The sequence below is a fragment of the Pinus tabuliformis genome, chromosome 1_2 (genome assembly GCF_031772625.1).
Source record: "Pinus tabuliformis cultivar Carrire ecotype Pingquan chromosome 1_2, CPIR1, whole genome shotgun sequence".
In the NCBI taxonomy this organism is placed as follows: domain Eukaryota; kingdom Viridiplantae; phylum Streptophyta; class Pinopsida; order Pinales; family Pinaceae; genus Pinus; species Pinus tabuliformis.
This window is the reverse complement of record NC_142298.1, coordinates 121,994,689-122,066,777: the sequence shown is the minus strand read 5'-3', so window position 1 is coordinate 122,066,777 and position 72,089 is coordinate 121,994,689. Positions and strand designations below refer to the sequence as shown.

Here is a 72,089-nt window from a genome sequence, read left to right as displayed (position 1 = left end):
TTTCAAATATCTTCAGGGAACACAAAACTATGGCTTATGGTATCCTAGAGATACAGATCTCACACTTCATGCATATACAGATGCAGATTGGGTAGGAAGCATGGATGACAGAAAATGTACTAGTGGTGGTGCATTCTTTATGGGTTCGAGATTAGTGTCTTGGTTCAGCAAGAAACAAAGTTCAATTGCATTATCTACAGCTGAAGTAGAATATGTGGCTGCTGCATCTTGCTAAACACAACTCCTTTGGATGATGCAAACATTGCAAGAAATTCAAATAACTTGTACTCCACCTATCTCCATTTTATGTGATAATACAAGTGCAACCAGTATTTCAAAGAATCCTGTCATGCATTCCAAGACCAAGCACATACCTATCAAATATCATTTTCTTCAGGAACAAGTTCTTGAATAAAAAGTCAAATTAGAGTATGTTCCCTCCAAGGAATAGGCTGCTGATATATTCACCAAAACACTGCCCAAAGAGACATTTGAATACCTCAAACAGAAGCTAGGAGTAGTTGATTCATCATCTTGCTATTGACACTTATCTGTTCAGAGAATAGTGGTTGTACGCAAGTTTCATGAAGCGTATCCGCGTACATACGCTGGTTTCTGTGGATATAGTCGCATATATGTTGGTTTGAAGAATATTAGTGGGTCAGACTCAGGATGAAAAGAGTCTAATGTGGGTTTGATCATCTGGCACAGGTTCAGGCAGAGCATATACTTCTAATAATGAATTCTTGGCATTATCTTAGAAGATATTGGTACAATTTCACAACTATTTTTGTTTCAGGTGGAACAGGTGCAGAAGGAGATCATGGTTGCTGGTATGGATGATGATTGACAAATGCTGCTGATGATAGTTGTTGATGACTATCATAATCTTGTTTTTAGATATTTCGTCTCTATGTCATGTATATCTTTTATTATCAAGGTCATGTAACGACCTATTTTGTTTCTCCACTATGCCTGGGATGGATGATGTAAGGTTCTTGTCTTATCATGTATAAATTTTTGGTGTATCCCTACTTGGTTGGGTGGATGAGTCAATTTTGGTATATCCCCACTTAGTTGGAAGATGGATGTAGTATGAGTCTTTGATGATAGGAAGGTCACTTATGATGTATAGAGTCATGTTATTTCTTGTAGAACATCTTTTTGCAGACCTTGCCTACAGTCAGGGGGAGCATGGACAGCAGAGCAGAGCAGAAGATTTCAGTAGGCACTCAGGGGGAGCATAACCCTTTGCCCTTGATGAAAAAGGGGGAGAATGACTTTAAGTAACTTGGGGTTGCCATCAAGTCCAAACGGGGAGATTTTTGGCATTATGACACAAGCTTGGCACTATGGCACAAGTATTGTCCTTAATGGCAACTCACTCAACAAATCACTCAGATGACAGTTCAAGGTCACAAGCTCTCAGAATAAAGGAAAAGGAGGTATATGCAGGTTCCCGTTGACCAAGCCATGTATACATGCGGAATCACATAACAAATGGTGTGTATGCGTATACACGCACTTTCATGCATATAAAAGCGCGTATAGTTTGGAAAACTTAGTTTTTGGTCCTTGGTATTCGAAGCTATGGTTTTGGACCATGGTATCTCATTCGAAGTGTTGAAACCAGGTATTTGGACACAGGTATTGGTTCTAAATGGTTTTGGACCATGGTATTGAGTAAGGCCTAAGACTATAAAAGGGAAAGGAGATCATTAGTCAAAGGCACTCAAGCATTGGATATCTTATGAAGAACAAGATCTAGAATACTGGTCATTGGGTTATGATTGCAAAGGCATGTATACACGTTGATTAGGTAATTCAAAACAGCGTATACACAGGTTTGCCTTAATATAACAGCGTATGCACGTAGGTTCTACATATTGAAGTAGCATACATCTCATAAAATATGTTTTAGCTAATTTTGTGTATTGTTGTAGTGTTCTAGGTTCAGGATTGGTTTCTGGTTACTGTTACTGTATTCTGGTTACAACATTCAGAGAAGTGATTGTTTGACTCAGTTTTTGGTGGGTGCAAATGAGATTGTTTGATGCAAATATATTTGATGTTTGATTGATGTTATTGATGGATCTAGTCTAAAAATTTATGAAACGTGGTCCCTAGAAGAAAAGAGAAGGTTGTAGCCTTCTGTAGGTCAGCACCTACGTACTAGTTCATTAGCTAGTACAAGAGCTAAGGGGATTGTAGCTCCCTTCCAGGAGAAGCTGGAGTACGAGAGAAGGTTGTAGCCTTCTGCAGGTAGAAGCCCGCATACTGGTATAATTCTGCACCAGTACATAAATATTGTAAAAAGAAGTTTCTTATTAAAAGAAGATAGAGACGAATTGCAGCAGGTGGTTTTCACCCACATTGGGTTTCCACCTTATATCCTGTGTTCGTGTGTGATTGCTTGTACTGTTTACTGCACTTGATTACAGTTTTTATGTTTCTAATACAAAGATTAAGATCAGCTAACTAAATTAGAAGTCTACAAGATATACGCGGGTTTCTATAAACACAGTTGTGTATATATGCAGGTTTAATTAACAGAAGTAGTGTATATCAATATGTTTATGGAAACGAAAATTTTTTAAATAGATAATATTGATTCACCCCCCCCCCCCCCTCAATATTATTTCCAACAGTTCTCTCAAAGGTGCTTCACATCTATAAACTTTACCAGAGCTGTTATTGAGTCTTTGGATGTGGTTATCTTATCAAAGCACACATGTACAAGAAGACGAGAAATAATATGCCTGACTAATTTCAAATTATCTTCTTGGGAATAGGGTGTTCCCTTCCATAAACCTGATGACTCGCTCTTCTTCTTTCAAGTGAACAAATTTGGGAACTTTCATGAATTGTGAGACAATTCCAACCTGATAACTATTAGTTTCTTATTTAAAGTTATACCCTCTAGATTAGAGCCTGCACAAGGAGAAGTCCATTCTCGTTTCAAAATAACCTGCAATCGACTTATACCATGCTATTTAATATTTTATGTATTTCTTCACATCGTTGGCCCATGGCATAAATATACAATAGGCTAGCTTGCATTTTCTATACTAACACTCCTAAACAATAATAAAGTATGCCCAAATCTATCATTTCAAATGATCTATGACAATCACCTTTTTGTTTCTCAATTATCAATGTTGTTACCTATATTGATGAGATCATCTACAACTGAGGCCATGATGAAAACATCTATTAGATTTTTATTTGTGTTGCACTAAAGGAGATTTTTCTTCAGCAGCACTACAATACAATGCAGTTTCCATTCAGTGGAGAAGTGTATCTAGTAGCAGCCTTGGTCTGTGTGAAAATGGGTTGAATTCACAATAGACTTTATTTATTGTTTTGAAGGTGTTTCTCCTTCAATATTACTTCATCTCAGTAGATCCTTTCAATCTGCATCTTCATAAGATGCATACAGCCTTGGGGTACATGCTATAGATTCCAATTTTGTTGTGAGGGTATAGGAACGATGAAAGAAGCACATTGATTTTAGGCATCTTATGGTTGTTGTCTACAAGCATGCTTGTCTAGTGTTTCCCAAACTTATATAGATCCATATTTAGTATACTTTTATAGTTTGACTTAGATGCTCACTTTTCTTAACTTAGGTGTTTTTCTTAGTACTATTTTATGCACAAATTTATCTTTAAGAAAAGTGCAAAGTAGAGAATGGTTCTATATTTTGAGTAGGGGACACTCTTCTAGGTAGGAGGTAATATATTCTAGGGAGCTTCTATCATGCATGTTAGGTGCTTTATCCTAGACAGAGTTCCAAGTCCTTGCCTCCTTGACAAAGTCCCTACAAGACAAGATACCGATGGACAAAGTTCCAAGTCCCTAAATTTTCCAAAAACCCACATGAGCCTAGCTATCTAGCCTAAAATCCTTTACATTCCAGTCATCCCTTAGCTATGATTTCATAGAGAGAGCACTCTCTGGTTTGGTAGTGCTAGCTACCAAACAAGAATCTTGGTATGTGTTTACTTTTGTGTTATAGACATTTCTGGGCACTGCAACCCCAATCATATATGTCAATAAACCAAGGGCTCCTAAGTCCCTAAAAGTGTTGCTTCACACCTTAAAGGAATAAGGTCAACTGATTACATCATCTCCCAAAATTTCTCCACAGAAAGCTGCTCAGAACTGGTCAAAACTGGACCATACAGACTACCCAATGCAGAAGGTGCGATGCATCCCACCTGCCTAGAGTAAAGGGTGTGATTCATACTGGATAGCCCTTCTATAGGGTGCGATGAGTGAGAGTTGACAAATGGCAGAGATAGTTTGCAAGGTGGATAGACATGGAATATTCTAGAAACTTCTCCTATGACACTTGCCTCTCTGAATTCGCCCAGGGATGAGTAATAGATCATCAATCTCCAAGTGGAATCAAGAACTATTAGAGAGAGGACACTAATCAAATATTAGAAGCTAACTCACCCCCCTACAATCATCTATATATGGATCCCTCAGCCCATAGATCTAGAGGTTGGAATTTTGTATCTTGTAAGGAAGTGTTGCTAGTTTCTTGGTGCAACATCACAGTGTTGGGTGATCTAAGATTTTTCATGAGGTCAAGAAGGGCTTTCTTGCTGAGACAATGACGCTGGGTTAGAACAATTGCTTGTAATCCTCTTTGCTATTCTTGATCTTAATAGAGTTATTCAAGTTTTCCTCCACATTCTTGTATGTTTGATGATATATGCATTTGTGTGGTCAATATATATCTGGTCCTATATTGTTTATGATTGTAGATCTCTGTTCTTGGATACTATTATGTTGCTTTGATTCCACAGGTACACTTTGAAGTTGGGTAGATGAAGGAAAAGCGGCAAGGATCTGTCAGGAGGGAGAGGAATCAAGAAAGGAACCAAGCGCAAGACTGAGGTTGGTGTCCTTCATTCCCCTCTTATCTACTTCTCATAAAGGAAAATGAAAGTAGTTTTAGTTTGTTTGTTTCTAAGATAGCTACCAGTCTTAGTGGGACTAGCAACTCCGAGTGGACACTAGATTTCCCGATAACAAATGGCGACTCTACTGGGGAGAAAATAACTTGTTTGATTTCGATATTTGTTTCTTTTATAAACTTACAGACGGAGCTTGAAGTAAAGCCAGCTAGCCTTCCAGCTGCATTTTCCACGCAAGTGCAAAGTATATCGATGTTGCTTCATTCTATCTCCGGGTTTTGTTTATAAACTGAACAATTGATTTGCAGACATCCTAATTTCCCTAGTGGTGGCTCTAGTAACCTTATTAGATCAACCCCTGTGATTTATATTTACTTATTATCACTTGCTCGACCTAAATCCCTGAACTGTGCTGCAAATTGTGATCACACCCTCTCTTCAAGGAAGTCATTATGCATCACACCTCCCATGTGCAGTAGGTGGGATGCATACTGGAATCCCTGTGTAACAGATGCGATGGTTAGAGAAGGTTAATTTTTCCTTCAGACTTTGGTGTTTCTTCATTCTTTTCAGCTCTAGTCAGGAGTTTTGTTGTCTGTAGTCAGTACACCTCTGTGGAAACCCCCTTACTTTCCATTATTCCGCCTCCACTGTGCAAATAACTATAAATTTTTTTATGTATTCTGTGCCATTTTCAGTTCGCTTTTACAAAGAAGTAGCGTAATCAAACTGTCATTTCTTGATTTGGAAGTGTTGCAAGTGTCATTTTTAGTCATAGAAGAGAATCCGATTGTTCTTGATAGTCGATTTCATTTTTACTCTTGTATTTGATTTGAATTAGTAGTTTTTCAAGTGTCGAAAACAATTTTTCAATTCGAAATCGCAAAGTGTCGTCATTATCTTCCTTTCATTTTGAAGAGAAATTTGTTAGTACTGTCGCTTTGAAAAGATAATTTAGATTTGTACTTAGCATTCTTCTTGTCATTCACACATTAAGAAGGCTAAAAACAAATACATGCATGTGCATTTTCATTTAGACAACTTGTTGGTTTGATTTAGGACAGTGCATATAGTGTGTGCTCTCTGCTCTATGTTGAAAGAATATCATCTCTATTTCTTTAGTAGCTAGGATTCTCATTGCAAAAAGAAGATTAAATGATTGTTTATCCTCTTAGATTGCATTTTAGGAATTGTATATCTGCATCACGCGGTGAACCTGAAAGGAAAATTTCTTAAGCAAGATCAACTGTAAAATAAATTTAATGAATATAAAAACGCTTTGGAACCTAACGCACAACATTTAGAAGTCTAGGCTAGAGACGTATTCTGGGGTTGTAAAGCCTGGTAACTGTTGTTTTCATTACTGCTTGGGTGATTCCTCCACTTTGAGATGACAAGTGCTAGTACAGACTTGTGCTTCCACGTACCGTCGAGTATATATTGGGAGACCACAATAGGCTATATCCTTTATCCATAGGAAGCCGTGTCTGCCACCCTATCGATCACAATGCACTAAACACAACATTCGGGAAGATTGACTACCGTACCGTAAAAAGTATTTTGTAGTTTTGTGATTGGTTTGGTAATCCCTCTGTCTATATTTACAGAGTAGTCTCTTTCGTTCCTTTTCAGACTCCTTAAAGGAAAAGGTCCATCTAAGCACTTGTCACTTTAGGCTCATTAAAAATCGAAGGCAAATAGAGTCATCTTTTGTTTTTTCTCGACTCTTGAAAATTGAAAAAACAAGTTGTGTCAAAGCGTCTAATATTTATTTTAATCAGAATAAAATCCCCTTTCCCGTGTTGGTCTTAGGTTGAGAAAAATGGAGTCCGCCAACCAAGTATTTCCCCTTGGAGGAAAGCCTAGTCCTTTCTCCTCTTGGGGAGATGTTGGTGCACCCCATATGGCCACATTGTCACTTCCAGGATTGACAATCGGCTTGCTCGTATGGCTCTTCTCGACCTCTGTCATTCAAAACACCGTGATTCATGAGCAATCAAGTCAGCAACTAGATGATACCAAAGCTATCCCCTAACCTTATACTTTGTCTGATTCTCCCTCTCCTCCTTCCTCTTCGCTTGATGAAGCTGGTAAAGCCAAACATCAAGTAACTAAGAAGGAGAAGAAGCGGAAGGAGAAGAAAGAGAAGAATAAGAAGGAGCCAAAGGCGAAAAGGGGCAATCAAGCATCGTCTAGTGAAAATCCACACAATGCACCATCCAAGCCTAGATCTCCATGTGTCATTTGCAAAGGAGACCACTATCATCGAGATTGTCCTTGCATCCCTCGGATCTTAAGGGATTGGTCTCCTCGTTTGAACAATCTGGTGTCAACAACCTCTGATGATCATGTTGAAAGTATACCATCAACTAGTGAAAGCTAAGAATCTGGACAGAAAAGGAAAAGTAAATTACCTTGTAAACTGTGTGAAGGTGATCACGCTGTCCACCATTGTCCCTTCCTAGACGAAGCTAAAAGATTTTTGGACAACCGTCCGGTTTCACCGCTACGGCTTCCTCCTGGATATAAGAAACTCTTGCCGAGTCCATCACTAGTTGAAAATCCAACTGACACGCCATTGTGGTTGGTCAAAGTGTTTATCATTGAAGATAAACCATCTGAATCCACACCAGACGAAAGTAAAAAGGTAGAGGCGATAGTTGACCCGGTCTTTCCTTCAGAAGGTCCATCTTCAGATGATACAGTCACCGGAGAGAACAATAGCGACACCATTCAAATCCTTTTCATAAACATAGACTCCGATGAACATGGGGGTAGTCTACCCATTCCTTTACTGCAGGAAGGAAGTTCGTCAGAGTCATATCCGGCCATATATTTGGTCCCACCTCCAAGCAACCTAGTCATTTCCTTCGATTGGAATCTACTAGACAGACCCCATTTACCAGCTAGTGTACCATTTCGAATCATTACACAAATATACAGAATGGTCATGGCCAGTACCATTATAGATGAAGGGGCTTCTGTGAGTATCATTTCCTCGACTAATTGTAAAGCGCTTGGTTCAGCATCGCTTCTACCTGAGATGAGAAATCTGAAAGGCTTTGACAAAGGAACCAGTCGACCGTTAGGGATCCTTCCCAATGCGCCGATAACATTGAGAAGGAAAACCGTTCACATGAATGTAATGGTAGTCCAAGGACCTCTAGATTATAATCTACTCCTTGGGCGTGACTATATTTATTGCATGGGAGCCATTGTCTCCTCTCTCTTTATAGTAATGTTTTTTCCGCATGAAGGAAGAGTGTTCAAGCTCGTAGACCATTTTTCATTCCCCGGCTCACACATAGCAAATAGTCAAATACCATCCCTAAATGGTCTTTTCTCGCAAGGAATGTCTCATCAATCTCTAGTCTATCCACCTGATGAATGCGAGTTATTCGGGAGGACATGATTGAATCCCAGGGGGCATGCACCCTATCCTGCTCCAGCAGGGAAGCTCTAGGTATAAAGTAGGTTTCCGTGAGGGAAAATGACTAGTCTAATATCCGTCCAGAATTGAACCAGAATATAATTCTCTCATTAAGGTTAGGAGGCTTGCATTTAGAACCACCCTGGTCCAGATGGACTAAGCTAGGAAGTGTTTCTGTTTGCGTTGTGGATGGAAACTATCTTGCAGATGCAAGAACTTCTATATGGTAACCTAAAAATCTTTCACTATACCTGGGGGCATGCAAACATTTTTGCATGCAAGTGAAGAGTGCCCATTTATTTTCTTAATTTGTAGGTTCTCAAACCCTTTAAACTCGTAGGATTGGTCACTCCTATCTCGCATAACAAAAGGATCCGGAGCAAAGTTTCAAATGGTGCAAGCTCCATTAAAATTGAACCTATCGATGAGATATCCTTATTATACGATTGGCATGAGCAGTTTTTATGTGGAGTTCAAGCTCATTCAAAATTAAACATAAGCAATGACCAAGTGTTTCCCCCAGAGTTTAAGCTCATTTATTAAAAAATGAACCAATTTTCTGTAAAAAACCATCGTGAATGTATTATCATCAGCTTTTACACCCTGGTCATGTTCTCATCATCACCCCCACTCTGTTTTGGCCGATCATTCACCTCCATTTGATTGTTTACCCTTTTTGAGGAACAGCTGCGAATAGTGATCCTGTTAGCCATCCTTGTGACACTGCCATGATTGGAAAATTCCAAACCTTACCTGGAATCAGCTGCTACCCGAAATTATCACTCGTTCCTCAAAAAACGAGTCTCCTTTAAGCTCTTTTCATCTCACTCGTAAAATATGGAAATATTGTCGAGAAATTGGCCTCTATAGCTCGTTAAAGTGACCGGAAGTTCTATCCCTCCTCTAGATTTTAATCTTTTTGGACCTGAGGGATTATTACACAAAACGGTCGAGCGCTTATTTTGTTTGACTCATTAAAATTACCGAAAATTCATCCCTTTTGTATTATTTTATACTTTTTCGGACTTAAGGGATTATATGACGAAAAAGGATTATTGGAGTTTTCTTTACGTCCCTTTCAGACTCTCTAAAATTGAAAAGGACTGAGTTATCTTTGTCATTAAACTCGTTAAAGCCGAATAGCGACAAACTTGTCCATACAGACAAGAACGAGTTTCACTGTCACTAGGGTAGTTAAAATATAGCGACGGGTTTGCTGGAAGGGAAAATTATAGAACAAGCATATGTTATCCTCCTCAAGCTTGACAAAAATAAAGAGGTACTGGTCAGCAATGACTGGGGAAAATTGGGAAGAAAACTTGAAGAAACTTTGTTGGTAGCAAGGTCACTCTTGAACATGACACTTTCACTCCATTACAGAGTCGGGTTGGTTATTCCGTTCACCGGTCATATCACCATTAGTCCATCACACCATCCATATTTGGGGTTAACGCTACCAATCCATGTGAGTGTCGCTGGTATGTTTAAGAGAAGTTTCTTAGAGAATTCACCTGTGTCTCATCCACTGCAATACATTCACGCTCCATTCTTTCATGACCACCACCCTGAACTTTATATCATGAGATAGTTTTCACCTCCATTAAAATCATTTGCTCCGTTCCGTTTCGTAGATGTGCAATTCATTAAGGCCCTCCTGCAATGGGTCGCTTCTTTTCGACATTAGCTCATTATCCAAGAAGTTGATTTAGGAACAACCCTTTCAGTACTTTGAAACTTGCATGCCTGAATGGCAAGTTTCTCACTTCTGGTGACAGGTTTACACCAATGGCCTTCGACCGAAAGATTTTTCGTGGTGTTCGACGCGAAGCCCCTTTTTCACACCATGTGAATTGTACTATCATACCTTGAGGGTCATCATCATTATCGGTGATTCCTCTCGCGCCTGTTAACAACTTACATCATTGGCTGGTAATCAGGCGATGTCTTTCCATGTTCGACTCCAGAACATCTTTCACATGGATCGACTTGTAGTTTGAGTGAAGATTGAACGAGATTGAAGACCCCAGATCTAGTTTCATCCATCCAGGCTACGATATATATACAGGAAAATAAAGACATCAAATGTACATCATTGCTGCACAGATAATCATCCAAACTAAGTGATGATGGCTCTACCAGAATCATTAGTCTGCACACAGATGATTGTCTGTCCTATGTACATGAAAATGAATTTATAAGGCTAAGCATGGTAATGCCTGCCTCAGCTAGATCATGAAAACATTATGAAGATAATGTATTGTATTGTATGTTATTACAGGTCGCCTTCCAGCTCGAAAAAACTTCGGATCCTCATGATAAAGCATTTCACCCAACATCAAAAGATTAACGACCTCATGCTTTAGGGGGCAACTGTTATAGACATTTTTGGACATTTTAACCCCAATCATATATGTACATAACCCAAGGGCTCCTAAGTCCCTAAAAGTGTTGCTTCACACCCTACAGGAACAAGGTCAACTGATTACATCATCTCCCAGAAGTTCTCCACAGAAAGCTGCTCAGAACTAGTCAAAACTGGACCATACAGACTACGCAGTGCATAAGGTGTGATGCATCCCACTTGCCCAGAGTAAAGGGTGCGATGCACAATGGATAGCCCTTATGCGGGATGTGATGAGTGAGAGTGGACAAATGGAAGAGACAATTTTCAATATGGATCAACATGGAATCTTCCAGAAACTTCTCCTATGACACTTGCCTCTCTGAATTTGCCCAGGGATGAGTAAGAGATCATCAATCTCCAAGTGGAATCAAGAACTATTAGAGAGAGGACACTAATCAAATCTCAGAAGCTAACTCACCCCACTACAATCATCTATATATGGATGCCTCATCCCAAAGATCCAGAGGCTGGATTTTTGTATCTTGTAAGGAAGTTCTGCTGGTTTCTTGGTGCAACATCATAGTGTTGGGTGATCTAAGCTTTTCATGAGGTGAAGAAGGGCTTTCTTGCTGAGAGGATGATGCTGGGTCAAGACAATTGGTTGTAATCCTCTTTGCTATTCTTGATATTAATAAATATATTCAAGTTTTCCTCCACATTCTTGTATGTTTGATGATATATGCATTTGTATGGTAAATATATATCTGGTCCTATATTGTTTATGATTGTAGATCTCTGTTCTTGGATACTATTATGCTACTTTGATTCCATCGGTGCTCTTTGAAGCTGGGTTGATGAAGGAAAAGTGGCAATGATCTGTCAGAAGGGAGAGGAATCAAGCAAGGAACCAATCACAAGACTGAGGTTGGTGTCCTTCATTCCCCTCTTATCTACTTCTCATAAAGGAAAACGAAAGTAGTTTTAGTTTGTTTGTTTCTAATATAGCTACCAATCTTACAGGGACTAGCAGCTCCGAGTGGACACTAGATTTCCCGATAACATTCTGTCGATTTCCTCGTCAACCTGGTACATTGTGGAGGATAACAGAGGGCATGACAACTAGGAAGTGCCAAGGTGTTCTAGTGATTGTAAGGTTCCCAAGTAATGGAAAAATGTAATGCTAGTTTTGAGGTCATGACTGCCATGGTGTGTTAGGGAATTCCATGGCATGCTAACATGTGCCAGATAGTACGTAGACATGTCAAACAAGCTATGATATGCCGAGTTCTAAGGCATGCAAAAATGTACAAGGGTTCCAAGTACTTGCCTCCTCTTCTTCCATATGTTATCCATTTATGGCATTTCCTTTGCAATATTTGGTGCATTTTCTAGTTATAGGTTATTTATAGGTTATAAATGTCTTTAGAGTTTCACAACTAATTGAGTATTCAACTTAACATATTGATTCTCTTATACATAAGTATTTTTCCCTCCACCCACTTTTCATAACTTCAATAACCATTAGGTAGGGACCTGTAGCTATGATTTTTCTTTGCTTGTTTAGTAAAATATTGCCAAGAATTTAATTTATTCAAAGTTATAGAATTTACAATTTATGAAGTTTCAAGGTCTAATTTGTAAAAGTATAATTCTTTAAAGGGTTCTAGCTCAATGGAAGAGCACTTACATTACATGGCATGATGTTGGTGGTTCGATTCCATCGTGAACTGACATCCATATGGAATGGCAATGATCATTTTTTGGTGATGGAGGCTCTTTTGACCATCACCAATGAGCTTTGGTGACATTTTGCGACCCTCACCAGAAATATGAAATGGTGACGGTCAATGAATGCCACCATATATATGCATCAATAGTGACGACCCTAAAAGTTTTGTAACCATAAATCATTGTTGTTGATATAAAATGGTGATGATCATTGTCCATCATTATAGTCATTATTCGCGATGGACCTTGAATGTCACAACAACACCTATACTTCTGGCAATGCAGATTTTGGTGACAGTCAACGAACGTCACCATATATATGCACCAATAGTGATGGTCATTAAAGATCCATCACAATAAATCATTATTGTTCATATGAAATGGTGATGGCCATTATCCATCATTATAATCAATATTTGTGACAGACCTTGAATGTCACCATAACACCTATACTTTTGGCGATGCCACCTTTGGTGGCGTTCAATTTTTGGTGACCGAGGCTATGGTCCGTCACCATTTCTCATATGTAATGGTGACGGTCACAATCTGTCATTATAAATCACTATTGGCGACAAAATTTGAATGTCACTACAACACCTATACTTTTGGCGATGCCACCTTTGGTGACATTCATTTTTTGGTGACGAAGGCTATGGTCTGTCACCATTTCTCATATGAAATGGTGACGATCACTATCTTTCATTATAAAAAATTGTTGGTGACAGACTTTGTATGTGACTGCAACACCTATACTTTTGGTGATGCCGCCTTTAGTGAGGTTCAATTTTTGGTGACGAATGATCTTTTGACTCTCACCAATGAGCTTATGGTGACATTTTTCACCCCTCACCAAAGTCCTTTTTTATTGTAATGAGAACATTGTTCTATTGCAAGTTTTCAATTTTGAATCTCCTTCTCAGTGAAAAGCCTAGTCCGTCTAGGATTACTTTTTGAGTAAGGTTTTGGTTTGTGTCTTGTGTTCTAGGCTTCTGTCTGAATTTCTTGGATGTTTCAGTTTTCTGGAATAAGAAATTTGGTTTTGATTTCATTTATAACCCATATTTCAAATTAATTTGCTTTGGTTTCCTTCTTGGTTGACCTTATTTCTTTTCGTGTTTTTAAGTTTCCCTTTACCAATCATGAGAGTTTTTCTTGAAATTTTGTCAATTTTCTGAAGTCTTTTGCTATTGTTCAGATCAGCTTGTACAAGTTTGTATTCCTTCTTGTTTCAAGTTTCATTTATTAAAGAGTTTTATAACTTGCAAGTTATAAGGACTCTTTGTGCTTGTTTCTTGATCTCTGGAATTTAGTAGTATTTTTATGACCTCGAAACTTTCTACGATTTTTTAAAAAAGAAAAGACAAAAACATAGTTTTAGCCTTTCTTTTTCTTTCCAATCTTTTGGTTTTTTGGTTTCCTTTGTTTTCTTTATGATAAATTGTGATGTTTTTCAATTTTTTTTGCTTGGTTTTGAGTGAAATTTGTTATTAAAATTTTTCCCTCTTTATTGTCAACTTGGCTTATTGATCTTATAAAGAAACACTTTTTCTACTTGTATGAGCATCCATGCACCATGATTATAGTTTGCATTAAGATAGTTTGAATTGCATGCATTTTAGTCTTTTTGTTAGATATAGAGTGAGCTTCCTAGAGAAGAAAAAAAAATTATTGTACAAGTTTATTCGTAGAACTCTATAGAAATCTAGTTTCATTGAAGAAAATTACTGCATTTTCATGTAGCTAAGTTTCTATTGATTTATTTTGTGAAAAAAATATCATAAGTTTCACTCTCATTTTACCCATGACTTAAAGAACAACCTCTTTAAAATCAAGCGATTTAATAAAAAGAACTAGAACTTTTTAATTTGGTCATTGTTACACATCGTTTTGTCACTGTCCCTGTACTCCGCGTTCCTTGATCCTGGAGGACCTCTAAAATGAACCCTAAATGCTTCCCCTTCATGAAAAAATTCCCATTGTGTCCCTCTTCATGAGGAAAACAATTCCCTTTTGCATCATTTCCCAAGAATCTTCTGTTTTTCCCAGTTTACAATATCGACGCTAATGACCCTTGTCCTCCTCATGCCGATATGTAGGGATTAACACTATCCCTATCACAGACCAGAGAGACTAAGCTTTTTTTCAGTCATGTCGATCCCCTTTTGGAAAAATTTTTAAATAAGGAGTCGAAACTTGCAGCTCTAGAAGCTTCGTAATGGAAGTCTGGTAAATGGTTGAGCCAGATGGAGTCGAGGATGTCAGTTTGGGCTTCTTTCCCCTATAACGATGGAACTACCTCAACGGATAATATATTTTCCCATGAGAAGACAAACCATCTCCCATCCATTCATACTATATAAGCCTCCATTTTTCCCAAGCACAAGCTAGTGTTGAAGTGTTAATGTCGATGTGCTAGTGCTAATTAAGTTTGGAGTAAACAACAAGCTATTCATAGTTGTAGCTCTCTAGTTGTGCATGAGGGAGAAATGTGAATTTTGTTTAGTGTGAAGCCTAAAGGGAAGAGCCTTAAAAATATCGTTGTTGTGGCCATCATGGAATGCTAACGGAAGTGTGTGGGAACCTGGTTTTGTTGGAGGAGAATAAAAATGTCAAGACAATGGTTGTAATCTCTTCTTGATTTAATATATATGCAACGGTCGATTTATTTCCTACATAATGTGTCATCTCACATGTTTATGGCTTAATGCTTCTTGACTTTTTAAGTAGGTTGAATTACAATTTGTCTATTATCACGGTTGTTGTTTCTTGTTGTTTACTTGTTTCAGGTGTTCGAAGAAGGAAACGAGGGATAGCTGAAGCGAGAAAGCAAGGTCATCACCAAACAAGATAAGCATACTAAGAGGTAGGCCCTCTTAATTGGTTCTAACCTAAGGAAATCTTCCATAGAATGTATTGTTAGTGGCTAGACCCACTATCGGGCTAGAGGAATTGTTTGTGTCCACACTTATAATTTTACTTCACCACAAATTGGCAACTCTGTAGGGGACCCAATCCTTCTGTTTATGTGCTTGGAATCTCATGGTTTTGTGTGAACTTTTCTAGTTTCGCCACTTTCCTTTAGTTATGTGTTCTTTCCTTTTCTTATTGCTCTGGGTTTGAAATTCATAGTAGCAAGTTTGGTCCCACATTTTGAAAATTTTTATTTTTTTCTTTGCATCCTCACTCAACGCACTTAATTCACTGACAGTCACGCTGATCAATGTGATATGCTGAGAAATAGTTGTGCCGACCCCCTTTTGGTGCTTGTTGTGAGTTAGACAGTCACATCGATGCCTCTAAGTGAAGATTAGGGTTCACCTAGATCTTGGCCAGTGTGTTTTTCTCTCATGATTTCTACCCTGTAAGTTGTTTAGACTGTCTTCTCCCTGACTAGAAAGTTGCTTTTCATTTGGTTTATTTTCTTGTTGATTTTCCATATTTTTGCTTGATTTCATGGGTCATTGGATGGTTAGTGGCACTAGGGCATCTAGATTGTCATCCATTCAACTGATTGTGAAATCAGCGAGTCAAGTCGTTCGTGCATTTACTCCTTTGATTTCATTTATGGTCCTTCTATGGCTTTGACCTCCATTACACAAGTTTGAAGAGTTTCGTTTGCTTGTCTAAAGGTCTCTTTTCCAGCATAGATCACATTGCTTATCTTGTTTTTGGTAAAGTCGTTATGTCATTAGTTTGAAAAAGATTCTCTTTTTGTGTTTTTCATTTTCTTGAGAATCGATTGTCTCAAATATTTTTTCATTGAAGTGTTTTATGAGAAATTCATTTTTCCATTTCATGAAAAGTGCAATATTCTAGTTGGCTGCATCAATATGTTATGCTATTTAGCATCATTAAAGACTAGGATTGCATTGGCATTTGGAAAGAAAAAGAATTATCTTTGCTTTTGAAAGGACTGTTCAAGTATACTTGTTAGGAAATTAGGAATTGGAATGTATTTTCCATCAGTTTATTTTCTCGGAAAGCAAAGTAGTGAAAAATCATTTTTCTTTCGGTTGCTTGGTTGTTTGCATTTGATTGTATTTTCTACCCTCTCTAGTGTAGAAAATGCATCGAATCGGAAGGGTCTTGTTTCATTTAGCTGCATTTAGAAAAATTTTAGTCACATCGCTAAGACCTGAAAACTGAGACATAATTCAAGATAAACTTTAAAATGAACTCAATTAACCTAAGGTGCATTTGAAACCTAACGATCACATCTAGAATGTCTAGGCTAGAGACGTGTTCCAACGTCTTTAAACCTAGCAGCTATCATTAGCTTCGGCACTAGACAGTGCTAGTAAGGATTTATGCTCCCCATACCATCGAGTATATAATGGGAGACCCCTCTAGGCTACAATCCTTTCTCCATAGGAAGCCGAGTCTACCGCCTTGCAAATGTGATATACCAAACACAACATTCAAGGAGATCGCATGCCTGTACTTATCGGTTAGCCGTGATGTATTCTGCAATTCACGGTTACCTGGTAATCCTTTTTACCTAGATCATCGAGAGTAGTCATTTGATCTTTTTGACTAATCCAACTTCAAATATCATTCAAGTGCTTGTCCTTTCAAGCTCGTTTCTAATCGAAAGTGATAGATTCATCTTTGTTTCTTTCTCGACTGTTAAAACATGAAAGAGAACCAGATTATTTATGCGTCCTAAAATTTGATTTCCCACGATCTTATAACGTCCTGTTAGTCTTTTCTAAACCATGTCATGAGTTTTCCCTAAAGAACATTTTAAAGCCTTGAATTTTATCTCTCATTTCCTATTAACTAAGGCAAGATAATTATGGTTGAGCCATTTGGTTCACCTAGTTCCTCTTCCTCTCCTCCCTCTCAAAGATTGTCTGAGGAGTCTTTTCCTGAATTACCAGTCACTCAAGGACCAAGGTGTTGAACTCGAAATCATTTTGAGAATTCAAAATTTGTCATCTCGTACTCGACCTACTTCAAATACTGGGTCACCTGCTGATATTGGCCTAGAATCTCTAGAAAATGCCATCCAAACTCCTGAGAGCTCGTTGACTACTGACGGTTAGCTTGGACTGGTTATATATCCTCTGAATCCTTTGTTCGACCCTACTGTGATATCACCACAGCGTCTGTACAGTCTGTACGATTAGCTGAGCGTTCCTTTGGAATTATCCCCCCATACATCTTCAGTCGTTTGTCATCATTAGTTACCTCTCTGGATTAATCAGAAGTTTCTACTCCACACACCGTCGAAGAGGAAGAACATCAATTTCCTCCTGAAGGTTTCCCCTATACAGGCAGCATTCCCATGAGTGTGTATCGGGATTTTTTGCCTAATTATGTGACTTTAGCACAATTGGTCTCAGGTACACCTAGTGCCTCATCACTTTATCATAACCCTATTTGGGCGTTTGGCGCCATACCTACTACAAGTCCATTCATTGCAAACCTAACCTCCCAACAGGCCATTACCTCAATCCCAGTGCAACCCACTATTCTGAACCCTCTTCTCTTGTCCATCCCAATCACCCGTCTGGTTCAACTAACAATCTTGAAGAATGTTACTGTGAGTTCTTCGATCCCTCCAGTAAGTGGACAATTTGTGCCAATGCTTGGGGCCAGAATCTGACTGTTTCTATGGTCTCGGGCACCACCAATGTGAGTAGCTCATAGGCTCACACGATTGGCATGAACCAAACTTCTTCTGGAATTATCCAAAACTGTGTTGGTCCTGCTGGATCAAGCAATGTCCAGTACCGATAGGTTAAAAATTCCGTTGGTCTGTTTGGGTCAAGAACTTTCCAGTATCAGTAGTGTTATGAGGCTCAGGTTCAGTACCAAACTCCTTAGATTCCATATGGCTCACAAGGAATGGTCAATCGGCCTTACATCCTTCAGTATGGGTAGTACATTCAACCTGGCCCTTCCACTTTTCAGGGTGGCTATGGCAAGATTCAGTTTGGAAGGTTTCTAGGAACCGTTCAAGTACCCTTGCAGTAGCAAGGAAAACCTCTATAATAATAAGGGAAACCTTTATTGTAGCAAGGGCCATCCACGCAACAACAAGGGCAGATGATACCATAGAAAGGAAAACTGCAACAACCGTAGGGGAACCCCTCGCAACAGTGGCAAAAAACCATGCAGCAGCAAATACAATATTCTCCACAAACCTCCCCACCTATGTCTTCGCAAGGCCAACCTTTGTAGCCGCGGGGACAACCTTTGTAGCCTCAAGGTCAAACCTTTCTGCAGAAGAGCCAACCCGGGCAAAAGCAACCCTTATATACATATCAATAGGGTAAACCCTTGCAAGGACAAGGCCGGGGTCAAGTCCCGCAAAAGAAGGCCCAAAATCCTAATGTCCTAGGGCATCAGGTACATAATCCTTTTGTCCAAGGGCAGCGGTACAGAATCCCTATGTCCAAGGGAAACACGTGTACAATCCTTATGTCCAAGGAAAACAGGTCCAAAATCCTCTTGTTCAGGGCAACAAGTTCAAAATCCGTATGTTCAGACAAAATAGGTGCAATATCGATATGTCCAAGGTCAACAAGCTCAACAGCCTCTTAACCCGTATGTTGCTTATTAGCAACCTTCACCAAATAGTTCCAAGGTGTTCAAGGTCAAAATCCTCCCTATGGCTAAGGTAACCTATAGTGGGGCTAGAATCAAATGCCATATGGCCAAAACCCTCCACTATGGGGTCAAATCCTTACCTACAGGAATGGGCTCCTCCAGTTGGACCTGCTTATCGACCTACAATTCCTTTTAATTCTCAATTGCCATTCTTTTCCATGGTATAGTTTCCAGATGTGTCTTGACTCACGAATGATCCAATTATTCATTTTCCATACTAGCCTCTAGTTCCGTCCAAGATCCCAAGCGATTTTCCTAAGTTTGATGGGAAAGAAAAAGAATATCCTAAAACCCATGTGATGACATATCACCTCTAGTTCTCTTCAAATTCTTACATTGATGATTCTATTCGTCTCTGTCTTTTCCAACGAACCTTCATAGGTGCTACAGCCAAGTGGTACATCAAGCTTCCTTGAAGTAATTACCATGACTTCAACTCTTTAGCCATGGATTTCCTCACGGATTTCGAATTGTCGATTCGCTATGAGACTAACACCTATTTGCTCACATCGCTTAAGTAAGATATCGCGACACACATCTCCAATCACATCCATGAATGGAGACGTAGACGTCTGCTGATCAAATTTGAGATTTTTGATCAGTTTCTCACCAAATGGTTTACCAAGTCATTCGTCGCTCCATTTGCTTGGAATAGAGTTATGGGTGGATGAGTTACCAAAGAACAAGCCATTGCTCGTACCCAATACTTAGATCTCGTTTATTCTATGTCTAGCACTTTGTATGAGTTATTACCTGATGCTCGGTGACAATCATCTAATCCCATGACATCAAAGTCACAAGCTACACCCCTTGTTGATGGAGTAATTGGTTCAGTGTCCCAGACCCCTGCCAAATCTTCTTCCAAATAGAAGTCAGTCTAACAATTCTTCTACTAGTTCCTCGTAGAATCCATCTGGCCCTGGTAAAACCTCAGAGGTCCACGCTGTCCAGTCTACAACAACGGATAAATCCTTGAAAGGTAAGAAGAAAGGCAAAGGAAAAGGTAAAGCTGATGCCCCAAAACAGGGTCCTCCTAAGTTGTATGCCGGTGATTCTTCACAAGAGAAGCCTAAGTATCTGTGCCTCATTTGTAAGGAGGATCACTATACTAAGGATTGTCTCCAACGGTCCAAAGCTAGTTGTTTTCTCAAAGGGACCCCATCTCTCCTAAAAGAGCCTTTTTTGTCTCAGCAAACTCAAATGGTAGACCAACCTCAATCATTTGCTTCCTCAGGATATCAAGTGTTCATGACTAGTACACCTATTAATGCGGCTACTAGATCAAAATAATACCGAACTCTTGCTCTGACAGTTGGAAAAGAGAAAGAGGCCACCCCTTCTTCTTCTGCCCCAAGTTCTGGCCCTCTTCATATTAGGCGCCCTAGCCCTAATTCTGCCATTCGACCACCTTATCGAGGTGTGCTAAGGAAGTCCTCGTACAATCCCAAGGCTCGAGCCACTTAGCACTATAATATTGTTGAGGACTATTGGGGGCATTGATCCCACTGATTCCAATTTGATATGTTCTAATCTAGAGAACCACCTTCCATGCCTACCTCATCAGATTACCTTTCTCATTCAGCTAGTCATCAATGAGAAAACCATTCATAGGACCATCATCGATGAAGGTGCTTCTACCTGTATCATTTCAGTCGCTTACTCAAAGGAAATTGGTTCTCCTACTTTGAACCAATTCCCTAACACTTTGGAAGCTTTCGACAGGTGTGATTTGTGACCCTTTGGTGTCCTATCCAACCTTGCCATTACTTTGGAGGGAAAGACAATACACGTTGAGGTAGAGATTGTTTACACTAATCTCAATTATAATCTTCTACTCAGAGGAAGCTACACCCATGCCATGCATGTTGTATCCTCCTCCCTATTCCAGGTGATTCATTTTCCCCATCAAGGGAAGATCGTCACAGTCGACGAGCTATCCTTACTTGCCTCTTCCTCCTCGGATGGTAATGTTCTGTATGTCGAGCACACTGGTGCTCCTTATGGGAGTGTGGGGCCAGGTGTTTGATTCTGCCTTAATGGGAATTTCTCTGCTCCCACCTCCTCATGTTGCCTCTATCAACATGATCTCGGTCAAATATAATCCTTGGGTCATATTTTCACTATATCTTGTTGATACGTGGGGCGACGTAATTCCACTTAGTCTTACCGAAATCAATTATGTGGAAATTGTTTCGACATCAAGTCCCATATCCTATGATTTTCTTGTTTCGAGGACTTCCCTCGATAAGTATTGTCAATCCCCATCGCTTGGTTCTTTGGAATCTCTTGATCCCTTAGCCGAGAATTTTCTTGCTGATGAGAGTATCATGGAAGTAATGTCTCTCAAGGAACCACCTTGAAACGATACTCATCACCGTTCCTCGTTCTTGCGTTGCCCAACGGTCATGTCTACTAGTCTCGAGGAGTTTTCCTCTCAGTTTCCTTCCCTCCCGCTTGTAGCACTGATCCTGACTTGTGAAGTTTGGTTGGAAGGAAATTTGGGTAATATTACCCAAACGATGCCAATTGATATTTTTTTCAAGCATGGTATCATTGAAAATGTCTATATTGGGGTAACTTGTTCTCTAGATGAGATCAAGATCTATACTCATCTTTTCCAAGAATTTTGTGATGTATTTGCGTGGTCATATGAAGAAATTCCTAGCATTGATCCTAGCATTGTTGTGCACGAAACCCCAACTTATCCTCACGTGAAGCCCGTTCGTCAACGTCTTCGCCTAGTGCACCCTAGGAAAGTGACCGCTATCAAGGGTGAAGTTGAAAAAGTTCTCAAAGCTGATTCATTTATCTAATCCCTCTTATAGATTGGGTGTCAAATATTGTACCAGTGACAAATAAATAAGGCATGATTCGAATTTGCATTGATTACCGTGATCTCAATCGTGCTTGTCCTAAGGATAATTACCCTACTCCCTTCATTGAATATATCATTGATGAATGTGTTGGGAGCGAAATTGTTTCCTTTATGGATGGTTTTTCTAGTTACAACCAGATTAACATTGAGCTAACCGATTAAGAAAAGACAGCTTTTATCTGTCCGTGGAGTACTTTCGTGTACAAAAAGTTCCCTTTTGACCTAAAAAATGTTGGGGCTACATTTTAGCGGGCGATGTCCTGTGCGTTTCATGACATTTACAACATCATTCAGCCTTACTTGGATGACCTTCCCGCTCATTCTCGTAAGCACCAAGATCACCCTGACCATCTTCGACAGATTTTTCTTCGTTATATACACTACAACATTGGGTTAAAATTGCATAAATGTGCTTTCTGCATTGAATCTGGACGACTCCTCGAATTTATCGTCTCCAAGGATGGTATTCACCTTGATCCACTTAAATTTGAGGCCATTGTAAATTTACCGCCCCCATATTCATTGAACCAACTCTAGATCCTGTAGGGAAAATAAAATTTCCTTTGTCATTTGATACCTAATTATGTTGGGCTAGCTTCAGGATTTCCCCGGTTTCTCAAATAAGGAATGCCCTTTGTATCGAATGAGGTTTACCAAAAGTCTTTCGATGACCTCAAGGCTATCCTCATAAATGCTCCTTTGCTGCATCACCTGGATTATCATCACGATTACTTCCTTTAACTATCTGCAACCCCTAGCACCATTGCTATGGTATTGGTAGAAGACGAAGATGAAGGCAATGAACATATTATCTACTACCTTAGTCATAATCTCCTTGACACTGAAACACATTATTCCCATGTCCAGAAGTTGGCTTTGGCTGCTGTTTAGGCTCTTCAGCACTTTTAGCACTACATTCTCTTACGCACTACTACATTGATTTCCGAATGCAACCCCATGACCTACATCCTGACTCGTCAGTTTCTTGGGCAAAAGTATTCTAAATGGATCGTTATCATGCAAGAATTCGATTTGGTGTTTACCACTGTGAAATCTAATATGTCACTAGTTTTTGTTGAGTTGATTTGCTCCCTTCCTTCTTCGTCTCTCCCCACTGGTGCAGATGAACAACTTCTAAATGAGACTCTTTTCCTTATCAGCACCCTTGACCCATGGTATGGTGATATCATCGTGTATCTCCAGTCGTCCACGTTCCGGTCCACGTTAACTAAGGATGATCGCCGACGGATTCAGCATCACTCCCAACCCTACTGTATTATTGGCAATACTTTATACAATGTTAGTGTTGATTCAGTTCTTCACTGATGTCTTACTCTCGAGGAGGCTAAGAGAGTTCTCAATGACTGCCATTCCGGGGCACGTGGTGGTCATATGTCTAGCTATGATACCGTACAAAAAATCCTTTGTGCTGGTTATTTTTGGCCGTCCATTTTCAAGGATTACATCCTTGCTGTTCGCAAGTTCCATGAATGCCAAATTTACCAGCGCAAGATGTGCGCCAACTTGCTCACCTACACCCCGTTATTATTGTTGGTCATTTTCAAAATGGGAAATTAACTATATGAAATGTAACCCTCACTCGGCTAAGGGGCATGGTTATCTTATCTTTGTTGTGGATTATTTCACCAAATGGGCCGAAGCGATGCCTACATATTCTGCAGACGGTAAAATAGTAGCTCAATTTCTTTTCAATCATGTTATTTCTAGGTTCAGTGTACCTCAAGCCATTGTCATAGACCATGGCTCCCATTTCCATGATAAAACCAACGCTTCTTCCTTGTTCCCTAAATCCACTAAAACCTATATCTAAAATTATTTTTGTTTCCTTATCAACAATTGCGTTGGTGTCCTCGTACTTCTCATCCCATTCTTGTTCCATTTTTTTATTGAAATTGTGAAATTCTCTGTATTTATGATAAGTTCTTCCTTTAAGAATTTTTTTCTCACTATTGTTTTATTGTAATTTAGTTACGCGGTTAACACCAAATGATGTGGTCCTTCTAATGAAGAAACGTTTTTCCAACTAATTTTACCTTGAATAGTGTTTTTGAAATATTAACATACTTAAAAGCTAGTTGAATAGGTTCCTTCTTGTATGGAGTGTGTATTTATGTATTGTATATTTTTTTTAGTCACAAATTATTTTATAATTAAAATATATATATATATATATATATATATATATATATATATATATATATATATATATATATATATATATATATATATATTTCTGTCATGAAATCAACTTGGCCTTTCAATTTGGTATCACCATATTGATTTTTAAAGAATATTCCACTCTCTAAAATTTAAAATATTCTCCATATTATTAAGTTCGTAATAATTCCGACAATATGTATTTATAATTCCTATATAAGAATAAACTTTAATTTCTATTAGGCGTTATCTCAACAACCATGAAAATTATTATACAATATCTTTTTCATCAACAAGTTGTTATATTAATCCTCTTCTCATTTTTGAGCCACTCTCTTTGGATTCTTTAGGTTTCTATTTACTCTAAATTCTTCTAATTTTATTCCCAACACCTATTCCTTTTTAATTTTCTATTTCCTTCTCTTCTCACAATCACTTTTGTTTTCCATTCAATTTTAATATGAAGAAAAATATAATACCATCCTTGTTGTAGGGATCACTTTTAGTTTAGGATTCATAAAGTCTTTTAAGAAATGAAAAATTGTTGCTAAGAAGAGATAATTTTGAAAAAGGTCAAATGCTTTACTTGGTAAATGTGACTTCTTGTGAAACTAAACAAAGTTTAGATTCACTAGTAAAATTATGGGGTCATCTAGAATAATAAATCACCTTTATCGCACACCCTTCAATCCTATGCCGAAATGTTTAAGTTTTTACATTTCTTAAACATGTTTTGGGGGGAGCTCATGAAGATATATTATTACTTGTGGGATTATATTACTAAGGAAATAGGTATATCTACTTGTGTAAAAACCCTAATCACTTTCGTTCTAGTCAAACTCACGCATATTTTATTGGTACACAAACTAAGTTCACTTGAGGTTTTATTTCATACCTTTTCATTGTTTACATGTTAAGCCTGCAACATTTCAGAAATTTACATTATTCACATGTTAAGCATGTAACTTTGATTAGAAAAAAGATGGAAAGTTACACAAATAGTTGTGGTTGATTTATTGTAGCGAATCTAAGGATAGGATTTTGATACTAAAGCAATATTTCCACAATACCAAATTGCTCCATGGGCGCTTGGACAACCAATAAATGCATCTACCTAGATTAGAGTTACACAAATATTATAGGATGAAGTAATTTTAAAAATAATATATAGTCTAAAAATGAAGAGGAGATGACAAAAAATATCTTAGAAATGGTAATATTCCCAATGTGAGAATTGAAGAATAATGTAAACATAGTTATACAATTTATATTTGGTAGTTATATTTATCAAGATCTTTCTAATTTGGTAGTTGTTGGTATTAGAATTTTTCTTTTTCTCACTTCAAGTCATATTGATTTGCTTAAAATACATGTAAACGAAATACACTATGCTCTCAATATTCCTCTTAACTATACAAAACAAATTCATGAAAAACCTCCATAGCTTTTTCAAGAAGAAATTCATTGCATATTGGATATATTTTCATTGAATTCTCTAATTGTAATACATGTTGTAGAGAATAAGAAATGTTTATTAATTATTGGCATTGATTATGATAAATTGGAATATGAAATCCTATTATGTCTTAACCATGAGTATGGAGCTTAAAGGATCCTTCATCACTAGAAGGAAACAAATTCCCAGGAGAAGTGATGTCATGATACCCACCACTTTGGTCCTTAGTCGGTCACATACCATTTGACGTCAAATTACTTCTCCCTCATCTAGTGAAGGTACCATAGTGACTAGTCTTAGGTAAATCATCTTACGCTATAGGTGACCGTTGTGGGAAGAATTAATACCTAGATTAGATTGTTGGACATTGGTACCCTCCCTAGTCTCCATCGAGTATGTGAGCACCATCCATATAATAGGCTTGAGACCCCTGCTGGTGGTGGCTTGTAGAAAGGTTCTAGTGACTTGCATTGAGTGGACATGACACATAGGTGTCTAGGAACTTTTTGTTTTTCTATTGGAAGGTTGTGTGAATTTCAAAGTACTTGACACTTTCTTATAAAATATTTATTGCATTTATTGCATATGTTTTACTTAACATCTTAAATAAACATGAGTATGGAATTTGGGAAAATGAACTGCATCTACCTAACATCTCCCTAGACTAAATTTGACAGTCATCATTGTAGACCTTGGCCCAAAATGCTAGTCCTAAAGACTTAAAAGGCTTCCTCCAATTGAAGGGGGATTTTCTCCCCTTACAACTCACAAAAAGATAACCACATACATTCCCTCTCAAGCATTGGTAGTTGAGTCTACTTACTCGAAACATCATTTCTTTGATCCACTCACTTTTATATTTTATATTCCACTATGCAGGGATGTAAATTAATAAATCAAATGAGGAACATGATATTCCCTATCAAGTTGGTCAACCAATAGAGGAATAAAATGTGGATTATCAAGCTGATCTAACACCATAAGAATAGGTTGTTCCCTCTCAAGTTGATAGGATAGAAGCTGTAATGGTTTGGAAAGGGGTGGAAGATTTGCAAAAATTTTGGATGCAAGCACATGAGAAGACCTTGGGAAGCGCATCACTAATCACACTATTAGAGACCATGTCAATAAATTAATTGGACAATATTTTGAGAAACATTCAATTGTTGCACAAGCTCAGACACTTAAATGGTTTATCAAACATAAGAAACTAAAACATGCCACAAATATTTTGCGTATCGAAGATTCTAAAAGGAGGAAGACACACGTGAATGTAAATAAAAATATATCCAAGGCACACTAAATGTTTGGAAAATCAATCAAAGATAATTTTTGAGTTGCTCACAAGGCAATTACAATTGCTATTGTTGCAATAATTACATCAAGACAACAAATGTTGTCAATAATGTCAAAATTTATCCATATCTCATGACAAATATTGCACAAGAAACTAAATTCAGGGTTTGAGTAAATAGAAATGATGAAGCTACTTGTTGGGATCTTATCACTAGGAAACCCTAGCGATACATGCTTACAACAGGAATCTGACGACTTGTGGTAGAGTTTTTGGAGAGCCATTATCATGTCATTCCATATAGAAAGCATACCATGGAACATTGCCTATCTAATGGTGGGAATGTAAATAATTCTAATCACATTGTAGAAATGACAAAAGTTGCGTTATTGAAGGAATTCCAAGAAAGAAATCCCCATGTCAAGATATCCATACGGATGTTTCAGAAATTGAAACCATGGTTTACTAGGCCTAGTAAAATATATGACCTTTGTGGTTCTTGATATCATGTTGAATTACAACTTCAACAGGACATGTTTTAGGATTTTTCAAAAAGAATTGGCATTGCGACCCTCCTCCTGCTATAGTGCGTGATTTTATTTGATCAATATTGTACAAAAGGAAGACAAAAGAGTTTTTTTATAAGTAAAAGATGTATAGGTTGGATAAGATGCATTGAATTTGGTGATTTGGCATTGTTCCATAGGAAATTTCCTATTGATCCCAATAAGTCTAGGATATCATATGTCATGGTCACATGGAAGTGATATGAGTATTTCATGGTAAATCAACTATCTTCTTCAACTCTGACACCTAGAAGGATCAACTATGTTGAGGATAACATTCCTATTTCAAAATTGACGTGGGAAGCTTTAGAACTATATCTATAAATATTTAAAACACTCACATAGGTTCAAGTGTCAAGTTTCTGAAATTAATCATTCTCACAATGTATTCCAGCTCTGCAATCTTATCAATGGTAAACGTTTCCAAGAATTACAATTTTCTCCTCATCTACATATACAAAGTCAGTACTATCACTCAGACCAAGTGTCCGTAGTTGTACAAGCTTTTTACATATATGCATGATTGGATATTGATGATAGGGATAAGATTAATGAGTCATGTGATGTGATTGAGGAGTATCACTTATACATTAGGGATGATCGCAAACATGATACACTTTTGTGCAACATTTCTTTGGCCTAATTTATGAATCATTTAAAAAAATGACATATCATTCAAAAATTATTGGATATGGTCAAATGGTTGAGCAGGGGAGTTCAAGTCAACACACAATTTTTATTGGTTGGGTTGGCTACACAAGGAGAAAAAAATTTAGCATACTTGGAGCTTTTTTCAAATAGGACATGGAATGGGTAAACATGATGGTGCAAGTTCTTGTGTGAAACAAGCACTTAAGAGGCCCCATATAATTCATGATGCAGATAAACTCAAATCATTTATAGATGTGGTCAACTAGTGTAGATCCCATTTAGGACATGAAGGTCACAAAACTATTAGGGTTTTTCTTATCTTCTTATCAAATGTTGAGTTTGGGGATGTGAATAGATCAAGTCCTTGGTATTGTAATACTATAGAAGGAAAATGGGAATTAGACTGAGTGTGGAGTAAAGACATGGGGGAAACATTTCCATAGAGATAAGAAAACTCACATATTTTTGTAATTTTTTCATTGGTGCAAGTGGATGTAGACTTAATTAATGTGAAAAGCACAGGTATGTGAAAGGATTGAAATGTGGCCCTCTTAATCCAAAGGGACCTCATCTAATTTTGATGTTGTAAGAGATGCATGTTGAATAAGCCATGTTTCACTTGATCATGATCAAGTCTCTAATCACTACAAGAAAAAAGGTCATTGGTGAGGGTCATGCCTGTGATGGACCTTCAAGGTCCATCACTAATGTTGCATATGGTGACGATCTTTAAAAAAGCATTGTTGGAAGTGTAAATAGTGATGATCCTTTAAGGTTTTTCACCAAAGCCATTTTCAATGAAACTTTTTGTGAGGTTCGTTAGCGGCCCATCACAAATTTCTCTCTTTAGTGACACTTTTGGTGAGGGTCGTTAAAGGCCCATCACTAATTCTCTATTTGGTGACACTTCTACTGACGATATTTTATTGACCATCAAGAATGATATTTTTGGTTACTTTTGGTGACAGTAAATAAATGTTCGTCATCATTGATAACCCCAATGAGTTTTTTATGACGCTTCATGCCTGTGACAGACCTTTAAGGTCTGTCACCAATGTCGCATATGGTGATGGTCTTTAAAAAATCGTTGGTGTAAGTGTATATACTGATGGTCCTTTAAGGTTTGTCACCAAAGCCATTTTCAATGACACTTTTGATGAGGGTCGTTAAAGGTCTGTCACTAATTCTCTCTTTGGTGACACTTTTGGTGAGGTTCATTAAAGGCCCATCACTAATTCTCTTTTTGGTGACACCTCTAGTGACAATATTTTATTGACACTCACCAATGCTCTTTTTGGTTACTTTTGGTGACAATAAAATAATGTTCGTCATCATTTATCATTCTAATGAGTTTTGATGATGCTATGTACCTATGACTATACTTTTTGTCAAAAGATAACGATTTAAGACAATTATTGTGGAGTCTTTTTCATTACGTGTCCAAGGTCATAGTGGCTATAATAGTCGGTCAATTTTTAAGAAGTAATTAGTGTGTATCATTCCCCTCAAGTCATAAGAATATAGTTTTCCTATGAGTCAACACATGATTCATCTCCATTAGGTTTAGTATCTAGCAAATTTTCTTTAAATAAAGTTCCACTAGTGTGTGTAGGAACTATATTATTTAATACATAATAAAAATCTTTCAATTCTATTAATGGGAGAGACCTAACACTCCTCAACACTCATGGAACACCTTAAAATGCTCTGCAACAGTACACTAACATTCCTTGGCACCTTGGATGTCTTGGAACATCTTTGTACCTAGAACATATTGCCATGAGTAGGACGCCCAAGCACATGTTGGCATTCCCTAGCATAGCATATCACTCCCTTATCATGTGTTGGCATGCTCTGTAGTCCCTAGCATGCGCTGGAACACCTTGTCATAATATTTCATTGACAAAGATTAGCAGTTCGCACACATTGGCACTTCACATGTATTGGAACATATTGTTAGTGTGCCTAGCATTCCCCTTTTGAGAAAGATAAAGTCCCGACTTATTAACCCAATTATGTGTTCATTTCCATGCATTTTAGCTTGGTTATTCCTTTTGTTTCCTTGAAACTCCTTGATGCATATTAGCATACTTGGGAACCATGTGCATCCTAGCATGTCTTAGCACCTGGCATGCCTTGGCACTATTTGGCACATGTTAGCCTACTCTAGAACTACCTAGCACACTCTAGCACTTCTTGACATTCCTTGATATTCCCTACCATTCCTTACTTCTGCTTAGCATACCTTGTCACTCCCTCCTTAGCACTTATTGACACTCGTCGACACAGCCTCATATTCATTCACTTCCATGTATTTTGATCTAGTGCTCCCTTGTGTTGTCCTGGTACTCCCTAACACTCCTCAGCATGCATTGGCACTCTCTAGCACACCTCAGCATTGTTCGATGTGCTATGCCACTTCATAGCATGCATCACACTCCATGACGCACATTGATGCTTGGCATGTGTTAGCACTTGGAAAGTCTTAGGATGTTTGACATGCATTGAGATGACTTGGTATGCTTTGGCATGGTTTGATATTAAATTTATTTGAGATCAATTATTGGAAACTAGTTGAGAATAAACAGAGGAATATTTGGCACTTAGAATGCATTGAGACTTGGCACTTGGCACCTATTGGTGGCTAGTGTTGGTGTGCCTAGCATGCCCCTCATGGAAAATCTAAATTGATGAATTATAAGCCTTATTATGTGCTCATTTCCTTGTAGTTTAACTTTTTCCTCCCTTTTGTTGTCTTTGACATTCCCTGAGATGCATTTCCATGCCCTTGTACATCTTGGCATGCCTTAACACTTGGCACATATTATCTTGTTTGATATGTCTTTGTACTATCTCGCACATGCTAGCATGCCTTATCATTCTCTAGCACACCTTGTAAGTCATGACCTCACAACTAGAATTCCATTTTTCGATGACTTGGGAACCTTACATTCACCATAACACCTTGGCACTCCCTAGTTGTCATGCCCTCTGTTATCCTCCACAATGTCCCAGGTTGATGAGGATATCAATAGAGCTAACCCTAGACCAAGCTTTAAGTTTGGTAGCTAGCCCTACCAAACTAGAGAGGGCTCTCTCTATGAAATCAGAACCAAGAGATGACTAGAATGTAAAGTATTTTAGGCTAGACAGCTAGGCTCAGGTGGGTTTTGGAAAATGTAGGGTTTTATTACTGGATAAGGGAGAAAACCCATGGAGGTAGGTCAAAGGATAAAAGGGTTACAACAACAAAGATATAAAGGAGAAAGGTAGCATTATTTTTGTGATGGATATTAGGGTTTGTTAGTGTAGTGTAGTGTTTAGAAGAAGCAAAAGGTCTTACTGAGCATGAAACATGAATTCATTAAGCAAGAAAGAATGTAACACATAATGGTTTGTCCATCAAAACATAGCTTTATGCAAAGAATTTTGTTTATAAACTGTAAGGAAAACCATTGAAGAAATTATGAATTGAAAGAGAGGATGAATAGCTTTCATATAAAGCTATAACAAATAGAAAATAACATCACAAACTTAGTGTAGATGAATTCCTAGATAATAGTTTCAAATTCTGTCCTTTGATTGCCAGAAAATGTCCAAGTACAAGCTACAATACTTGTCTCCTATGAAATCCAACCCATTTTATCACCGAGAAACTAATACACAAAGACTAAAACAACATCTCTCAACTTTCAGGGGTCACATCCGTGACTCTAGGAACTGTTCCATGAGGTGTTCTAACCAAACCCTAATGTCTAGGGAAGTTAAAAACAACTTCTACAATTAACTTTGACTCCAACCTCTCTCATAAATGAGGTCAAATTTAGATCAAAACAGCTTAGAAATACTAACCACCCATTATTTATATTTAATTTTACTCCTCACATTCTTTTACTTCACCCTTCTGACTTTTACCAAAGTCAAACTAGGAATTACAAGAAATTACACAGTGAAAATTTTACAAAAATCTCGTAAATTTCCAGGTGTACAACGATCCGTTGGAGGCCATTTTTTAGTGCCTTTATGAAGTCCAAATACAGATCTGAAGCCCTTTCTGGAAATCTAGGAGCGTTTATATGTCTTTAGAGTATTTTTTCACTCAAAATGACCCATTTGTGGCTAAGATATGGCCATTCGCCCAAGGTGTCTCTAGGTGTAAAGCGAAATGGAAAAAGAGGGGCAGAAAGGTGATTTTTAGCCTCTTTTTTTACACATTTCTCAAAACCTGTGGCCTAGACAAGCAAAGTGGGAAAATAGTTTTTGAGAGGGGGTCATATTAATCCTTCAAAAATTCTTTGTTTCCATCATTTGGAGGCCTGAGGAAGAAACACAGTGTGAGCTCGCTGCGTTCCTAGACAGAAAATTGCCAAAAAAATGCAAGTATGCACCAGTGTGCACCAGAACACAAAACTTTCTCCAAATCCTCCCAAACTTTGGCTAGATATTTCTGATGAGATATGTTATGCAATCATGGATGCATCAGCAATAAAATCTAACTTACCCTTCTCCTCTTGGCTAATTAGGGTTTCCTTGAGTTTTTCATTCAGCTACTTGATTTTTGCCTTAGAAACTTGATTCCTTGTGTAATAATGGATGGCAATTTTATTTTACAACCTGTTATCCTTGTTGGCCTTTGAAAGGAGATTCTCAAGGTGGAAATTGACTTTGTCAAGCCAAAACTCCCTGTCCTCATTTATTTCCATGACAATCCTCTCTTCAAAGTTCAATTCTTCCATTGGTGGCTTTTGTTCTCTTTCCCTTTGATGTGCCTTCCTAAGACCCATTGTCCTTGGTAACTTCCTTGACACATGTAATTCATGCTACTCAGTGTCCTCATGGTTCACCACTTCCTTGCCTTTCATCTCTTGTTTCTTGGATTTGAATTTATCTTTCTCCATGACTAGTTGTTTTGCCTTAAGTTGTGTGTTTTCTTGCTCAAGGAATGAAATGATGAATTTGGCCCTTTCTAAATTGTCCTTGAGCTCCATGATCTGAGGATACTTCTCTTTGATTACTTGTTGTAGTTTTTTATGCTCATCATGTGCCCCCAAGTAAACTAGGTCAAAGTCATGCTCAATCGGCTCCTCACCATGCAAAGAAGCCTCATGATGTGATGGTGATCCCTGTTCTACTAGTAGTAGGCTTGGCCCCTTCCTCAATTTGAGGAGGATTCACAAGGATTTTGCCTCTCTGATATGTCTTGTTCATGTTAGGCCTAGGTGCCTTGGAAACCTCATGAAGTTTGCTTGATGGCCCCACCTCCATGGGTTGTATTGACATGGTTTGGTGCTGGCTTGGTGAAGTGGTTATATGCATTTTCAAGGTTGCCTCAATGAAGGTGTCCCATGTCATGTTCTTCTCTTTCAACTGATGGAGTACTATAATCTTTATTAGGCTATGGTGAAAGAGGCTGGGATAATGCACTTTTCCTTTGAATTGCACCCTTTCAATTGGACGCTTTCAGACATTTTGGTTAGGCTCCTATACTAGTGGCTGGAAAAATTTAGAGACTTGGTAGTTGTAAAGGGCATGAGAAGTCTTATGTGGTATTGATATAGCCTAGAAAATCTGCCCTCACATGTGAAGAACTTCATGAAAACCTTCATCAATTGTGCACATCTCTCCAACAAGTATTTGAATGGGAAAACATGTTAGTGAGCTCCTTTAAATTGTGATTTCAAGTAGGGTTTGTACTCTTCTAGGTCTAGGTTCATTCCTTTGAACCAGAATTCACCATTGTTTGGTATGCCTGTAGCTTGAGAGATGGCATCCACTGAAGATAGGAAATCAGTCCATGCAATGGTGATCTTGTTGAGGGCAAATATACTTGTGAAAGGCAAGAAAGAACATGCCTTCCATCAAATTCACCTGCTTCTACAAAGAACAAATACACCAACGGTGAAGTCAAAGAGAAGAAGATTATTAGAGATTCCATTGGCAACTGTCTAGTGGCACACACCTCTAATCTAAGCACCTTCAAAGAAATCTACGATAGATTGGTAAGCATGATAATGCACTAGTGCTCATAATTAACTATGGTCTATAGTCCGTAGCATGCCTTGGAACACTTTGGCATGCATTAACATACATTAGAACTTGGCACACATTAGCAATTGGCATGTATTGGAACCTGTTATTAGTGTTCCTAGCATGCCCCTTTCGAAAAAGATAAAGTCTTGACTTATTAACCCTCTTATGTGTTCATTTCCTTTAATTTTAACTTGGTTCTTCCTTACATTTCCTTGACACTCCTTGACACATATTGACATACCCTGGCACCCTGCACATCCTATCATTCCTTAGCATCTATCATGTCTTCCTATGACTTGACACTATTTGGGACATGTTAACACACACTAGAAATCCCTAGAACACTCTGGCACTTCTTGAAATGCCCTGATATTCCCTAGCATGCCTTACCAATTCTTAGTATACCTTATCACTCCCTCCTTGGCATGCCAGGTACTCGTTGACACTCCCTGACACACCCTCATATTCATTCACTTCCATTCATTTTGACCTATTTCTCCCTTGTGTTTCCCTAGTACTCCCTAACACTCAATATGCATTAGCACTCTCTAGCATACCTTAGCCTCTTCGACATGCCCTTCCATTACATAACATGTGTATCACTCCCTAACACACATTGGCACATGTTGGCGCTTGGCAAGTCTTAGCATGTCTAGCATTCATTGAGGTGCCTTGGTATTATTTGGCATGGTTTAATATTAAAATTTATTTGAGATCAACTATTGGAAAGTAGATGAGAAGTAACAGAGGAATATTTGGCACTTAAAATGCACTAACACTTGGCACATGGCACCTATCAGAACCTAGTGTTGGTGTGCGTAGCATTACCGTCTTGGAAAAGGTAAATTGATGACTTATTAACCCTCTTATGTGCTCATTTCCTTGTAATTTAAATTATTTCTCCTTTTTTTGGCCTCACAATCCCTAGCAAGTATTATGACACCCTTGCACATTTTGGCACAACTTAGCACTTGTCACATCTTAGCATATTTGACATGCCTTTGTACTATCAAGAACATGTTAGCATTCCCTAGCATGCCTTGGTACTCACACCCTCCCAACTAGCCTTAAATTTTCTCATGACTTGGGAACCCAATCAAGTCATTAACTATTACAGTTCATGTGACATTGGCCTACTTCAATGTCAATAACTTAACCAATTGCAACTATTACGAGTATATTGTGCCTTATTCGCCTAAAGACTTCCTATACCTCATCTTAGGCCACTCATGTCGAAGCTCAAATTTTCCCACTTAAGAACTTACCAAGACAAGGATCGCATCTAGCCACGACCAAAAATAACAAAAAAACATAACTTACACACAAAATTTTCACATGTATGTCCATTTCATATAAACAATAGGGCAATAACTAAGAGTTTGCAAGAACCACAATATGCACAAGGCACATCTGATATAAGGCAACACAAGCCAAGTGCCCCAAAACTTATACACAATAATGTATAATATGCAATTGTCTAAAATAATTCAAAACATGAGAATTTGGCAAAAATGTGCCACATGTCATATAAAAATAATAGATAAAGGAAAAATAGTGTTGTGCCTAGAAAAAAGTCTCCCTTTATCTAAAACTATTTTGTCGAGCCCCTTATCACAACTATAGGATTTCCTCTTGTAAATCCTATTATGAATATCTCCTAACGCACTTTGTCCTTGGCACACCTGAATTCACTAACACTCCCTCGCACATACTCTTATTTCTTCATTTCCATATATTTTGACCTAGTTCTCCCTTGTGATGCCTTGACACTCCTTAACACTCCTCAACATGCATTGATATTGTTCAACATGTGTTAGAATTCATTTTTATTCCTTTTCATACCCTAACCCTCTGTAGCTATCATGCCCTCACAATTTCCCTTACTTAATTTGCAACTTGGGAACGCAACTAAGTCTCGCTTGACTACAAGAGCTTGAACAAGTTACGATTACTACAACTAGACTATGTTGTTGTATTTTGTAGCTTGGGAGGTACTCCACAAGGCTAGTGAGATGGGTTTGTATGAGTTTGGTCACAAAAGGATTTGTGGGAAAAGAAACCAAGTGAAGGGGCTTTGGACCCAAAATGGGGTTTAAAATCTAAAAGAAATTTATAAAGGAAAATTGATATTTCCTAAGGTCTAAGTGGATAAAACGCGTAAGTTCTAGAGGGTTCCTAAGAGGCCTAGCTAGGAAAAACTATTTAAGGAGGAATTAGTATGAAGGAAATAACATCAAGTGATAAGGAGATCATTTGATCAAGGAAGCCAGGATACATGTAGTCCTAAAGTAGGCTGAGATAGAGGGATGAGTAAGGGTTGCTAAAGGGAGGCCATGATCATCCACCAAGAGAAAGATCATCATTTGAGGGTTCACAAGAATGTCACATACCTTAATGGATTCGAGCTAGGAAGTATGTTGGCGTACCGTTGGTTCTCTTTCGCTAGATCGAGCTCAAGGGAGGTGGCTCATGAGAATTTGGGCATGTGATTTTAGTGGTGTTTTTATGTGAATGTCGCATAAAATGATGAAATAGTAGATAGGGTTGAAACACTGTCTTATGGTTGTTAGTAGGTTTTAAGGTCTGTGATAAAGAACAACACAAATGGAGGAGGGCCTGCACTGAAATTTAGGGCCATAATAGAAGTAGTTTCAGGTGTAATATTAACTAAGGTAACCGTAGTTTGTGAGTCATACAAATCTGAAGTTTAGGTTAAGATTCAGTAAAAGAAATGCCCAGAATATATGGATGATCTATGTCGAGTCCCTTATGAAGTAAATAGTTGTTTTTTTCTGTCACAAACTCTTAATCATTCAATTTCATGCATTATTTTCACCTATTTCTCCCTTTTGTTCCCCTAGCACTCCTTAACACTTCCTAGCACGTGTTTTTGATGGAAAAAACACTATATATGGGGCATCTCATCCTCCAATTGTGGACAAGAAAATTGGGTTAAGTAAGTCTGTAATACGAAGTGCGAAGATAACCAACCAAGAGAAGGAAACAAAGAGAAAAGATTTTGGTGTTGTTTATGGGTCTGTTTTAGGGCTAATAGCTCCACATGTGCGAAGGAAGGAAGAACTATCTACTGCAAAAACAGTCGAAGATCTTGTTGTTGTCCAAGAAGTCGAATCAAGGAAGAAGATAAGCAAGGTTGCAAGCCAAATTATAATAATATTTCATACCATCCAAGCGAAGAAGATCAAGGTTCAAAAGGTTGATCAACCACACGTTCTAGGGTTTATGCAGGAGGGCCAAGAACTACAGATCTGATCCATGGAACTGGTCGAATTTGAAGGATAGTCGAGTTATTTAAGAAAGAAGCTTGATCATCGTTGACTCAAGGAAAAAGAAGGAAGTTGAATCAAGGAGGGTTGCGACTTTGTCTTGGAGAGGTCATTGAGTCAAGGGTCTTAGCCATGGTCTTGGTCTTCGTCAATTGAAGTCTCTATAAGAATAGTATTTCAATTGGGTTTTCCTCTCATGTTGGAGAGGCTTTGGCCCTGGTTGATTACATATTCATTGTGTCTCTTGTCTCCTCATTGTTTATGCATTGGTAGACGTTTGATGAAGAATATTGTTTTGTTAATTATTTGTTATTGTGGATTAGTCTTGAATGTGTTTGTGTATGCAAAATTCGTTGGGTTTGTAAACTATGAGTAGAGAAGTGTTTGATTGATGTATGCTTCCTACAATAAAATGTGTCTCTTACTTAAACAATTAAGTTAGTGGAAACATGGGTATTTGGACAATTATTTTGGAATGCATGCACCTTACAAGTACATCAACTCATATAATACATAAATATAATGGAAAGTTTTAACATGTTGCATCATAGAAAGGATGTTGACAAAATCTGATAGCTTAAATGTAAATGATAGTTTGGAAAGGTGGGGAATAACTCTTAGTTAGTCATAGGTAGCCTAATTAATTCCTTTTTTAATATGTAAATGTCCATGATGATTTTGGAAATAGTTGGGTAGCAATTCTTACTCATGTCATAGATAGCCTAACGAGTACTTTTTTCTATCTAGAATGATAGTAGATACAAAGCGTTTTTGTATTGTGTGCTTCTTCAATTTGTTTTATAATGCATCATGTTATAAAAACTTTAAAATAAGTTTCTCACTTTGGTTCTTGCATTTGTGGTAAAATATAAATACGACTTCTCAAAGTAGTGTTATTATGGAGTATGCCAACAATATTTTTCACTCCATAAAGGATTTAACCTATCTTTAGCCTTTGATGAGTCTTTTTGGATGATTTTACTTTAAAAATAAAGATGCATCTACAATTTCCTCACTTGCTAATTTAGAACCAATGAAAAAAATCAAAATAATTACTTACATTTGTTTGTAGAGTTTACCTGAAATTTACGGAACATGGTGATTACATCAAATGAGTGTGAAATTGAATTTTGAAATTTTGTTAATGTCCTCAATGCTTGGAAAATGTAATGCGATGCGATGATAAGTTAACATGTAAGGTATTTAGTGAGGCATTGCTTCTCTTCTAAGAAAAATATATCTAAAACAAGTGAAATACGAGGGACAGAGAGGATTCTCTAGTGTGAAAAGCTTAAGAGAGAGAGGATTATGCAGTGTGAAAAGCTTAGTTGTGTGGGTTTGGGGCTAAGGCATAGTTTCTCTATTTAACTGAAGTAAAATGATAGGAAATTAGGCGATGCATACTTTGTAAATCTTAGCTATGAGGATTTCGGGTTCAAGGCTTAGTCACCTCACAATGGAAATAAAATGAGATCAGATGAGAGAAAGACTTGCAAACTATTAGTTATATGTAATGACATTAAAGTGAGTAAACACAAAGTATCAAAATTCGAAGTAGAATCAACCCTTATGTATGAAAATTCAATCAAGCATTTTTTATGGTTGGATTCCCCCTCAAATATACATTTGATTAATGCAAAAGCTTATAAAACCACATCTATGTAATCAATGAGTCCCTCTTAGATGCACAAGCCTTTCCCCTTGGCTTCCCATTGTCTTTGAGGTTGTGTTCCCCTACACTCCTATATGCTTACTAGGGATACTACACTCCAACATGACGGATTCTAAAATATATTATGATGGGGGACGAGGGTTTGTGAAAGTATTGTTGCCATAGGAAGGTCTTGCCATGTTTAGTTCAACAATACAGAAGGAAAATGATCATGTATAAGGATTGATGGTTCTTTTTCAATTGTGGGAAATATAAATGCCATACATTATGGTGCTTCTTGGTACAATATTACCAATTCATGGAGAAAGATCAATGGTTCCTTGGGTAGAACTATACCAATGTGTGGGTGGGACCAGGCTCATGAGATTCATTTTTTACTACCATCACAATGAACTACAACCAAATTGATTACAGACGATTTATATGAAGGCAGAACTCATGAGATTCATTTTTTACCACCATAAAAATGAACTGCATCCAAATTGTTTATAACAGATTGCATTGTTAAAAGTTAATTTTTACCTTTAAAGTTTGACATAATAAGTATAAAACCAAATCTCATTTGCTTAAATAACATTGAAACCCATAATATTAGTATTATATAATTAAACATTAATAAAAAATATTCATAGATTTTTTGGTTTAATTATATAAAATACAAATCTGAATTTGTTTAAAATTACAACTTACAACATGGTTAGTTATTTTGTAATTTTGAAAAATAAAAAATATAATTTTTTGAAATGAGTATACAATAAGATAAGAAAATATACATTCCATACATTTTGATATATTCATAAAATATAATGTTTTTAAAATTTATAAAAAATAAATAATTATAATTAAAAAATTTAACGATCATCCAAATTAAAAATTTAATTTCTGTCATGTTTTCTTTCCGAACTTAGTTAAAATTTATAAAAAAATAAATAATTATAATTCAAAAATTTAACAATCATCCAAATTAAAAATTTAATTTCTGTCACGTTTTCTTCCCCGTCTTAGTGTATTTGAGTAGTTGAAGAAAAAGGAAATATCATTCTGTCGCGTTTTCTTCCCCGCCTTAGTGTATTCAAATGTATGTTGAGTAGTTGAAAAAAAAGGAAAGATCAGAACAAGTATTATTCCTGGCCTTAGTGTAGTATTATTTGATGCATCTGAAGAAAATTGCATTTCAGAGTTCTTCTTGTCATCACTTGGATTTTTAGAGCTTGATTTGGTTGCCCAATTACATTGAATTTTTCTACTCCCAAGAGTTTTTCCTCTCATCTGGTTTATAGCATTATTAGTATCCTGCTGATTCCTGAAGGAAACAAAGCCAAATCCCCTTGATCTTCCAGACTGTTGATCCCACATAACCCTTGGATATGAACATGTTGGATATATAGAAAAGGTAGCAAAGAGAGTTGCATCTATAACCTCTAGGCTGAGATTGCCAACAAAAATATTGTAGTGACTTGTTGTGTCTTCCCTTTGCCCTCTTGCATAAGCCCAGTTGACTTTAATGGGATGACCAAATATTTTCCTTCTATTAAGAGTTAAAATGGAGTTTGTTGCTGATCTCTGGTCATAGTATTCCACAAACCCATAGGATGAATTTTCTTTCTTGATAAGCTTACATTCCTCCAATGGGCCAATGCTAGCAAACACCTCTGCAAGAAGGCTTTCTGTGACATGTACACTTATGTTACCCACATATATACTGTGACATGCACTTGAATCAAACCTGGGTGGTAGATTTCCAATCTGGGACAACGACACCAACAGGTCGGCATGATAAAGAGATTATTTTTGTTGAATCATGGCCTGCTGCATTAGTTGTTGTTGTTGCTTCAATATCTGCTATAATTTTTCATCCGACTGAACAGTGAAAACTTGTTGTTGGGCAATCTGCTACAACTGTGGTTGCGATACGGTATTAGAATGAATGTTGAATAGTTGAAAAAAAAGGAAAGACCATGGGCACAATACAATCTTCTCTCTGGCTATATGGAAACAGGTACATGTCGCTGGATCGATCTTTAGGGTTTCTAGATCGATTTTCATTCTTAGAATTGATTTGCACATTTGTTTTATATTTTCACATGAAATTTTCTAGTGATTCACTGCCATTTAGTGTTTCATGGTTGAATTTGGATCTCACATGAAATGTTGCAGTGATTCGCTGCCAGTTAGTGTTTCATGGTTGAATTTGGATGCAAGGACGGATAAGATTGAGGAAGATCTCTTTAATGGCTTTCTCACAAAACCTTTATTTGTTCAACACCTATTTCTGCTAGGCAAATTGTACCATGATGGAAGGACCATAAGCCTTGGTCTTCTTTCAAGAGCCCAATTTACCGAAGCAAATACTTTCATAGGTACCATTTCTCTCCTTCAATTCCTTCCTCGAATTTAATTGCTTGAAACAATCTACCAACTTGTTCACCTGAAATTAGGCTATTTGGGTTTTATTTTTTCAATAATTTAACTTCAAATTAACTAGCTACACAATTACTATATTGGAAATTAAATTTATATTAAATATAGGTTGAAATATTATAGTAGTTTGGTAGCATACCACACAAGAAAAATTAAAAATTACAAAAACCATCAAAAACCCAACAGGGAAAACAACATAAAAAATAACAAAGCAGACTTCTTAGGGAAAGAGAAATCACAACTCCCCACCCTCCCTCATTTCAATGCAATACGAAAAGTTTTTCTTTCTCTCTTTCCATTTTACGACAGTTCTTCAATCAAAAATCTCAATTTCGAGCCCTTCCTTCCAGCTTTGGTTGAATCTATGCATTGCTCTCAACTCCAAAAGAAAGTAATAGGAGGGATGGGTAGAGTTAATGAGGAAGAAACATTGAGTCGGACATTGTAAGATTCCTCTCGTGGGGTAAAAGGATCACAACAAGGCCACAGTAAGCCCCCGAGAGAGAACAAAGATGCTACTGAATGGAGTGGTAACAATCTAAGTATGGTGCAACACCGTATAGATCAGTCAAGAGTTCACATAGCAATGTTTAAGCTTAGCTCTTCCCATACAACTACATATTTTGATAAGTATTCAAGCTTATCTGTGTGTGAATTTTTATATGGTTCACGCTTCATAGAAAGAAATATATTCTTTTCAATGCGTTCAAGCTTATCAGCTTGTATTGGACCAGTTGGATCAAGTCTTTCGGCATTGGCATTCTCTGTATCAATTTGTTCAACTCATAGGTTAGGAGTCGGAAGAAGGCCATGATGTAACAATTTCATAACAACTACACATTCCACCGAAAACTTCCCTAATTTGATTGGAAGGTGACAAGCCAAGAATCGATGGTGGAATAGAAACCTAGTGAACTTTGAGCCAAGATTGTTGATCAGAGAGGGTGGACCCACCATAAATTCCCTCACTAGGTAAGGTGAAATAACCAGAGAAGATGTAACCAATATTGAACCTAGTAGATAAAGAAGGCAATCCTAGGACTGTTGAAGTTCAACCCTGCACAACAAAGAGAGTTTTTCAGAGATGTAGTGGAGATCTTCTAGAACATAGCAATTCTTTAAACCTTAGATATTACCCAAAGTTTACAAACATAGCTACCTAGAATCGTTGACCCTCGAGGAGATTGCAGAAGGATGCCTGCAACTTGGAATAGTGAAATCACAACTGACGAGGTGAGGCACTGGCTCAATTTGTTTTCAAGTCTCCTTGAATATGAACATCAGACTAGGAGGTTGCACAACTCCCTCCAACATTAAGGTCCACCAATGACATCATATTAGCGAAAATATAAGCATGAAAATAGATTGAAACAAAAAAAAGGGAAACCCTCACTAACTCGTTAGGCCCTTGCTCAATAATTGGGAAACATTTGGGTATGAAAAATCAGGAATCCCTTCTTCAAGGTCCCTACTTTCTTTTATAGATCTATTCATATTGATGGATGCCTTTGACCCTCCACGAATGTCCATTGGATGGGTGATGGGAAGTTGCATTCATTAAACTCTCTGGCAACTGTTTGAAACTTTTTTAATTTAAAACTTTTATATAGAACTTTTAGTTTTGCATTTTGTAATTTGGTGCATATATGTTCCGCTTAGGCCACATTTGTTTAAATAAACTACATATTTATTTTATTTTCATTACATTTCTCAAATATGGTCGTGGATTTATCCTCAAAAGGTAATGAAAATAAGATATCTTCCAAGGAATTGAACATATGTTTTTTCATCACTTGTATCAATATACTTTGACCATAAATAGCATGCAATTGCCTACTCAAAGGAAAAAACTATTTTTCTCGTACAACCACGTTGGGAGTAATAAGTATCTTCCCACGTGTCATCATAGCAACAAATTCAATTTTGCTAATTCGTCGTGTTTCTCGTTCTAGTGGCCGCCATTATTGTGCAAGTTTCTCTTGTCACTTTTTACCTCCATGAAAGCTAATAAGAAAATGCTAAATGTCAAATTTCAGCAGACATTCTGAAAACCTTTATGATCCATTTTCTAGCATGGTTCAGAATCTGATTTGATAGTACGACGATGTATCTCTTCCAGAACTTGATTGTCTTTCATAGATGGACAACTAATTTGATAATGATCTCTTTATATCAGTCATGGACTCAAAAGTTATTGGATGTTCTTGAAGATGGCCAAGTATTCGCCCAAAACATCCAAACATATCAATAACAACACATAGTTTAACAGAAATATTCATCCTCATCCAATTATTAAATGTCGAAATATTCCTCTAAAAGCTTGGATTTTCCATACACTCGGCCTATTACTTATATAACCCTGGTTTTATTTTCTCTTGCATGTTTGGCGATTCAGCTGGAATATGTCAAAATATAGAGTTCCTTGATGTCTTCACTCCGACTTCTTGGATTCCATCTCAAAGAAAGACTCAAAGGATATTCCAAAATTATCTTTAGATGTGGCCATTTCGTCCCGAAAGGCCGAGTATCCATGCCATCGGTCGCACTCTTCTATGCATGTGTACATTACCAAGAAATTTATCATCAATAAACATTGTTGCAAGACAATAATTGTTCAAATAAATTTCTGATACATTTTGGATATCTAAAAAGATTTCCTTATTAAGCTCAGGTTCAGCCAAACATCCAACATATTGATCATGAAACAATGGATCCTCACACTAATATATTCACCATGGGATTGAGACAAAGATATACAAATTGTAAACTCCCTTGTGTGGATGAGCAAGTGGGGTTGGAAACTCTCCACGATAAATTGCTCAGGTTAAAGGGTGAGGGAACAACGAGTACCATTTAGAATTGACATTCTTGCCATATTCATATCGTGTCCTTCCTCAATGTAAGCAGTTCTTCAACAATATGGCCACTGTCCCACATGTGTCACTTCTCCCAATCCTCACTCTTAATTGGCACACTGCACCTATGTATTTCATTCGACAATGCATATGTCTTGGGACTTTGTATCCATTGTAGTGGGCCTTCATCCCTCTTATATTACAAAGAAGACTTCTCAGGGTAGGGGAAATCACAACTCCATGCCCTCCCTCATTTCAATGCAGCACGAAAAGCTTTTCTTGCTCTCTTTCCATTACATGGCAATTCTTCAATAAAAAATCTCAATTTCAAGCCCTTCCTTCTAGCTTTGGTTGAATCTTTGCATTGCTCTCAACTCCAAAAGCAAGTGATAGAAAGGATGTGTAGAAGGCTTGGTACCCAAGCTAGAGTTAAAGAGGAAGAAACATTGAGTCAGACACTACAATATTCCTCTCTTGGGGTAGAAGGATCACAACAAGCCCACAGTAAGCCCCTGGGAGAGAAATAAGATGCTACTGCATGCAACGGTAACAATCAGAGTATAGTGCAACGTCTTATATTAAGGTCCCATTATCATGCCCTCAAGACTTCGATTGCTGAGGAGAGAAAATATTTTAAAAGAAGAATCTGGGAAAGTTTAGGCTATAATTAGCAAAGTGGAAGCTTGCAAAATCTTTTTCAGAGACCTCGTGAGCAAGTTGCAGATGTTAATACACTCTTTGATCTCACATCCACACTCCTCGCTACTGTTAACATACCACAGAACAATTATGGTGCTACTCCAGTTGATTTTATTAGTAGTGATACTCGATGAAACTATAGTGACCAGGCATATGGAAGCAGGTCTTTGGAGGGAAATGACGATCAAACCCAAATATCCTGGAGAAATCTTGGGCTTTTAGCTACTTCTATTTTCTGGGATGCGCATGAATTCTCACTATGCTTGGACCAATGGATAATGAACCCAAGAAAAGGAAAGCTATAATACATATAAAATGGACTAAGCTGGAAAAAGCACTTGATCTGAAGTAGTGAAAGAGTCCCGAAAGATGACAAATCAGAAACATACAAGAATATGGCAAGCATGTTTAACATTTTGTGAAAATAGAAGCAAGCCAGATTAGAGAATTTGGTTCTAAATAGAATATCATCTTCCCAGACAGTAGAAAACATCTGTGCATTATCATTTCAAGTAAAGGATGGTTGAGTTGAAATAAATGTTGATGAAAATGGCAGACATTTTCTTGTCCCCAAAAATGATCCCAGAGCTATAGAAATGGAATTTGGAGAAGTTTCTTATAGCCAATTTGTTTTTCGGTTTAATTTTAAAGACTGGAAGTTGATGATGGAAGTTGTTGAAAGTGGTGAGGAGTTGATGGCTCACAGAACCAGTCCACTTATGATTCCTTGTTCTGAGAAGGTTGCAGAGACTCCTATTAGAAATATTTTAAGAAACAAGGGTAGAGTGGTACCTGTAGTTCTTGATGTGTAGGAGGTGTTAGCCTCCTGTTGCAACATGTATTCATCTTTCATGATCGACATTTTTACATGCCAAATATGTCATACTTTGCATGCTGCAATGTTCCATATTTCCTTAGGAGGCCAAAGAAAAGGCCATGAAAGTGTGCTAGTCTAAATGCCACTGCTGTACTCCAATTTTGATGAGTCATTCCATTTTGAAGAATTTCCAGTTAAGGGAAGAACAAATGGTTTAATCCTGGCTTCCCTAGGTTTCAATTCCTTGTTGTAGAACATAGAGAATGGATATCTGTCCAAACAGCTTAAGCTTGGCAGATCAGTAGCTAGGTAGAGAAATAAAGGAGCCCAACTGCTTAATCTGGGCCCTTGGAAGATATAAGGGTACATTTAGATAGGAGGGCAGTCAAAAGAAAAGAAGATAATCAAGGTCTGCAAGTCTAAGTGCACCCAAACCAAACAGAAGAAAAAATGTTAGGTAAGTAGGCTGCGTAAGTAGTTTTTGAGGTCGCAGAATGAATAAGTGTGATCAATTTTGTATCTCAAAGTGTTATTTTACTTCAGATCACAAGTGCAAGGAAATTTTCCCTTGGAGAAACTCAAGCGAGACATGACTAACTCCCCCTTCTTCTTGTTCCCAAAATCATTCACTAACCTCCCCAAAAGAGGTCAAGATCTGCTTGATATCTCTTAAGTTTCATCATTTGTCATATCATTGCCTAAGTAAAGATCTGCTTTGCTTAAGGATGCTTATATTTCTTATACAGGTCCAGTTTCCCCTTTAAAGCCTAAGATTCCTATACTTAGCACTTTCTTCACAAAATTTATATTAACTCTTAACTCTATTATGTAAATCCCTCCTTATTTCCCCTTCCCATACTAAAAAACATAGTAAAAATCCCCATTATCTACATATCCCCACCTCTGGTTGAGATATAACCATAAATATTCTTGGGAATTACTAAGTTTTCCTAAAACTTAAGTAAGAACCCTCAATTTTGCTTATTAAACTCCCTCAAAGTGTCTTTGGACTCCTTCGAAGGCATGAAGTCCCTCTTTTCTGGTTATCAGACCCCTTCCGAGGCCTCAAGAACCCTTCCAAAGCTTTAAAAAGCCTTTTCCGTTCGCATTAAACCTCCTCCTATGAGTTTTCCTCCCCTCCGACGCGATATCGCGGTCGGAGGTCGCAACATTCATTCATCGGCCCCCTTTTAAAACTCCCTGATATCAATTCGCCGATGCAATTTCGCGATCGACACTCGCAAGATTCTGTATCTGTATATATTTCCCCCCTCTCATCCACTGACGCAATATTTCTATCGCACCCGAAAGCATATCGCATCGTGATCCGCTCATTTCTGCAATATTTCCCATTTTCGCACAACCACATGCCTTATCGCTTTGTCCGATATCGGCGATTGCTCCCATCACCCCGCACATATAAAAGCCATCGCCCTTGTCCCCGTCGATTTCCGATCGCCGATTTAATCCCCGTCGTACTCCCACGTCACCCTGCCACATGACCCTGCCGTACTGGGACCCACTGCTGGCATCATATTGACATCATGCTGACGTCATCACTGAAAGAAGGCGTAAAGGGCAAAAATCACATCAAAGAGAGCCCAGAATGTAAAACAGAGGCAGTTTTCGATGCGCGATTAGCGCTTAGCACTAATCGCGAATCGCTAAGAAAAAATGACTAAAATGGAAGGCTTCATATCACTCGGCTACCAGCAGGCCCGAAAATTCACAGTTTTGACAGGATTTCTTCATTTATGTTCGTATTCAAATCCACCAGCACCGGTAGCATTCCAGAGGCCACGGAAATCATTTGCAACAACAATTTTTTCCTTGAAAGGGCGGAAAAGGGGTGATTTGACAGTTTCAAGCATATCAGATCAAGCGAAAGTGGCCCGATTCAAGTGTAAAAGAGTATCAGAGGAAAGATGAAGCCTCCATTAAATTGAAGAGTATCAGTGAAGCGGCAAAGAGTACCAGGTCGAAGCAGGTGAACATTAAAGGCCCCCAAGCAAAGTCAAAGAAAGTGGTGAAACCATTTAAGGCTCTCAGATCACAGTTAATGCACATCAAAGCCCGAAGCACAGTTATTACAGAAACACTACATCGATCCATAAGGACAGATATTAACTCATTTTGACGCAGCTACCTCCAGCACATCTCAAGTAGACATCTTCTTGCATTAATTTCAGGACAAGATTAGATTAAAGAACTCATTTCCCTCAGATCTATTTAATATCTTCTGTAATATATATTTTAGATATTTTCCCTATATAAACCACCCTAATTCATTGTTTTAAGGGTTGGTTGGTTGATAATCCTCATGCCGGACTTGCATTGTATGTTTTGAGAATTTCTATAATCAAATACTGCTGAAAAGTTTGGAGGATGGATTGTTTGTTGTGTTATTAATGGCTGAAGAGTGAAATATACAATTATTGCACTGCTACATGGCCCAATAAGTGTTTCTTGCCTCTGTTTTAAATTCATATATGTTTATATCATAAATATATCACCATCTAAGTTATAGAAAGAAATATTAGCTTAGAATTTGTGTGGCTGCACTCTATGCTCAGTTTCTGTGACTTCTATATGTTTTCTTCTAATTCAGGCATAAATATGAATTCCTCATGGCTCGTATTTGCTCTGTTTCATTCATGTATGACTATTATTTAGGAATTCTTGCCTGCTTCTAGATATAGTTCACTCGCCTTCCCTCTGTTAAGCTGAATGAAAGATTCTTAGTTGCCTTTCATTCCTTAGCCTTCATTTCATCCTTTTTAACTTGAATGTTTGTTTCATGAGTAGCTATCCTGCTCTATATTCATCTTGTGACCAAAAAACGCACCAGTAGCCCTACTCCACGACTCCATGCACAATGGTTTGAACCTCTGACAATATGCATGCCTCCCTACTTGAAAACATCAATCATCCCACCAAAACTTAAACAAAAACCCAAAGAAGCATATAACTAGCCTAAAATCAACCCAAAACAAAGTTAAAACAGAAAGAGAGAGCCCTCTCTAATTGTAGGTAGGCTAGGACCTGCAGTCCAAAGATTGGTTTGTGGTTACCTCGTCCGTATCCCTTTAAGGAGCCAAGGGACAACCTGAGTGATAACAAGTTAGAAGCTGGCTCCTAAGAAGAAAACACATAATACCAGGTCAAACCCAGACCCAAATCCACCAGTTGTTTTTGAAAATCCCAATTTAATCTCTAGAAACCTCAGCAAGCAAAAACAAGGAGAGCTTGTTTATTCCAGTCCTCAAACAGTTCAGCCTAGCTGTTTTCCAACCACTGTCAAAGTTTTATTTCGTTCAAGCCCTACTTCCCCTAGTTCATCATCCACCTCTCAAAGCACTCCTTCCACACCTCCATTCACTGCACATACTCTCGTTACCACTATTATTACCATTGTTCCAGTCGTTCCATTTATCCCTGCTGCTCCACTTATCCTTGTAAATATGGCTAATAGATATACACCGTTGCAGTTTCCAGCAAATCCAGGGGCTATGCCTCAGGATTATCAAACTAAAATCACATATTTTGATGGTGCTAGTTCTTGCACAGCCCTGCAACATACCAAGAAGATGCAAGACTATTTTGAGAATTGCGAGATAGATGATGACAGTGTAAGAATGAAGATTTTTTTCCAAATTTTAATAGGAGATGTAAGGCCTTGGTTTAGAAGCCTTGCTGCAAATTCCATAGCTAGCCCATAGGTCCTTTACCAAACATTTCTTAACAGATGGGAGAAAAAGAAAGATGCCTTGCACATATTATCTGAATATGACACCATCAAAAGAGGCCCTCAAGAGGCTTTCTTAGACTATTGTGCAAGATTTAACAATATTTATAATGCAATACCATAGAACCTCAGACCTCCACCTGATCTTGCTTTGTATAAATTCCCCAATGGTTTTGATACTGATATGGCTTATCAATTAAGGGAGAGAGCCCCTCAAAGCATAGCAGACATGCAAAATGTTGCTGTTAGCGTAGAGGAAAATCTAATTGCTAAAAGAAATAGAGCTAGAACTGAAAGAAGAACCACCTTTAAGGAAGAACCCTCAACCTTAGACCAAAATTTGGATGCTATTATCAGTGGCATGCATAGGATGGGAGATAGAGTGGAAAGCGTTGAAAGGAAATCTACATGGGAAGGACAACAACCCAATACCATAAGGAACCCAAATTTCAGGTAAACTCAGAACACAAATGCTGGTAGGTCTAGCCCAGACCAGGATATAAGGCCTCCTTTCCAAGAAAACTATACTGAAGCATCCACATCTAGTGAGCAGACAGAAGACACTCATATAAATTTGATGGGTTTGAAAAGTGAACAACAAGTATTCCTAACCCAAGAAGACCAAGATGAGCATGACTATAATCAAATTCAGACTCAGTCTGGGGAGTCTTTTGACTTTAAACAAGGTTATGATTCAGTTGTTTATGAGGTCCACAAACAGTATAAACTGAGAACTAGAACAATTGATGCACCTGAGGCCATCAAACAGAAGGAACCAAAGCAGCCTAAGAAGATCAAAGAAAAGGCTGCCCTCATAGAAACTACTGATAAAACAGTCCCAAATCCAAAAGAAGTGACCATAGAGGATATCACAGATGTTCAACCCTCTGAAAATCAGCCTTTTCTATCTTTTCTCTCAAAGGAAAACATAAACAGTACTCCTAAAAACCTTCCCAAAACAGAACAATCTCAAGGAATCATTGATAATCAAGAGAAGACCAGTAAAGACATAATTGAAAAAGGAAAATCTGTTAGTCACAATGCTAAAGCACAGTCAGAAAAATCGTTTGATTTAGAAGCAGAAATTGGTAAACTTAAGATATCCATCCCTCTATCTGAACTTGCTAAGCATGAAGTGTACAGACAGCAAATCAAAAGATCACTGCAAATGCTAGAGACCAAGGATGATGTTAATGTCTTAGATAATCAACCTGAATTACTTTTTGGTCTTGAAGTCAATGGTAAATCAGGACATGGAGCTGTTCTAGCCTTCTATGTCAGTTTGCACATTCATGATAAAGTGTTGCACAATGCTATGATTGATTCAGGTGCTTCACACAATCTGATGCCCAGAACTGTAATGGAGAAGCTAAACCTTGATGTTACTAGACCCTACAAAGATTTGTTATCATTTGATTCTAGTCACGTCAAGTGTTTAGGCTTGATCAAAGACCTTTATGTGTCTTTAGTCAAATTTCCCAACAAAACAATCCTAATGGACGTGGTGGTTGCTAACATTCCACCAAAATACGACATGCTCTTATCAAGATCTTGGGGAGCAAAACTCTAAGGATCGCTCCAACGAGACCTCTCCTATGCCACTATTTTAGTCTTTGGACAACCAAAGAGACTGTAGATAGAAACACTGATGAAGTATGTGGTAAGTAGTGAGGAAAAACCCCAAAAGCTTCCCATTTACTCAGTCCATTCTAATATGGATTCCTTTATATTTTTCAGTGATAATAGCTACCCTCTCACTGATGAGATGCCTTTGCCTTTAGAACAAGAAACATGCATAAATCGAGAATCGGCTTCCCAGACCCATGAAACTGTTATTAAAACTAGCATACAAGAAAAACCACATAAAGCACAAAACCAAGGTCCACCCAATCCTAAAATGACTGAAACTCTTAATACTAACCACAAGCAAGAAATCACATGGTATTTAGAGTTTGATGGTTCTGTTAAAAAACTAGGAGCAGGGGCTGGAATATGGATCCTCAACACACATAAAAATCATGCACAAGGTCATGCATATAGACTGAATTTCAAATGCACCAACAACATGGCCGAGTATGAGGCACTCCTCTTAGGCCTTAAGCTGCTCAAAGCTTTAGGAGTTGCCAAAGTGTCCATTCTAGGTGACTCTGACCTAGTAATCCAACAAATGAAAGGAAACTTTGTCACAAATAACAATAGACTAAGAGCCTATAGGTCTGCTGCTACAAAAATACTCAATTCCTTCATTGAAACCAAGCTTGCCAAAATTTCTAGAAGCCATAACATACATGCTCATAGCCTAGCCACTTTTGCTAGTACATGCAAGTTTCCGTTTGAGCCAGATCACCATTTCACTGCTGAGATAAAACATAGGTCTGCTGTCCCAAATAATGTTAAAGATTGGCAAGTGTTCGAAAATGATACCCAGATTAACAATTTCCTCACTCTTGAGCATGAGTTTTCAAATATTAACATTGACATGGATGTTATGACGGATGAACAATAGCAAAAAAATTAAAATGAGCAAACTATAATAGCTGAAATAGCCAATCAAATTCTGCACCCAACCATTTTTGATGAGAAAAACATGCAAGAGCTGAAGAAAATGCATTCAGAAAAAATAGTTGAAACAGAGGATGAAGTCATTGTTTTAAAGGACAATTTTCTACATGCTGGCCTCACTCCATTAGAAGACATATTTGATTCAAACGATGTTCCCAAAAAGCCAAAAATGCAGCCCTTAAACGATGTTATAGAAGAACACAACATTGGGATAGCAGAGAAGCCCAAAATGATCAAACTATCTCAATCCTTACCACCCGATCAAAAGCCCAAATATGTTGATTTGTTCAAAGAATTCCAAGATGTGTTTGCTTGGAATTATGAGGACTTGAAGTCCTATGAATCCTCAGTGATCCAACGCACCATTCCCTTAAAACCAAACCAAAATCCCTTCAAACAAAAACTAAGGAGAATCAATCCTGTGCTTCTCCCTTTAATTGAGAAGGAAGTAAAGAGAATGTTTGAGGCTGGCATAATAGCACCCATCAGATTTTCTGAATGGGTATCCAATCTTGTTCCCACCAGAAAGAAAACAGGTGAGATTAGACTTTGTGTAGATTTGAGAAACTTAAACCAAGTCTCCCTAAAAGACCACTACCCATTGCCAAAAATGGACCACATCCTACAAAGAGTAGTGGGGTCATCTAGAATCTCTTTGCTAGATGGCTTTTCAGGTTTCAACCAAATACTTGTTCACCTGGATGACCAAGACAAGACAGCCTTTACAACACCGTGGGGAACATTTAAGTATGTGAAGATGCCTTTCGGCCTAAAGAATGCAGGTGCTACCTTTCAAAGGGCAATGGACATTGCCTTTGCCAAGGAAATCCATGATTTCCTGGTTGTCTATCTTGATGACCTCACCCCTTTCTCCAAATCTGATCAAGAGCACCTAAAACATTTGAGACAAGTGTTCCTAACATGTAGGAAATATGGCATTTCCTTGAACCCCAGGAAGTCTTTATTTGGCCTTGAAGAAGGAAAATTACTAGGCCATATCATTTCAAAAGAGGGGATTAGAATTGATCCTGAAAGAATTCAAGCCATCCTTCAAATCCCATATCCAAGAAACATAAAAGAGTTGCAAGCATTCCTTGGAAAGATCAATTTTCTTAGGAGATTTATCCCAAACTTAGCTGAACTAATAAGAATGCTAAGCAACATGTTAAAGAAGGATTCCAAGGTAAAATGGTCTCTTGAAACCAAGCAGGCCTTTGAGAGTATCAAAGCTTCCTTTAACCCAGGCCCCTGTCCTCACCAGTCCACAATTTGACAAAGATTTTATCATTTTTTCTTTTGCATCTGATCACACCATAGCTATTGTCCTTTTACAAAAGGATGATCAAGGAAATGAAAATCCAATTGCATTTTTTAGCCGAGCCCTTAGGGATGCCCCTTTGAAGTACCAAATCATGGAGAAGCAAGCATATGCCCTTGTTAAGGCAATCAAAGATTTCAGAATCTATATTTTATACTCACATGTGATTGCTTATGTGCCAAATGCTGTTGTAAAAGACATATTAACCCAAGAGGGGTTATAAGGCAAAAGAGGCAAGTGGATTGCTAGAATCCTTGAGTATGACATTGAGATAAAGCCAACCAAGCTCATAAAGGGACAAGGTTTAGCCAAACTGATGTCCGAAACAAATTTTCAAGCCCTAGACATTAACCAACTGGACAATGAACAGGAGTTGGTGACTCGACCGATCAGTGAAACCTTCTTTCAATCCCCATGGTATGCTGATATTTGTTTCGTATTGTTAAGCCTATTTGCTCCCCCAGGATTGTCCAGAACCAAGAAAATATTTTTAAAAATGAAGGCTTCAAAGTTTTCTGTCATAGATGGTGCATTATTTTGGAAAAATCATCAAGGAATATTTCTAAATTGTCTAACTATGAATAAAACTAACAATGTCATGAAAGAATTCCACGCAGGGGACTGTGGAGGACATCTATATTGGAAATCAACAGCTAATAAAATCCTAAGGGCTGGATTTTATTGGCTCTCCTTGTTTACTGATGTGAAAAAATTTGTAATATCTTGTCACAAATGCCAAATTTTTTAAGGCAAAAGAAAGATGTTACCTTTGCCTCTTAAGCCCATCTCAACCGAGAAGCCTTTTCAACAATGGGGTCTTGAATTCATTGGAGAAATCCGTCCCTCTTCCTCAGGCTAGCACAAATGGATTCTAACAGCCACAGACTATTTCACCAAGTGGATTGAGGCGATCCAATGTAGGAAAGCTAATGACACCACCATTATCCAATTCCTCGAATGCAACATCCTTTCTAGATTTGGTTGCCCTGAGAAGATCATCACTGACAACGCTGCTTCCTTCAAATCCAAAAAGATGATCAATTTTTGCCATAAATTTCATATCACCTTAGGCCACTCTACAGCCTATTACCCTCAAGGTAATGGCTTGGCCGAATCATCCAACAAGAGTCTGATTAATATTATCAAGAAGATATTAGAAGAAAACAAGAAGAACTGGCATAAAAAGCTCACAAATTCCCTTTGGGCAGACAGACTTTTAACAAAGAGATCCATTGGGATGAGCCCTTATGAGCTGGCGTATGGCATGGAGGCCAGGTTTCCATCTTGTTTGGGCATTTCCATTATGACGATGTTACAAGAGATTCAGGTAGAACCAAATGATATTCAACGAAGACTAAATCAGACCATTCATCTTTAGCAAACCAGAGAGCAAGTGTATGATAAAGATCAAATTGTGCAAGAGAGGCTGACAAAAGGACCAAGGCTGAGGATTTCTGCATTGGCGACAAAGTTATAAGGTGGGACTCACAAAGAGAAGACAAGGGAAAGCATGTAAAACTTGATTTTCTATGGAAAGGCCCATTTTTTATCAGCGTTGTGCAAGGCAATAACACGTATTTTCTCAAATCTATAAATGACAGCACAGTGGAAGACGGCCCTGTAAATGGCCGAATGTTGAAACATTATCGAGATTCGTTTTAAGGGATACAATGCCCATGTGTATATATTTGTATATTAGTGTTTGTATATATGTCAGCTCTTTCCTTTTTATGTTTGTATAAGCAATCCGATTGCTTGGAACCAAGCATCGTTGTTATATCAAATCAAATTCAGCTAGAAGTGCTACAATTAAGATTCCCACTTCAGTCAATAGTATTAAAACAGATGAGAATTTTAGGTTTCATACCAACACCCTTGGTCAAAGCAAAAATAAATGAAATACATCAGTTTTGATCCATGTTTTGAGACTATTTCAAAGGGCAGTGCTCAGAAAATATTGTACATAACATTAAGCACGCAGAAGAAAGCAAGCAACGCTATATAGTTCACAGTAATTCAGTTGAGGAGAATACTATTCAGATCTCAAAATTCCAGTCTTTTAGCAGCCAACGAAGAATTGTTTTCAGTTCCACAACAACTATAGAAGATCAAGGCAGTCTGACCTGTTGTTCTTGGCTTTTCATAAGGAAAAGCCATCCCCAAGTGGAGCCACTATTAGCCTCCTATTACAACAGGTATTCATCTTTCATAATCGACATTTTTACATGCCAAATATATCATACTTTGCATGCTGCAATGTTCCATATTTCCTTAGGAGGCCAAAGAAAAGGCCATGAAAGTGTGCTAGCCTAAATGCCACTGCTGTACTCCAATTTTGATGATTCATTCCATTTTGAAGAATTTCCAGTTAAGGGAAGGCCAAACGGTTTAATCCTGGCTTCCCTAGGTTTCAATTTCTTGTTGTAGAACATTTAGAATGGATATCTGTCCAAACAGCTTAAGCTTGGCAGATCAGTAGCTAGGTAGAGAAATAAAGGAGCCCAACTGCTTAAGCTGGGCCCTTGGAAGATATAAGGGTACATTTAGATAGGAGGGCAGTCAAAAGAAAAGAAGATAATCAGGGTCTGCAAGTTTAAGTGCACCCAAACCAAACAGAAGAAAGAATGTTAGGTAAGTAGGCTGGGTAAGTAGTTTTTGAGGTCGCAGAATGAATAAGTGTGATCAATTTTGTATCTCAAATTGCTATTTTACTTCATATCACAAGTGCAAGGCTATTTTCCCTTGGAGAAGCTCAAGTGAGACATGACTAATTCCCCTTGCTTCTTGTTCCCCAAATCATTCACTAACCTCCCCAAAAGAGGTCAAGATCTGCTTGATATCTCTTAAGTTTCATCATTTGTCGTCTCATTGCCTAAGTAAAGATTTGCTTTCCTTAAGGATGCTTATATTTCTTATACAGGTCCGGTTTCCCCTCTTAAGCCTAAGATTCCTATCCTTAGCGCTTTCTTCACAAAATTCATATTAACTCTTAACTCTATTATGTAAATCCCTCCTTATTTCCCCTTCCCATACTAAAAAATATAGTAAAAATCCCCATTATTTACATATCCCCTCCTCTGGTTGAGATATAACCATAAATATGCTTGGGAATTACTAAGTTTGCCTAAAACTTAAGTAAGAACCCTCAGTTTTGCTTCTTAAACTCCCTCAAAGTGTCTTTGGACTCCTTCCAAGGCATGAAGTCCCTCTTTTTTGGTTATCGGACCCCTTCCGAGGCCTCAAGAACCCTTCCAAAGCTTTAAAAAGCCTTTTTCGATCACATTAACCCTCCTCCAATTAGTTTTCCTCCCCTCTGATGCGATATCACGGTCGAAGGTCGCAGCATTCATTCATCGGCCCCCTTTTAAAACTCCCCGATATCAATTCACCGATGCAGTTTCGCGATTGTCACTGGCAAGGTTCTGTATCTGTATATATATCCCCCTCTCATCCGCCGATGCGATATTGCTATCGCACCCGAAAGCTTATAGCTTCGCGATCCGCTCATTTCTGCGATATTTCCCATTTTTGCATAGCCGCATGCCTTATCACTTTGTCCAATATCGGTGATCGCTCCCATCGCCTCGCACATTAAAAGCCATCGCCCCCTCTCCCTGGTGATTGTCGATCGCTGATTTAATCCCCGTTGTACTCCCACGTCACCCTGCCACATGACCCTGCCATACTGGGACCCACTGCTGGCGTCATACTGACGTCATCACTGAAAGAAGGCGCGAAGTGAGAAAATCGCAGCAAAGAGAGTCGGGAATGTAAAACAAAGGCAATATTGGATGCGTGATTAGTGCTTAGCACTAATAGCGCATCACAAAGAAAAAATGACGAAAATGGAAGGCTTCATATCACTCGGCTACCAGCAGGCCCGAAAATTCACAATTTTGACAGGATTTCTTCAATTATGTTCGTATTCAAATCCGCCAGCTCTAGTAGCATTCCAGAGGCCACAGAAATCATTTGCAGCAGCCATTTTTTCCTTGAAAGGGTAGAAAAGGGGTGATTTGACAGTTTCAAGCATATCAAATCCAAAGAAAGTGGCTCAATTCAAGTGTAAAAGAGTATCAGAGGAAAGATGAAGCCTCGATTAAATTAAAAAGTATCAGTGAAGCGGCAAAGAGTATCAGATCGAAGCAGGTGAACATTAAAGGCCCCCAAGCAAAGTCAAAGAAAGCAGTGAAACCATTTAAGGCTCTCAGATCACAGTTAATGCACATCAAAGCCCGAAGCACAGTTATTACATAAACACTACATCGAGCCATAAGGAGAGATATTAACTCATTTTGACGCAACCACCTCCAGCATAGCTCAAATAGACATCTTCTTGCATTAATTTGAGGACAAGATTAGATTAAAGAACTCATTTCCCTTAGATCTGTTTAAGATCTACTGTAATAGATATTTTAGATATTTTCCCTATATAAACCACCCTAATTCATTGTTTAAAGGGTTGGTTGGTTGATAATCCTCATGCTAGACTCACATTGTATGTTTTGAGAGTTTCTATAATCAAAGACTGCTGAAAAGTTTGGAGGATGGACTGTCTGTTGTTTTATTAATGGTTGAAGACTGAAATATAGAATTATTGTGCTACTACATGGCCCAATAAGTGTTTCTTACCTCTGTTTTAAATTCATATATGTTTATATCATACATATATCACCATCTAAGTTATAGAAAGGAAGATTAGCTTATAATTTGCGTGGCTGCACTCTATGCTCAGTTTCTGTGACTTCTATATGTTTTCTTCTGATTCAGGCATAAGTATGAATTCCTCATGGCTCATATTTTACCTGTTTCATTCATGTATGTCTATTATTTAGGAATTCTTGACTAATCCTAGATATAGTTCACTCGCCTTCCCTCTGTTAAGATGAATGAAAGATTCTTAGTTGCAATTCATTCCTTAGCCTTCATTTCATCCTTTTTAACTTGAATGATTGTTTCATGAGTAGCTATCATGTTCTATATTCCTCTTGTGACCAAGAAAATGCACCAGCAACCCTACTCCACGACTCCATGCCCAATGGTTTGAACCTCTCACACTATGCATGCCTCCCTACTTGAAAACATCAATCATCCCACCAAAACGTAAACAAAAACCCAAAATTTAACAAGCCTAAAATCAACCCAAAACAAAATTAAAATAGAAAGAAAGAGCCCTCTCCGATTGCAGGTATGCTAGGACCTGCAGTCCAAAGGTTGGTTTGTGGTTACCTCGGTCGTATCCCTTTAAGGAGCCAAGGGACAACCTAACTGATAATAGGAGGATGAATGCGGAAGTGATGATGATGGTGGAGGTCTTCAGAGACCAGCACTGAAGAAGAGAAATAAGCATCTCCTCTGATTTTTGTTGCATTTTTGGGTGCTTTTTGATGGAAACTATCTTTGTTTCTATCAGTGCACTGTAATTCATACAGACAGCTCATCTTTAATTTAAGCAATCTCGTATATAAACAATTCTATCTCCTTCTCGTAATTAGTTATAATTAGGTTGACTAGCAGTGCAAACCCCCGGTCATGTAGTACACCCCTTTAACCATGGTTCCAAGGCCTGGGTGGAAGACTGGCATCATGTTGAGGAAATTGTTAATGTAAGATGTCAAGTTTGATTTGTTAAGCCATGAGTAGTCTCCTTGTGACAATATGTTGTAATTTTATGTTTGAAAAGTATTTTGAGATACCACACAAGACCATAGTTTTTTATTGTGTAGTTGGTTTAATTTGAGAATACATAGAGATGAGAGTAGGGTAAGGCCAAGCAAAAATAGATGTAAATATAGAGGTTCAAAAAACTAGCTAGCAACGCTTACCACACCCAAACCCTTTCGCTGACACTGCAAGGATACAGAGATCCACTTGGAGGCTCGTGGAGAATAAGCAGGGATATGCATTTGCCGGATTGACTAATTGCTTGAGCCTAGCTCAAGCAGGCACAACTAGTAGATGGAGAGAGAATGGGAATATATATCTATTAAGTATTTCTATATGAAATTCATTATGTCCCCTTTTGATTTTCAAGGTGGGAGGAATGAAATTAAGAAAGGGAGATCATATTCGTCCTCTATATCCCACCTATCAAGACACTGGGGTAAGTCCCAATAATAAGAGTTGGGTTCACTCATAAGTATCTCATTTTAAATGGCCATCATGAACTTTATTAAGCTAAGTCATCCTTTAGTTGAGTTTCATCCTTTAGTTGAAGCTTCAAGCAAGATACTCGGCCTCTTTTCAACCCTTCAGTCTTCCTGGAATGGCTACAGAACAACCTTATTTCACACACGTTGAATGCATGTTCTTGTTGTGATTTTAAGCTTCAAGCTTTGGCCTTTCTCCCTACAAGAGAACCCAAGAACAACACTCAAAACAACCTCCGTTTCACACGTTGTACCTACAACAAAACATAAGACTTCCACATTGCTTCTAGGGCTTCTTTCTTGTTGTCTTATGGCTCCTTCTTACAGTGGCTAGGGCCTCCCTTTTACTGTGGCTAGGGAATCTTTGACTACTACTTTAGACCTTCCTTGACTACAACTATATGCTTCTTCTTGATGGTTGATAAGGGCCTATGTCTTGCTACGGGTTAGGGCCTCCTTTGCAGTGGATAGGAGCCTACCTTTTGTTGCGTATCTGGCCTCTCTTGACTACATCTTTCTACCTCTCTTGACTGCATCTTAGGCTTCTCTCTTGCTATCACTAAGCCTCCTTTTGACTGTGGTTAGGGCTGCCTTTAACTGTGGCTAGGGCTTCCTTTTCGACTGTGGCTAGAGCTCCTTCAAGACTGCGGCTAGGTCTTCCTTCATGACTACAGCTAGGCCTCCTTTGTGACTGCATCCATGTCTCCTTCAAGACCTCTCTTTCCACCAAACCCAAACGAGTGAAGAGAGATCATAAGAGGTGTGTGACAAATGACTTGAGAACTCCTCTATTTAAATGCAACGTTGAGGTTGAGTTGGTAATTTGCTAGCTAGTCAACCTTGACAAATTGTCAATAACACAAATAAATTCATATCTCCATAAATACATGTCAGTATCAGATAATATTTATATCAATCCTACACCTCTTAGAGAGAGGAATCCAAAAAAATATCAGCTTCCATAAATAAGATGACCCACATGGAGTTTGGCCCTAGTTTCCAATTTTAACAGAGTACCCACTCCTAGATTGGCTCCAATAGCTTTTACATATTGGGTGACTTCGACATATGTCTTGCCCTACCCTTCTTCCTTGGCTATAGAAAATTTTCCATATTCTTTTTGGTTCTCATAGCCTTGCTTGGATCCTCATCCCTCAAATAGCGTTGATTAAACTCACATTTATGGTCCAATTGCTCCAGTTTCTTAAGGACTTTCTTATTCTTAGTGCCCCTTTAACAATGATGAATATGATGCACCCTACTGGAAAAGTATTTCCATGCCCTCAAAAATAGTATCATCATCACTCAATCATACATTGATAAAATTCCATGCAAGAGAAAAGTGTGTTCGTCAAATCGATAAAGGGTTGGCCATTTACTAGCAGGTGCCCTAGTTGTTTTCTTGTCTAGATTGTCTATATCATTATGAACAAGAAAAATTGTAGTTGAATCTGGACTTATAACTCCATTGCTATGTGTATTCATTGGAAACCAATACCTTTCAATACCATGCCTTCCCCCAGGAAGCCTTCCCACAACTAACCCTCTACCCCAAAGCCTTCATATGGTCATCCCAACCACTAAGTCAAGTTAATGGTTAGATTGAAGCTTGTTCACTAAAATGGTATTCTGACCACAAAACAATTATTTACACCATACTATAATGGATCTAGAAACCTCTTCATCAATGAGTTTTCTTGAAAACTTGATATTGATGGCAGCTGTGTCCTTAGAAATTAGTAGGAAATTTAAAGATCGTTGAGCTACACCTTTATGACCCTTAACTTGTTTTTCATTCTTTCCTTTGTGCCCATTCTGCTCCATCTATTTACATATGTGGGTTGTCAAACCATGATGACATTGTTTAACATTATTCTTTGTCTTTAACTAAATATATTCTGTATACTATCTATACTAACCTAAAGCTATAAAAACCAATTTATTTATCCTAAAAATTCTCCAAACCTAAACTTTCTTTTTAAATAAAATAATTCATTTTTTTAATTTAAATATTCAATTAAATCACATACCATATAACATATTATTTCTTCTATGCTACCACCTTATGGTGTTTCCTTTGTAACATGTGGTGCAATTGCTAGTATAGCTCCCTGAGAAGTCTTACTTCAATTGATCATTTAGCCTTCATCACTCTACTTCTCAACTATATCAGCTAACTTGACTAGACATGCTTTGTCCAACAATGATTCTTAACAACAATGAATTGATACAGAGGACTATCTAGAGTTCCATGCACCTCCTTTTAAGAGTAAAATCTTTAGGTGAGATGCACCTCCCATCAAATCCAAAGGCACTGCAATTTGTACTCAATTGTAGTTGTCACTCTCCCTGTGCCATGCAACTGCATTTTCTACACTTCACAGTTCTCACCACTGATTCTACTATTCCATCTTTCTGCTGCTTCAACATCAATGTCACTGCAATATCATTTACATAGAATAATTGTTATGCACCTCATTAACTCCTTCTGCGCTCTGTTCTTCTACTCTTGTCATAATTTTTCCACTGCCATTTCTTAAATAGTTTCTCTGTTCTTAAAGCCATCAACAAGATTTTCTTACAGACTTTATTTTAGGATCAACAAAATCTACTGCAGTGATGAAGGACCCTTACTAATTTCTTGCAAAGATTTCTATACCTCTAATCATAACAATAAAGTCTAATGTTATTGTTGCACATAATCTAGGGTACACACCATTGTTTGTTGTTGTGTCAAGGGTTATTGTGCAATCATCGTTGTCTTAACTATCATTGACACTTCACCATCACTGTTATAACACGATATAGTATGTCATTGTGTTACATCTAATACATCATAACACCATAGATTATTGTGAGATAGAAGGTTACTACAGTCACCCTCCTGAGTCGCTGTCATGCTAATGTTTTTCGCCTACTGTAACAACTTGCAATATATATAAGGTCAACTATTTAAATTGTTGCACATTTTCAAAACATCTCCAAACACTAAATGTTATTACTCTTCAAACTCTGCACTTCAAATAAGGTCTGAACACTTTAAGATATCTCAAAATGTTTGCTCTAATGTGTGTCACAACAAAAACAGTATCGAATCATTGTCTTATATAAGAACAGTGTTATTGCCATGTCATATATCTTCTCAAACCTGCCTACAAAGTAACTTTGTATGAGGGGTTATGAAATTAACATATGTAGTTGTCAAGTATTTTCTTTGTTGCTTATTAAGATCAAGTCTGCCATCAATATAAACCCTAGCATGGCTTTTCTATGTTGTTTTTGTCTAATATAGATAAAAAGATTGCAGCGTGAGAACTATGAATAGTAGTCCTTTGTCTATTCATATTGCTGCATACTGGGGAAGCCCTTGACAAAATTACTATCTTCTCTGATTGTTACAATAATGGCGTAGTAGTGAAGCCAACTATCTTATATAACAACATTGTTATTTCCATGTCACATATCTTCTCAAACCTACCTACAAAGCAACTTTGTATGAGGGATTCTGACATCAACATATGTAGTTGTCAGGTATTGTTTGTGTTGCCTATTAAGGTCAAGACTTCCATCAATCTAAATCCTAGCAAGGCTTTTCTATGTTGCTTCTATCTAATATAGATAAAAGGATTGCAGCGTGAGAACTATGAATAGTATTCCTTTGTCGATTCATACAGCTGCATATTGGGGAAGCCCTTGACAAAATTACTATCTTCTTTGATTGTTACAATAATGATGCATTAATGAAGCCAAATTTATCACAACATCCTTCTTGAATAGCTTGCATATTGCAGAGTTTGAATGCTTCAGAATTTTATATTCTTTACAATCAACAATACACATGTATAGACCTTGAAACATTTAGATTCAAACTTCATAACTCTGAATCAAATGTTTGAATTATTCATCCTTATAATAGTACTGGACCATAGATGACTGAATTGATGACCAACAATGATTATAGGTAGGTCTATAATTCATGTCGTAAGCACAGAGGAATATCGATCTAAAAATGAGTTGCATAAATCTTAGTAAAAAACTTATCTGTAGATATGAAATAGGTCTAAAATATCCATATGCCCTTGCCCTAACCAAAAATGATTGAAGTGATTCAAGGAGCTATGAACAATTTTTGGGAAATTTTCAAACAGTCCCCAAGAAAAAAGGATTTGTTTCGCTGGTTCCTTCAAGAATCACTATTGTAAGCTCTAAATACAAGTCAATCCAAAAGGAACTTCGAAACTCTCATGTCTTAACAACTCATCCTTGCCGATTGATTGAAGCCCTAAGAGGATCGAAATAGCTCCACACTTCACAAGATAGAAAATGTTCTAAAATTCAAGGATTAGGGTGATATTACAAAGAGACGAGGGCTTATGCCACAAACCTGTAAGTGTCATCAAATGTTCATGGAATTTCTTTTAGATACAAACTATCAGTGACCTGTGATACCATTGAACATGTGAGATCAACAAACTTAGATGAAAACCTTCATGCTCAGTAATAAATCCCTAATGAGGACCAAATTATAACAGGTCTCAAATAATTTGGTCTTTAAAATTTTTTCAAACAAGCCCAAATGGATTCTTAACAATCCTTACTACTCCTTGTTCATCGATCCATGTTAATCACAAAGACTAGAGTGTTGCTCAAAAATTATGTTGCAGGGAATTATTTGAGTTTTGCTTGGACGATTCTTTCATAGAACTCTTACTAGTTTCTGTAGCCCTACTTCTATTCAGAGAGGAAGACAAAAACCACACTGTTCTGCAATGAAACTATTGGCTGCAAAGGAAATCCTTGTGTAAAAGTTGATGTCCTTAAGAGGCCAAAAGTCTGCTCCTTGCAATTACAAAACCAAACCAGATGCCAAGAGATCCATAGGAAATGGATGCAGACATAAAGAATTTGTTTCAGAAATATTAAAGAGGCTGGGATTAATGCTCGAAACTTACACAGATCGAGACCCTTCCTGCTGCAAATGGAAGAGGAAATTACTCCATGTGCAGAGAAGGATGAAATTATTTCCATGCAATTGACTGATTGTTTTCTCTCTTGCTTGCGATTATCCTCACTTGTGCTCTGATATCATTGAAACATCACTATCCATGACTTTTGGAGCCTTCTAACCCAATTTTATATTAATACCCATTAATATTTTATTTTTTCTAAGTTTAGACTTAGGAACTTCATTAAAAATATTAATTACTTAATATCTCCTAAACTGGGTAGAATCTTCCCAAACCATTTCTGTGTCTTGGAGATCTCATGTGCTTTAGCCTTTCCTACCAATTTTCATGGTTGGAGCAGATTGGATGCTACTCCAAATAAACACTCCATCTTAGCAAGAACTATGCTCTATTAATACTCCTCACTGAGTATTACACTGCTTATCCGGCACCGGTACCTATGTTGATGCTAGGCCTTCTCGCCCAACATTCTATGCACTACTGCCCATGGCCCTGCCATTGCCACTATTGCATCTATATGGCAGCTCCCTCTACATCTGTGCTGCTACTAGTCCATCCTCCCACCACTGCATCTGCACTGCAACCCCCTCTCACCATGCTGCATCGTGCTACCGCTAACCTCTAATGCACTGTAACTCAGTTACTGAGAAGTAAGTAACTAATCCCCCAAACTTATGACATCCCTGTCAAGATAGAATCACTCCCGATGTAAAATCTCTCTATGTCACTAACAAGTGCTCCCTCTACTAACCTCTACACTACTGCAACAACTCCCTGCATCTCGCACTGTTGCACACCTCTCTATGCCATACTGCACTAGAAACACTCCCATGCCTCTCACACTGTTGCAGGCTACTAGCCTCGTGCTGCCCGGGGACTCCTGCACTGTAGCACTCTCTTCTTCTTCATCCGCATTCATCTCTACCCACACCCGCCAGTCCTTTTACTCTCTCTTCGGGGCTCCCATAGCAAGGTATAATCCAAGAGGTTGGGTACCTCAAGGATCCTACCCATCATCGCCTCTAGTCCTCTTGACTATAGCGCGATGTCTCCACACCTCTTCTCTAGAGGTACATGTGCACTCCCTATAGTCCCTAGCATGCCCTAGAACACTACGACATGAGCACTAGTGCATTAACTATGCTAAAAGGTCACTTTCTTGTAAATTTGACCATGAATATCTCTTTTACAAATCAATATTTCTTAGCTCTATTTACATTAGTGGTTTGATAAGAACATTTCTACAGACTCTTCAATGAATTTCTTAGAGTTTTTACATTTATGCGTTTTGACAAAAAAGGGCTAAAATTTTGTAGGTTTTAACCCCATACAGAAATTACCTCCATACGAATTCTAAAACATATAAAATAAACAATGCGAGAGCATAACACATAAAACACATATACATAGAGATTTTCCCCTAGATCCCAAAATCGGGACTACCAGCTTGATTTTTCATTATGTTCCTTTCAATGTTACAATACATATTTATACATGCCGAAGCATCTAATGCCATGGACCAAAAAAACATTGCGTCCAAAACCATGGACCGAAAATCATCGCGTCGAAAACCATGTGCAAAAGACATGCACAAAACCATAGGTAGGTCCGCCCAACCTAATATAGGTTCCAAAACCAAAATTTTCTGGGGCACTGCCCCGGACCCCATAGAGTGGGGTTACCTGCACCCATCAAACCCCCTGTCACACCCCCCCCCCCAACCCCCTCTACGCAATCAACACAATGAAGGGGGGGCTCCACCCCCTTTCTAACCCAGTTAATTACGTGGGCTAGTCATGGAAAGAATATAACACAACCCAACACTCTCCCACTTGTTGTTTTATTTCCACATGGGCCACAAGAGAGCTTAGTCACTTATCCAACCCTGCAATGCCCATTGTTTCTCTACACCAAGAGAAATTCTCAGAGCTCATAGATTTTGTCAATGCATATGCAGTATTCTTCAAAGTGTCCACCTTTACCAGCAACACCTTTTTTTCTTCTATCATATCCCTCACAAAGTGATATTAAACATCAATGTCCTTTGTCTTCGAATGGTAAGCAGGGATCTTTGCCAAGAAAATTTCACTTTGGCTGTCAGAGTCTATCCTTATAGCTCCCTGTGCTAGCCCCATACCTGAACACAATCTCTACAACCAAACTGCTTCCTTGCTTGCATGAGTGGCTGCCATGTATTCTTCCTCTGTAGTTGATAGTGCCACTACAAATTGTTTCTTACTCATCTAGCTGACTACACCTCCAAATAGGTTAAACACATACCCACTTGTAGATCTTCTCTGACTAGATCTCCAGCCCAGTCCGCATCAACAAATCCATGGATATCCAAAACTATGTGCAATCCTCGTCTTCCTTGGCAGCAAAAACCATAATCACTAGTGCCACGCAAGTACCTGAAAACCGGCTTCACTGATGTCCAATGCTCCTTCCCTGGTTTTGACATAAACCTACTCAATACTTACACTGCATGTGCAATGTCTGGTATAGTAAAGACCATCGCATACATCAAGCTACCGACTACACTTGCATATGGAACACGGGATATATCCTCTTCCGCTTCTTGTGTCTTAGGACACTGTTCAGCAGATAGCTTTAGACCTATAGGAATAGGAACCTTCACCGGTTTAATATCCTGCATATTAAACCTCTACAATATTGTCTCTACATACTTCCTCTGGTTTAACCAGAGCTTCCTCTTTGCCCGATATCTTTGAATTTCCATGCCCAACATATAGTTTGCAGCACCAAGATCTTTCATGTCGAATTTGGAGGACAATTGGGTCTTCAAATCCTGGATAATTTCTTTGTCATTTCCAACCAATAACATATCATCCACATACAAAACAAGATAAATAACACGGTCACCAATTAATTTAAAATACACACAGTGATCTGCTTTGCTTCTGGTGAAGCCAAGTACCCATATAAATGTATCAAATTTATGATACCACATCCTTGGTGAATGTTTTAACCCATACAAAGAATTCTTTAACTTGCATACTAGTTCTTTCTTACCCTTCACCACAAAGCCTTCAAGTTGCTTCATGTAGATCTCCTCTTCCAGATCCCTGTGAAGAAATGTTGTCTTCACATGCATCTTTTCTACCTCAAAATCAAAAGCAGCGGCAACAGATAAAAGTAATCTGTTGGGTCCCCATAATACTTGTGATTACCCCATTACTATTGTAGTTATACCCCTTATTAATATTGTTGTGCCCCCATAGCCCCCATATTGTTATTACTGTGCCCCATAGAATACCTATATTGTTATTTTTGTGGCTTTATATTATTATTGTTAGGTCGGCTGGATTATATTGTGACTCCTTGACTCCTATATATAGAAAGGAGGTTTTGTCATTTGAATCATCCAAGAATTGTTCATTTATGTAATGTAAAGGAGGTTGCTCCCTCGAAGAGGCTAAATTCTAAGGCATTGATCTATCTTTTCTATCTTTTCTTGAGCTGGTTTCATAACATTTGGTATCAGAGCTTTGGATTCTAGGGTTTCGCTGCTCCAAACAGGTCATCGTGGAATTTTCGCTATAACTTTGTTTCTGCGACGTTTAAAAAGTTTCAAAAAAAACCCATTTTATAAGAAATAGCGTTGAATCTCGGGTCTGAATTTTATATATTTTCATGCTAAATTTGTGGAGATATGATCTAAGGAAGTTGGTCTTTTTGCAGACTCTTGAATTACATTCCAAACATGTGACCTAGGGAAAATCGTCATAACCATCTTTCTGAGCATCGGATTGAAATTTCACAAGAAGGTACAGAAAGAGGACGGACTTTTTTTTTCTTGTATATATTTTTCAGAGTCAAAGGTTGAAACAGTGATGCGTGGCACTTCATACAAGTTCGCTCTACTGAACTAGTCTATAATCAGGTCACTGCGGGAGATTGTGCATAACTCTTTCTTGGAGAATCCAATTTGGATCAGACTAGTGGCATTGGAAAGAGGACACAGAAGGCTAATAAAGATCACAATTCTAGAACTAGATGATTCGCAATTACATAGATACATCAGATTCAATATCAGGCTTCTACAAAGTGAAAAAAGGTGTGTAGTTTTTTTTAAAATTTTGCGTAAGCTTGGTTTGAAGGAATTCAAAGGGCATAGTAAAGCATTATTATCGGTAATTGATGCCCCGAGGAAAGAAAATGCAAACACCTAGTAAGCAACCTGAAAGCTCTAGCATGACTTATGAAGAAGAGGAAGAAATCTAACATGATATAGCAAAATTACGAGACCAAGTGCACAAGTGTCACTTGCACAAAAAGGAACAGGATCTAAGATGGATGGTTTAAAGAAAGATGTAGAAGCTAAGATGGATGGTTTAAAGAAAGGCTTAGAAGCTAAGATGGACGATTTGAAGATAGATTTGAAGACAAACATGGAAGAATTGAAGAAGTTGCTACAAGAAAGGGTCACTAATGGTGAAAGGGTAGTAAAGGAAACTCATGATGAGAACAAAAGAAATGTTAATCATGATTCCATAGACTCTAATTTTGGATCGAAGACCCACCATATTCCAAAAATCGATATGAGGAAGTTTGATGGCAAGGATCCTGCAACATGGATATTACAGATGGAGCAATTCTTCGATCTCAATAATGTGCAAAACACACAAAAGGTACGTATGGCAACTTTATATTTGGAACCAAATCAGTTTGTATGCTATCAATGGCTTTGATCTCATAAACAATTTATTGCTTGGGAAATTTTTACGGAATAATTGATAGAACATTATGAGGATACAAAGAGCAACACTTTTTTTATCCAATTGATAAGTCCCAAACAAAAGGGTTCAATAATGGAGCACATTGAGGAGTTCCAAAAATTGAACATAAGGGTAGAAGATATTCCAGAGGAGCATAGGATTGATGTGTTCATAGGGTCTTTAAAGGACAATATCCAACATGATGTTTGCCTTTGGGAACCTGATTCATTAGAGAAGGCATTCAGGTTAGCAAGAAAAATGGAAAGCAAAATTATGGCAACCAGGAAGAATACCACTCACAACTATAAAGACGGAAGTGTTGTTGCCCCTAGTCTTCCACAACCTATAAGGTTGACATCACAACAATTGGAAGAAAAAATAGCAAAAGGGATTTGTTACAGTTTTGATAGTAAATACACTAAAGGTCATAAGTGTGCTGAGAAGAAATTATTCTATATAGATTGTGAAGAGGAAGAAGAAAAGGCGCAAGAAAGGTCAAAAGAAGAGGATATACTCCAGGAACAAAGTCTAGATGAAGAACAAATAAATCCGACCATATCTTGTAATGCATTGGCAGGAATTACCACTCCTCAAACCATCAAGATAGAAGGACAAATCAAGAAGAAAAAGGTAATAGTTTTGATTGATTCACGAAGCACCCACAATTTTATTCATTGTAAGGTAGCAAAAGAATTGAATTTCTTCCTATATCCAGCACGAGAGTGTCAAGTGATGATTGAAAATGGAGGAACAATAAATTGCTCTGGAAAGTGCCATAATATCAAGCTATCCATGCGAGAATATGTCTTGACTAGCCCAATGCTTTCCATTCCAATGGGAGGTGTTGATGTTGTACTAGGAGTCCAATGGCTACAATCCTTGGGTACAATAGCTTTTAATTTTCAAGAACTTTTCATCAAATTTTGTATGGAAGGAAAGGAAGTTGAATTAAGGGGTATTGTAGGGAAACCGGGAAAGATAATCAGCTCTAATTGTTGGGTTGTGTTATATTCTTTCCGCGTAGTTAATATGGGGTTTGAAGGGCACCCGTAACCCCACTTTATGGGGTCCGGCGAAGCGCCCAAGAAATTTTTGGTTTTGGACCATATGTTAGGTTGGGCGGACCCAGCTAGGGTTTTGTGCATGATTTTCGCACATGTTTTTTGGACGCGATGGTTTTCGGTCCATGGTATTTGACGCGATGGATTTCATTCCATGGTATTGGATGGTTCGGCATGTATAAATATGTATTGTAACATTGAAAGGAACATAATGAAAAATCAAGCTAGTAGTCCCGGTTTTGGGATCCAGGGAAAAATCTCTGTGCATATGTGTTTTATGGGTTATGCTCTCGCATTGTTTATTTTTTTTGTTTAAGAATTCGTATGCAGGTAATTTCTGTACAGGGTTAAAACCTACATTTGGTATCAGAGCTATTTTGGCTTCAAGGGGACACCTTTGTTGCTGAGGGGTTTCGCTCGGGCCTGTGGTAGACCCTGTTCAGTGGGAGATCTGCGAGATCGATTCTAGTGGTGAAAGAAGATGGCAAGCAGTGGAAAGATAGAGATTGAGAAGTTCAATAGTCAGAATTTTGAGTTGTGGAAACTCAAGATGGAGGATCTGTTGGTGGATAAAGATCAGTGGATCCCGGTAGATCCGGGTACTAAACCATCGAGAGTGACCGATGAAGAATTGAAGAAGTTGGATCGGAAGGCAAATAGCACAATACGATTGTGTGTCTCAGATTCAGTATTGCTGAATGTATCAGGGGAAGCTACGACAAAGGCTTTGTGGGTCAAGTTAGGGACTTTGTCCCAATCTAAGTCTCTGGTGAATAAACTATTCCTGCGGAAAAAGCTGTATAACCTGAGGATGAAAGATGGAGACTCGGTGACAGAGCATCTGAATGCGTTTAATACTGTGGTAAGTCAGTTATTATCTGTTGATATTAAAATTTCAGATGAAGATAAGTGCATTAGTTTGTTGTGTTCTCTACCAGATTCGTGGGATAGTCTAGTTATTGCAATAGGTAGCAATGCAACTGCTTTGCAGTTTGATGAAATAGTCTCAGCCTTGCTGACGGAGGAGATGAGATGGAAAAATATGGACAACCAGAATGGTGATGCCTTGTCTGTACGAGGATGGTCCCAGAACAGAAACAAAAATACGTCATCGAGTGGGAGATCTAAATCTCCAGGAAAACCTACAAAGGTGGTGTGCTGGAAATGTGGAAAGGAAGGGCACTTCAGAAGGGATTGTAAATCTAAAACTCTTGATAAAGGAAAGGGATCTGATGATGCTCCTTCTGCAGAGGCGAAAACCACCTCAGATGAAGGTGGGGATGTGTACTTGGCTTCTTCAAGTACACATGTAGATCATGAGGCATGGTTGATTGACTCAGGTGCATCCTTTCACTTCACTCGCCATAGAGAGTGGTTCTGCGAGTATGAGAAATACAATGGTGGTGATGTCTTCTTAGGAGATGATAGGAAGGCTAGAATCATTGTTCAGGGAAAAGTAAAGCTGAAGTTGCAAGGTGGAAGGGTTAGAACACTTCCGGGTGTTCTACATATTCCTGCATTGGCCAGAAATCTGATTTCTGTAAGCAAGTTGGATGATGCAGGTGTAAAGACGGTGTTCGAGAAAGATACCTGCAAGATGGTTCGAGGAGCATTGATATTGATGCAGGGAGTTCGGATTGGAACTCTATACAAGCTGCAAGGTAGCACTGTTGTTGATGGGTGCAATAGTTCTATGGTTCCT

General features: G+C 38.1%; 1 pseudogene; it reads right to left on the bottom strand.

Moving 5' to 3' along the window:
- Window positions 1-40,026: 40,026 nt before the first annotated feature.
- LOC149204816 (oligouridylate-binding protein 1B pseudogene) lies at window positions 40,027-65,506 on the bottom strand (annotated as a pseudogene).
- Between the last annotated feature and the right edge of the window lie 6,583 nt (window positions 65,507-72,089).